Genomic DNA, 72,089 nt, shown 5'->3' with positions numbered 1-72,089 from the left:
CATCTAAGGAAAGTGTTTAAACTCTAATGTTTTACTCAAGAGCAATATTACATAAAGCAACATATTAACCAAGGGAATTAGGCTATATTCAAGTGTTGCTCATTCAAATGACAAAAAAAAAAGAACTTTTGATGATCTTAATCCCAAGCCTTCAAATGCATTGTTCGGTAAATCCTGTGACCCACAATAAACAAATGTTTATGAATTGAGCCGATGTACTTTCTCAAGATCATTTCCAAATGTATATGACAGTAGTCTCATGTTTTCTAAAACGGTTCCACGACACAATTATTGGGTTTCCCTTCTTTGTGGGACCCATCTATTTAGTGAATAGATCTTTTGATACCTGCTGATTTATGGCATTCTTTGGAATTGCTCATTATCATTATTTCAGAGGATTCTCAAAGCATGTCCATTGATTGTCTCAAGGACTATTTTCTATATTTGCTGAAAAGCAATAGTCTCTTGGCATTGTGTGCATGGTTTTTTTTTATGCTGTAGAGCAGTGCGTGTGTTTCTGCTAGCAAGGAGTGCTTCTCCACTTCTTTTTGGACTGCTTCATGTGGTTAGTTCTTCAGAACATTTGGTGAGGTCTTTCCTCTTGTTACTTTTTGTTACACCTTTGTATGTTTGCAAGGCTTATACCTTTTGGCCACTTTGTAAACTCTGTTTGAAGATAGTGAAAGGGACTGATTTATCAGTCGCCGTGGACGTCCCTCAGTTTGAGGGAACCACGTAAATCTTTGTGTGCTTCTATAATTTTCTGTTGTTATATATATTGCTTTCATTGATTTTCACTTGTGAGAAAGCTTGTTTTTCTCAACATCTGGTATCAAAGCTTGGTTAATCCAGTTTTGATTCATTATATTTTGTGTGTGAAAATTATGGAAAACAATGTTGGGCGTATGATTAGCTTGAATGACACAAATTGGATGACTTGGAAAACAAAAATGAAAGATCTTTTGGTTTGTAAAGATTTGGATAGACCCATAGAGAGTGCTAGCGGTAAACCGGAATAGATGAAAGATGACGAGTGAAAAAAGCTAGACCAAAAAGTTATCGGTTTCATTCGGCAATGGATTGATGATAGTGTTTTTCATTACGTCTCTGAAGAAAATTCAGCAAATGGTCTTTAGATCAAACTGAAGAGTGTTTATGATAGAAAGACAACAGTGAATAAAGTTTTTCTATTTCGAAAGCTTGTGAATCTCAAATATAAAGAGGGTACTTCTATTGCAGAACATTTGAATGAGATTAAGAGCATTGTAAATCAGTTGGCCACGATGAAAATTACCTTTGATGATGAGTTGCAAGCCTTGTTACTTCTTAGTTCACTTCCTGAAAGTTGAGAAACCTTGGTGGTCACAGTTAGTAACTCTACACCTGATGGAATGGTAACAATGAGCCAAGTTACTAGCAGTCTATTGAATGAAGAGACAAGAAGAAAATCATCAGGTCCTTCTCACTCCGAGGTACTTGTGATGAAAAATCGGGAGAGAGGTAGGAGTAAGAGTAGGGCTCCACAGAATCGTGATAAATCTAGAGGTTGTTCAAGCTCGAGTTCAAAGAAAGACATCGAGTGCTATTATTGTCACAAGAAAGGGCACATGAAACAGGAGTGCAGAAAACTCAAGTTCAAAGAGCAGAATAAAGAGAAAAATTCAGAGAAAAAGCAAAATGATACAATTGCAGTCACAGATGGTGAACTCATGATTATCTGTGATGATACTAGCATTAATTTGATTGAACAAGAGACAGATTGAGTAATTGATTATGGAGCTTTATTTCGTGTTACCTCGCAGGCTGATTTCTTTACTTCTTACTCGCAAGGTGATTTCAGGAATGTTCAAATAGGAAATGAAGATATGTCAAAAATTATCGGTGTAGGTGACATTTGCTTGAAAACAAATATTGACTGCAAATTGTTACTTAAAGATGTGAGACATGTACCAGATATTCAACTAAATTTAATCTCTGCTGAAAAGTTAGATGATGAAGGCTACAACAACAATTTCAGTGATGGAAGGTGGAAGTTATCCAAAGGTTCTTTGGTGTTAGCAAAAGGAAAGAAGACGTGTTTTCTTTACACTATGCCAGCAAAGATATGCAAGGGTGTTGTGAATGTTGTGGAGAATGACTCATCCACCGATTTATGACATAGAAGGCTCGGGCATATGAGTGAGAAAGGATTTCAAGTTTTGTTCAAAAAAGAGCTTTTAGCGGGGATAAAAGGTACATTTTTTAAAACATGTGTTCATTATTTTCATGGTAAACAAAATAGATTATCATTTTGTAGAAACATTGAATCTAGAAAATCTCATGTTCTAGATTCGGTACATTCTGATGTATGTTGTCCTTTAAATGTTAAGACTCTTGATGGTGCACTATATTTTGTTACTTTTATTGATGATCACTCTAGAAAAGTTTGAGCTTATACACTGAAAACTAAAGATTAAGTTCTAGATGTATTTAAGCATTTTCAAGCCATGTTGAAAGAGAAACTGGTAGACAGTTGAAATATGTTTGCTCGGATAATGATGGTGAATACATTGGGTCATTTGATCAGTATTGCACCAATCATGTCATTAGACATGAAAAGACAATAAAAAAGACACATCAACGGAATGGGGTTGCAGAGAGAATGAATCGCACCATTCTTGAGAGTCAGATGTTTGATGTCACATTTCAAATTGCCAAGACCTTTTTGGGGTGAGGCAATGAGGACAACAATTGATCTTATCAATTTTTCTCCTTCTATTCCGTTGAATGACGTTGTTCTAGAGAAAGTTTGGACAGAAAAGAAAGTCTCCTATGATCACTTGAGAGTATTTGGATGCAGAGCTTTTGTTTATATTTCAAAGGATGAGAGGTCCAAACTTGATCCTAAAGCAAATTAGTGCATATTTCTTGACTATGGGCATGAACAATTTGGCTACAAATTATATGATTCAATTGATAAAAAGGTTGTTAGAAGTTGAGATGTTGTTTTTTTTGAAAGATCAGACTATTGAAGACATTGACAAGCTTGAGACAACTGAGTTTAGCACTGAAGATCTTGTTGACTTAGATCCTCTTGATCCACCTACTGTTCAGGATATCATTGAGGAGATGCAAGCATCTCATGATAATGTAGATGAAGAAAATGTTGAACCAGAGATTGAGGGGGAGCAGTCACCCCAAGAGCCACCTCTACAGTCACCGTTAAGGAGATCTACCAGAGAGAAACAATCATTTAGAAAATACTCTTCATATGAGTATGTGATGATAACAGATCAAGGAGAGACAGAGACTTATCAAGAAGTTTTAGAGCATAAAAATAAAACTGAGTAGTTTAAGGCAATGAAAGAGGAAATAAAATCATTGCATGAGAATCACACCTATGATTTGGCGAAGCCACCTAAAGGGAAGAAGATTTTGAAAAACAAATGGGTCTTCAGACAAAAGAATGATGGGAACAACTCTCAACCTAGATTCAAGGCACAACTTGTTGTGAAAGGATTTGGTCAGAAGAAGGGAGTTGATTTTGATGAGATCTTCTCACCAGTTGTGAAGATGTCCTCCATCCAAACTGTACTTGGTATAGCTGCAAGTATGAATTTAGAAGTTCAACAGCTTGATGTGAAGACCATTTTTTTGAATAGTGACTTAGAAGAAGAAATTTATATGGAACAACCTGAGGGTTTTATTGAGAAGAGTAAAGATCAGTTGGTTTGCAAACTAACGAAGAACTTGTATGGATTGAAGCAAGCACCGAGACAGTGGTACAAAAAATTTGATTCTTTCATGACTGAGCATGGGTATTCAAGAACCACCATAGATCATTGTGTGTTTGTGAAGAAATTTTCATATGGTAATTTTACTGTTCTCTTGGTCTATGTTGATGATATGCTAATTGTGGGCCAAGACACAAGAAAGATTAGCAAGCTGAAGTTAGAGTTGAGTAAGTTCTTTGCCATGAAGAACTTAGGTTCAGCAAGACAAATTCTTGGGATGAGAATCGTTCATGACAGATCACATGGGCTGATCTGATTATCACAAGAGAGTTATATTAAAAAGGTTCTTGAGAGGTTCATTATGGACAAAGCAAAGCCTATCAATTGTCCTCTTGCAGACCATTTCAAACTTAGCTCAAGACAATGTCCTACAAGTAACGAAGAAAAAAATGAGATGTAGAAAACTCCCTATGCTTCAGCAGTTGGTTCTTTGATGTATGTCATGGTTTGTACTCGATCGGATATTGCTCATGCAGTTGGGGTTGTTAGTCGATTTTTATCAAATCTGGGGAAAGAACACCGGGCAACAATGAAATGGATTATGTGGTATCTTTAGGGCACTTCAAAGATGAGTTTGTGTTTTGGAAAAGGAGAGCCTATTCTTGATAGGTTCACAGATTCTGATATGGCTGGTAATGTCGATAGTTGAAAATCTACTTCTGGTTATTTGATTACTTTTGCAGGGGGAGCAATTGCATGGCAATCGAGATTACATAAATGTGTAGCTCTTTCCACCACAGAAGTTGAGTTCATTTTCATCACAGAAGCAAGCAATGAATTATTATGGATGAAAAAATTCTTATAAGAGTTGGGATTAAAACAAGAAAGGTATGTTCTTTATTGTGATAATCAGAGTGCAATCCACTTGAGCAAGAATTTCTCATTTTATTCAAATTCGAAACATATTGATGTTAGATACCATTGGATTCGTGATGTCTTGAATGATAAATTGTTACAACTTGAGAAAGTTCACACTGATGATAATACTTAAGATATGTTGACTAAGATATTGCCTAAGGACAAGCATGAGAAGTGTCGACTCTTGGCAGGAATGGTCGAAGCCTCCACATAAGTCGGAAGGGGGAGAATTGTTGGGGTTCCCTCCTTTGTGGGACCCATCTATTTAGTGAATAGATCTTTTGATAACTGTTGATTTATGGCATGCTTTGGAACTGCTCATTATCATTATTTCAGAGGATTCCCAAAGCACGTCCTTTGATTATAAGGACTATTTTCTATATTTGCTGAAAAGCAATAGTCTCTTGGCAGTGTGTGCGTGGTTTTTTTTTCTACTGTAGAGCAGTGCGTGTGTTTCTGCTAGCAAGGAGTGCTTCTCCACTTCTTTTGGGCTGCTTCGTGTGGTTAGTTCTTCAGAACATTTGGTGAGGTCTTTCCTCTTGTTACCTTTTGTTACACCTTTGTGTGTTTGTAAGACTTGTGCTTTTTGGCCACTTTGTAAACTCTGTTTGAAGATAGTGGAAGGGACTGCTTTATCAGTCGTCATGGACGTATCTCAGTTTGAGGGAACCACGTAAATGTTTGTGTGCTTCTTTAATTTTTTGTTGCTATATATATATATATATATTGCTTTCATTGATTTTTACTTGTGAGAAAGCTTGTTTTTCTCAACACCAATCTCTTCAGACCGGATCAGTTCCAGGGTCAGGCCCATACTTGCTCTTGTGCTATTTTCCATCACTAGGTGTCAATGGGTTAGGCCTCCAACCAAATGGGTGGGTCCAAATTTAGATCCCGTTAGGAGGTATTCATATCGGATCTGAATCCAAATTTGATTAGATGTTTCATAATAAATAAAAACCAAATCCGATAAAAATTACATAAACTAAACCCGATCCACACTGGTAAAATAATATATTTTGTTTTTTACATTGAAAATTTGCATATCTTAATCGAAAATCAGGTCAGATCAGGGTTTGGTATAAAATTTCATAAACTATACCAGGTCCATTTAATAATCAGACCTGTCCGACCCCGACCCAAATCGTTATTCTGACCCCTTCCTTTGTTGCCAAACACTAACCATAACTGATCCAGTACCGGTAGGGAGCTGGTGATATCCGACCCCTTGACAGTTTGACACCCCTAGTCACCAGCATCAAGCAGACTAGTCTCAAACCGACCCACACCAGACACATTTTCAGCCATGGACAGAATGGACATTTCAGAAAACAAAGGAGCATTCTTTGGAAAATCACGGATCAAAATTTTAAAACATATATACGTTGGGATATCCCTGCTTCCTAACGGTCAAAAAAAAAATGATTCAAACGAGTTCCTGCTTCCTCTCCATCGTACCGTAACGATCCATTCTCTTCCCCAGGATCATGAGGGACGCTCCTCTCACATCGTTAGCCTTCAAGATTCAGGGGTATTATCTCTGAGTTGAAGGGTTTTTCAGATGGGAGAAGAGAGAAAGATGGCTCCCCACAGAAGAAATGCACGCAGTCGCACTGGCACCACTCATGGAGGGCCTCAGAGGGCAAGCCTTGAGCCAGATGACGACCATTGGGGATTTCTGGTAACACCCACCTTGTTTTTTTCCCGTTTCTTTATTTGGGGTTTTCACATTTCTTCTAGAAATTTTCGTTTCTGGTCGGTTCTGGTTTCTGGGGTAATTGGTAACAATATTCATGTTGCAATACTCTTGAATGTTTTGCCGATGTAGGATTATGTGTTTTGAAATATTTTAATTTCGCTGTTTTTATGTAATGTTTTTTTGGCTTTATGAAGAATTTATTTGGTTTATGCCTGTTTGGTCATTCTGATGGGTTCTTGATTTTCTGGATATTTTAAGGGTTTTATGAAGATTCTGCATAAAACTTGGCTTATATTGATCGTATGGACACCTAAAGTTTGTGAAATTGATGGATATTGATGGATGATTTGGCTATTCTGATTGTTTATAGGAAGAAATCGATGCTCCCATGTGGGTAGATTTGGAAGCAGAAGCTCAATGCATGGGACATGATAGGTTAGTATTTTTGTTGTGTATATTTCTTCTTTGGAAAAAAGAATCTGCATATTTTGATTATAATTTCATTAAATTCTGTTGATTGCAGTGATGACGCATGGTTTCACACCGTCCACCCGTAAGTTTTCTGAGGATTTCTCTGTCTGCTTGGTAGTTCATTAATTTGGGGGTTTTGGGTGAAGACCATGACGTGCTTCTGTGGTTACTATCAGGTTTCACCAGTTTTCATCGCATCATTTTGTTTCCTCCTTCCCTCTGTTTGGTGAAGGCAATCTGGAGAAGCTCAACTGCTCATCTCCCATGCTGCCGGATTCTGTATCGGGATCGAGGGGTAAGCATTACAGGAACCAATCTTGGGCTGAGGCAACAGGCATCACCGCTCAGAAGTTCTCAGCAGACAGAGAATTGTTTCAACACCCCATAAAGTTGGTTCATTCAACTCTGTTTTTCTAATGCTTTGATGAATTCTGATACTAGTTGACACATTTACTTGAGTTCTTTTTTATGTTATGATGCCAGGCTTTTAGGCAGTAAAAAATCATCATCATCCAATTCAGATAAGACTAACATTACTTCAACTGGAGAGTTCACAACGAAGACCCCAAATAGAACATCCAAAATTAGCTTTGAGGGATTGAAGATGACATCAGATTCCCAAGCAGATATTGTAGAGAAACGCTGTCAGCGGCGAATCGTCTCGATGGCACCGCAAACGTTTTCTGCCAATAGTGGATTCCTGTCAACAGTAAGAGTTTGTCTTAGAAGAAGCTTTGTTACAGGGCATGCATCCAGAGTAGAGATCAAGGATGACAGGCTTTCAAAAGGTTGCAAATCATCATCCAGCAAGTCCAGTGTTGGATCTTCTGCAAACATTGAATGCACATTTAGCAATAATAGTTTGAGAACAGTAATGAAGAAAGAGAGAACACCGGAGAGCAGGATGGTTTCAGGCAATGGCATGAGAAGAAAAGCATCAAAATTGTCAAACACAGTTAGAACTCGCGTTTCGGAAAGAAAGGCTGCTTCAGAAGTGGGGATTGGAGCTAAAGGGGTTCCCAACATTAAGTCGAAACCGAACTTTAGCACTCACATTTCAAAAAGAAAGCCTGTTTCAGAAGTGGGGATTGGAGCTAAAGTGGTTCCCAAGGTTAAGTTAAAACCAAGAAACTTTAGATTCTACTCTCTCTAACATTGATATTCAAAAGCTTCTGAACACTTTATTCCACAAACTATAATGCTGCATCCATTTTGCCAAAACAGGTTCTCCAAGTTACAGTGTCTAGAAAGCCTTTGCAGCCACACAATGTGGCAGCTCCATTGAAAAAGAAAATTGCAGTAAAACCAAAACATAATGTTAGCCCCAGCGGAATTCGGAAGGTGTTATCATCATCCAGGACTGGGAAAGAAAATGCAAAGAAAATTTCTGTACAGAGCAAAAAAGCCCCCACGTGCAGTGAGTACCTGAAGGATGGCAAAGGATTATCGGTTTTGAAGGTATTCCCCTGAATTCAACCCTCCTTTTATGAGACAATAGATTTGCATTCTGCTCAAAATAGGCCTGACTCTAGAATTCAAAATAGATTTGCATTCTGATGCAGGATCATGTAGGTAAAGATAAATTAGTTAAAATTCAAACTCTAGAATTTATAGTCTGTGAGTAGCTGCTGTCCAATTTGGGCTAAGAGGTCTGGAATCAGGTGCAATCACATTGCACAAATTCAATGCGTCGCTGCACCTGATCACCCTCCATCTTCTGTTGTACAGCCTGTCAGAGGAGGGCAGGGCAGGTGCAATCACATTGCATACTTTGAATGTGCCCCTGTATAGGCAGTCAGGTGCAGCAGCACACTCAAAGTGTGCAATGTGATTGCACCTGATCTGCTGTCCTGTGAGAGTATGGCCCAACATCAAATGGATGGCGATGAGGTGCAGCGGCACATTGCGTTTGTGCAATAATGTGATTGCACCTGATCCCCCATCGGAGTTTGCTTTAATGTTTGCATTCATCCAATTCTTGGTATCATTATCTGCATCATCACTACTCCCTCTTAAGTTATTGAGCGCCTTTCCTTGAAAACAACATGATGTGAGTGTCACCAAGTTGACAGGATGTTGCAGCACAAGTTCGAAACCCATGGGCAGCATCCCTTGTCGCAAGGTCAAAGCCAGTAGGGCAGGGATGACCTCAAGAGTTTTTCCTTGAACTATTCAGAAAAAAAAAAGAAAACAACACGTTCAATTTTGTATAGTAATAATCATCACATGAAAAATCTGTTGTGACCAAATGCTTCATCTACTAGTCCGAATTAGGGGTGTCAACCTGGATATGACATTGAGGTGCTGGTACCAGGTTTCGAACCCAGCTCCAGCCAGACTCACCAGAAGAAAAACGAGACCTGGTCCAATAAAGATTACATGAGTCAGACCTGATACATAATAAAATATAGTTTTATTTTTTTTACATAGCAAAATTGCAGATCCCCTAATTGAAATCTGGGTTGGACATGGGTCTGGTATGAAATTTCACATACCATACCTAGCTCCGTATACTAATGGGACCTCATTCTTTTCACCAAACCTTGACCCTATAGGGTTTGGTACGGGTCGGGGGTTCGGGTCCAACCTGTCCCATTGACACCTACACTAAACTTTCTCTTTCAGTTCCATCAAACACCGCCATTTATAGTCGTTAGTTAAAATAATGAATAGCTTAAAAGAAAAGTTCTTTGTTCTTCATTATGTTTGTTGGAAAACAACATTCCTTTGCATCAATTTCCATTAACTGATGATGCATTCTTCTCTATTCAATCAGGGAAAATACACTGGAAGTGTTCAAATGCTTCAATGGAAGAACCAGAAGGCCGCTGCTCTGAATGTTCATCTGAGATGATGACTGTCAAAAAAGTATTGACAGCGTTTTTTGTACATGGAAGATTGAGTACACACATTACTAACCATAGATTTTCAAGGAGGAAAGATTTACTCTTTGAGTTTCACCAAGAAGAGAGCATTATTTTAACTAGAGGCTTTCATGGCTTGTAGATGGAAGTGTTCAAATGCACACACTGGAGGCTTTTATCTCAAAGACTGAGCAATGCTTTTCTTTGTACTTAGTTGTAGAAGTCAGCTTTCTTTCACAATGCAATTTGTGTTGCGTTACGATAGGGTGGAGAAGAACTCTAGATTGAGAATTCTCACCCTGGCCCCACATCTTTTTATAGTACAATCAATCTGTAATGCGCACGAGCGCACACACATGTGAGTGCATGAGCGTGCACACACACACTCACACACACACAAAATCAATCTACAATACCTGTCTATTTCATATACGGATTCTCATTCAGGAAAGCCATCTTCCGGGTAGGGATGGTATTAAATCACCAGCAAGAAGAGGGTTTCACCTGAGGGTAGGTGAGAGGGGAAGGAAAAGATACATGTGGATGCAAATCCATAAATTCATTATATGTTCTTGGCTATATCCAATATCATGTTTTTTTCTCCAGAAAAAAACACTTATTGATTCACGGTACAGAACAGAACCTTCCCCAAATGGGTGCATCTACCGTGGTACTGTTACATAGATCCAAGCTCCAAAGCAAAATCTAAATTTTGGTTCATGTTTGACATGTACCGTTTATTATTGTCATGTATTAAAGCTGACTCTAATATGATATTTCATAGTATTTCTAAACCACTTTATTTTCATGAATTATGAACTGTTGATTTTTTACTATCTCAAAAAGTAGATTTTTTTTCTTTTACTCGGAAAAACCACTCTACGTGCAGAGACCTAGCCACGCTTGCTCAGCCTGCGGTCGTCTTGTGGTGTATTAGACATGATAACCTTCTAACATAATAAATAAGTAATGTTAAGCACATTTGTACGGTTGGATCTACAATTTGGTAGCTAGATGCATCCAAATAAGATTATATATATTAGGTGGCTAGCTACCTACTACGTTTCATACATACCAAGAGTGAATTGAGGGTTTTCAAGTTGTTTTTCACAAATCTAACCCCACAGATGTGGCATGGTTGATTTGCTAGGTATCAACACTTGGATTATGTTTTTAAGATAAAAAATTGTCATTTTAAGTTATGTATATTTATGATATTCATGAAAGTTTTGTACCTTCGATTCTCAAACCTTATTAATACCTACATGTGTGTAGGAATTAGACGATGCAAAAATCAAACCCCAAAAAATCAAACACTTAAAATGAATATGTATCATTAAAATTGAGAAAAACATGAAAATGAACCCTTCAAAAGCCCAATAGGCTGCAATAGGCATGATCAAAGTGGGTAACTATTCTCTCTCTCTCTCTCTTTATATATATATATATATATATATATATAAGAACTAGCGGGACTCATGTTAGACCCTCAGGGAAATTTGCATCGTTGTGGGCTGCTCTAACCTTGCATTCAAGATGCAAAAGTCAGACCCCTTTTGACTCTTGAAAATGTAGGATAGTAGTAAAGTAGGATGCGGTGTAGACACGTCAATTTTGACCAAAATCTAGTGTCTACAGCCCATTTCAGGGTAATTCTAATTTTAAATTTATTTTTGCCTTAGAACAACATCCTTAAGATTTTTATTTAAAAGATCAATTAAATTAGAGGATCTCAAGTTTTAAACAAAATAAAAATAAGTTCAATACAACATCAGAGTCGAAAGTTATGACAAAAACAATGTGACTTGCTTAATAAAAAACTTGTTTTTCAAATGGGACTCACTTTGAGTGCAATTTTTACCCATAAAATTAATGAATTTTAGGGTTTTGTTTAAAAGATGAAAATTTGAAGATGTAGCTTTCAAACAATCAAAAGTCACCTCAAATGAGCATCTATATAAAATGTTTGGCCAAAAAAAGTTAACTTGTCGATGAAGTACAACTTGTTTATGAATAACAATCCTTGAATTGCCATTAACATTATGTGTCGCTAATACGATATTTCATTAGCAACACTGTGGAGTATCATTAGGAGGGTCAAAAAAACAAGAATTATCATTAAAAAACTCTTATGTGTCATTAGAATTTTGGAGTTTTGTTAGCACTTACCTCTGTGACAAATATCACAATATTTGTAAAAATATCGCAGATATATCGCAAGAAATTGCCTGAAAGTTGAAAATGGCAATTTCTCACGAGATCTTCAAACTGTGACAAATATTGCATTATTTATATTTTTAAAAGATATTTATCTTGAAAACCCTCAATATTTTTATTTTTAAATTGTATTTTATTTATATTTTCTTATAAAATTTAATTTATATGTTTTTAATTAATTTTTTATGTTCAAGATTTTACCAAAAAATGCAAGATTTATGAAAAAAATTCAACTATCCTGAGTTTTTTGCCTACCAAGATTTTTCCATTTTAAAATTTTGTCACTATGGCACATACTAATGTGTTATTAGCTCTATGACAAATATCATGATATTTATAAAAATATCACCTATATATCATGAGAAATTGCCTGAAAGTTTAAAATGGTAATTTCTTGCGAGATTTTTAAATTGTGATAAATATCACAATATTTATATTTTTAAGAGATATTTATTGTTAAAACCCCCAAGATTTTGATTTTTAAATGTATTTTATTTATATTTTCTTAGAATTTTTTTTTAGATTTTAAAATTTATTTTTTATTCTCAAGATTTTGCCAAAAAATGCAAAATTTATAAAAAAATCAAAATCTCCCAAGTTTTTTTTCCTGCCGATCGAGATTTTGCCATTAACTTTTGTCACTATGGTTGTTAGCAACTCATTTGATTTATTTCATGCATAGAATAAGAATAAACCCTCCTCAACTCGTCATTCCATTCTCAATACCCCGAAAAATCTATACAGTAAACCTTGCCTAAATTTGAATCTTTAAACTCATTCTTTTTATCCTTTATCTAAGCTTCTTAGCTCCTTAAATAGGTAACTTCTAGCCAATGAAAATGAGACCTCCAAAGCTCAGATGAATAGGATCTTGTCATGTCATTAGAAGTTGGATCTAGATTCTTAAAACTAAAATCTCTTGAATGTAGATCCAAACTCATCTAAAAAGTTATAAATAGAGAGGCCTCTTCTATGTAGTTTATCATCTAGACCCTAAACAGAGATATATTGTCGGACATATCACCCAACCTAGCATCCAGTCTGCCCAAGCGAGCCTACCATGTTGAACCTACCTAACTTAGCATAGATCTAGATTCCTTATCTCACCCAACCCATGAGAGCTCGTTCCTAGATGGAGTGCTACTGAGGTTTCTACGAGCTCATTAACATCATAAGAAAGGGCTACCTATGTTTGATGTGAGATTTAATTTTTCTGAACATTTTATTATATTTATTTTATTTATTTGTTGTAAAAAGTAGGATTTTTTGTAACAATTATTATATTTGCCATATTTTTTACTTTGTCAAGTCTTGATGGTGGCTCACACCATCAAGCTCACCTTTTCTTAGTATTCAAGTTACGAGTTACTTGCAAGCTAAAATCCAGCCATTGAAGATTCTGAAGTTTCTATAATGGCTGATGATTGCTCATCAGAGGAGGAAAGACACTCTACTTGAAGAGTGGATTCCACATCTCTTGTGTCTCAAATACCAATTCAGTTTTCAAATCCAAATCTTTTTTGGATTACCCATCTTTTCGCTTTCAAGTTTGGGGATCGACAGTCCCATGGAGTAATCCGTTCCACCAATCAAATGACCCATCTTGGTGTATGTAATAGATTCATGAGATCAAAGTGTAGGGCTGTCAATGGGTCAGGTAAGGGCTGACTCGGACCCACCCATATATATAACTAATAACTGGATTCATGTTTTGTTGGGTCACAAAAATAGGATCCCAAATCCAGACTTGCATAAATTTAGAAATTTATTTTTATTAAAAATATATGTAAATTTTTACCTCTGGCCGGATCAGGTACCTGACAAAAATCATGATCCAAACTCGGCCCTCATATTGCTCCGGTCGAGTTTGGGTCGACTCAAATATTATTAGAGTTGGCACTTTCCATGCCCATACCAGGGAATTCAGGTTGGGGTCGGGTAGGGTACCTGACACAAACTGGACCTGTTTTCAGTCCTAGCAAGTGGAAGTGTTGTTAAAATGCCGATTCAGATTGAATTGGCCCAACAGCGATTCAATTTTGGGTTTTAATATTTTAAGGGAATTTAAAATGTTTTTAATATTTGACGGTGAAGATGTTAGTCGACTCGGACCCATTAGTCCCTTTCAGGACACCAGGCTCAATAAACCAATGTTATCAGTTTGGGTGCGTATCGGCAGAATTTCGATAAGCTTCACCTTGAATCCGCTAATTTTTTAAATAAATGCCAAAAATACTAAAATTATTTATTATTATTATTTTAATACTATTTTAATGGATTTAACATGTGCCATGTTTTGGTTGACACATAATATTTTTTTATTATTTTCTGGCCGATACAGAAGGATTCAGCTGAGTATTGGTATCGGCCAATACAGCTGAATCGGTGCCCCCATCGATTCAAGGCCGATACCGACACTGACAACATTGCAATAAACCAGGTTAAGAGATTAGGTTTTTCAAACCAGCGGTTTTGGTGTGTAACCCCTGGTTTTGGGTTGAAAAATGGTTTATGCCCATTATTTTAGGCTTAGAAAAGGGAACCAAATGGGAATGGTGAATCTGTTTCCTCTTAACCGTGGTAAAGAACACATTTAACCATAGATCTTCCGAAAGTGTAAAGGGCTCATATTGGCTTAAACATAAACAACACATCTTCCCTTACTCACATAGTTACATACGGTAAACCGTGGTTAAGAAAAAAAGAAACTGATAAGGCTGACAAACTAGTAAAAGAAAAAATCAAATGTGTTCTATTCAATATATATATATATATATATATATATATATATATGTGAAGATGTTTTCCAAATGATATATTAGATTATCTTAGGTATCACTAATCTATATATGTCATCAAATCTAAGTTTGATGGAATGACCCTGTAAGTGAAGCCAAAGTCCTGTTAGGGTGTGTTTAGTTCTTGCATTGGAAGCCATGGTATTAGTTTTAGTTTCCCAATTTCAAAAAATCTTCCCATTTGAAACACCACATACTTTTTCCTATGGTCTTTCAAGACCAGGTTTGAGAAACGAATTAAAAAGCCTTATACAGTCACTCTCACTCTTTCTCTCTGGCAAAGGAGCCAAAGAAACTGAACAGTATTCAAACTTGGCTTACTCTTGCAAGCTGATCAGAGATCAAGCTCAAGGAGAGACAAGGTTAAATGTGGCTACAAAAAAATGAAACTTTCAAAATTGAAAATAACAAAATGTGGATTTTAATCCTACTGAGCCAAGCTTAAACTGTCTTATTTACAAAATAAATACATTGATTTTAAGCTCTAAGCATTAGGATTTGAATTCTAAAGCTTAATGCATGCAAAGTCAAACACTTTAACCATCTATAGACTACTACATAAAACATTTATAGAGTATATTTAATACAATTTAACAAGCTTACATGTGCCGAGCTGAGCTGAATATTCATTGTTTATTTCCGGCTTGCTGAGCCTATTTCATGAACAAATCTTTACGAGATGAGCGTGAGCAGCTTCTCTCTCTCTCTCTCTCTCTCTCTCTCTCTTCCGTACAGCTTATAAATAGGGAGAACGAAATAACCACTTGATCATGAATTGGTGAATTTCAAGTTTTGATTATTATTTTTTGGTTTTTAATCAAATTAAATGAATATTATATTCATCTCATATTTATCTTAAATATGACATACAAGAGAGGTATTTTACTTTGAAGGCTTTTATAATCCGTATCTTACCGACTCTCTCTCTCAACCTCCCCTCTCTCTCCCTCTCTCTCTCCACACAGTGCCCCTCCTCCCACCAAACTTTCCTCCCTTTTTGCTTGTCCTCTCAAGGAGGTTCCCCACATGGAGAATAGTTACCCCTACGAAATAAGAAAAGGGTTCAGGTTCTGTCCTACTGACGCTGAGCTGATGGGGTACTACCTGCCACAAAGAATACTTGCTGCTGATGGGGATTCATACGAATCCAAGGACTTGATTGCCAGCATAGACCTTTACTCTTACGAGCCATGGGACCTTCCAGGTTCTCTCTCTCTCTTTAGAAAACTAGTTTATGTAGCTTGTATTTTTATTATATAGACATGAATCTCTTCCATTGAAAATTTTTCTTAGAAGAAGATGTTTGATCAAGCCACTGTGTTGCCAATGTTTGGATTTCTTGAAATAATGGTTCAAGATTCATGTTAATAATAATAACTATATATGACATAATAATAATAATATTTTTTTGAGACAATGATATAATATTAACTCTCTCTCAGAGACTGGTTTGTCTGCTTGTACTTTTATTATATAGGCATTAATCTTTTCCATTGAAACTTTTTCTTGGAAAAAGATGCTTTGATTTGGTCACTGTGTTTGCAATGTTTCAATTCCACGAATAAATGGCTCAAGATTCATGTTAATAATAATACCTATGATATAATGATAATTTTTGTTCTGAGAGACTATGATATAGTGAGGATAATGGCAAGAGTAATGATATTATCATTGTTGCTACTGTTGGTGGTATTATTGTTATTGTTATTGTTATCATGGTGCTACAAATCTTTGAAATGCGCTAATATATAGAAAAAATAAGGTCTGTAACCCTTCTTGTTCTTGTTCGTGTTCTGGTACTGAATTCCTCTCTCTTGACACACACATACACAAGGACTCTTGGTTCATTGTTACAAAAGGATTTCACTGTTGCTTCTTGTTGATCATGATGACTACAGAGAAGGCTGCATATGGAGAGTGTGTCTCCTATTTCTTCACCCGAATAAATAGGAAGTACCCCAACGGGAAACGGCCAAGTCGATCTGCTGGGAAGGGCTACTGGAAAGCCACTAGTGCTGAAAAGGAAATCTTGGACGATAACAATTGCCCCATCGGATTGAAGAGAGTACTCCTCTATTATAAAGGAAAGGCTCCTGATGGCACAAAAACCAACTGGACAATGCATGAATACCGTATGCCCGACCCCAAACACACCAACAACCAAAACAAGAAAATCACACCTGGCAAGAATGATAAAAATATGAAGGTATCTTCTCTCTCTCTCTCTCTCTCTCTCTCTCTCTTTATATATATATATATAGGGTAACTAAAATATGTTTAACAACCAAATACATTTATTGGTATGAACCAAAATTTTCATAAGTTTGTTTATTTTTTTCAAAATTTTCATCATACAGATCTAGATGCTTGGTTTTATAGAAACATACTCTTTGATCATCCAATTAAGATGCATAAGAAGGATCATTTAAGGGTTAATAATCAATGACATAATTTTTTTATACATATTCAAGTATAAAATATCACATTCTTGATCAGATTGCAATGATCCAAGAGTTGATTCCTAACAAATTGACCACGCTCAATGCATCTGCAGGGTTAGATTTGCAAAAATCCTATAAAAACCTCAATTCATACTAGCAAACAATTTGGTTGGTAAACATATTTGAGTTTTCCTATTCATATTCCTTATATATATAGGTTAATATTGGCTACTAATGAAGGTACAGTACTAATGAGCTAGAACTCATACGTGCAAGTTGTATTGACTCAATCTAACCACATAGATGTGAATTACATGGTTTGTTTTGTGAAGAACTTATTTTGAATCACGTAATTATTGTATCGACTCAATCTAACCACATAGATGTGATCTACAGGGTTTGTTTAGTGAAAAACTTGTTTTGAATCAAGTAAATAAGTTTTTATGTGGGAGTAAAAAAATCAATGGCCCAAAATACCATAACTCAAAACATCACATTTTTACATGAGAAAAACATGATCTAAGGCTTGATCCTTAGCAAACAAACCTTGTAAATCACCTCTATGTGGTTAGATTGAGTCGATACAACATGCACCTATGATTTCTAGCTCATTAGTATCGTACCTCTATTACTAGCCAATATTAACCTTATATATATATATATGTGTGTGTGTGTGTGTGTGAGAGAGAGAGAGAGAGAGAGAGAGAGAGAGAGAGAGAGAGAGAGAGAGAGAGAGAGAGAGAGTTTATATGGGTCCTAACTTATACTAACATACAAAAATCTTTTGCAGTTGGATTATTGGATTCTATGTAAAGTTTACGACAGAGCTGCTAAGAAAAAATATGAAGCCGAAGCTGGGATTTTTAATGAACTGAAGGTTAAGAGGAGCGGGAAAAAGGTTGCCAATATTGTCAACGGAGAAGAAGCAAATTTACCACACAGAAAGAAGCACAAAGTGTCACCCAAGTGTGATGGCAGCCTTGCTGTTCCAGAGCCTTGCATGCAAGGGGTTGGTCCCAGTTTCTCTCCCAACTGCAGTGGCCAACTTCCTCATCTTGAAGATGGAGTTTCTAATTGGAATCAACAGTATCACCTGAACCAGAATGTGAGAATGCTTCAAACAACCTTGGAGGCAAATTCTTCAGCATTTGGATACCCACTTGCACCAATCATCCAACAAGATCCACATGCATTAAACACTCAGCCAATGGCGACAGCTGGTCCTTTTATGCCGAGTCTTTGTCCTCGTTGTTCACCAATGAATGATCCAATTGCATTCAATCATCAGCCTAGTGGTTCCATGATGGCGGACTTAGATGCACTAAGTTGTCAGCCCAGTAGTTCCGCAATGCAGGCCCCAATTGCATTAGATTACCATTACGATGGTTCAACAATGGTGGACCCTCCTGTAGAACCTGCAGTATGTCATTATTACGACAATTCAACAACAGTGGACCCTTGGGCACCATGTTTGAGGATGGGCAGTCTACCTCTTCCAGGACCTGCACCAAAAAATGGGATGGGTGACCCTACAATCTTTCCAATGGTAAATGATACCGCCTCAGGTAACCAGGTTGGACTGGGTTCTGATCAACAATATTGTGATGAATGGTGGTATAGGTACATGAATCATGACAAAAACTAGGGAGGCTTTCTTGGTTGGTATAGTTTTTGAATTTCACATCTCAATTTCTATTAGCTTATACATATCAATCTTTATAAGGACCTTGATTTCAATGACTTTTTTGTCTATAGTATTTGCACTCGTAGATTCCTTTCTCATTATACATTCCTTAATTCTTTGATTACCAGAACACATGTTTGACGGTATCTTGCTATTTTTAATTGAGTATTCTTAGTTTCTAGTATGTTTGGATTCCTCAAGACTTGACTTTTTTATTCAAAGACTTGCTAAAATTCACATGATCGATCCAGGGTTACTTAGTATGAGGTTCCTGCATTACTCAATGTTCTGCACCACAGGGTCTTATCAGAGGCATTGGTCATGTCTAGATTATTGATTCGTTGTGTGACCTGACTCAATGTTGACAAGGCTCGTACATAGGCTTATGATCATGACTTGGTCGTTGCTTATGTGCAACATGGATAATTCTTTGTTATGAGAGTGCACTTATGGTTATATTGTGTATAACTGATTGGTAGTTGCACCCTTGGGAATTTGTAAGAGGGGCTGTAACCCCTCTCGTTAAGAAACTATGATGAGAAGGTTTTGAGTTATGAAACTATGATGTAAATTTATATAAAAAAAAAGTATGTCATGCTCACTTTGTACTCTTCTTTCTGGAAAGTAATATTCACGAAGGTGTTAAGGGGCCGACATGCACCTCAATCAAAGTGAGATATGCAGGTGTACACATGACATTAATGCCCAACGAGGGCTCTGCTCACTTGATTGGGGCCAGTTGTAATTGTTACCAAATTGACGGAACATCATAAGTTCAACACCCATAGTCGTGGCATCCCCTAATGCAAGGTCAAAGTTGGGTGTACTCTCTAGTGGGTAAGGGGACCTTAAGGGTTTTGCCAACCAGAGGTCGTGTAATGTGATTCCCTTCACAACAACAACAACAATGCCTTCATCCCAAACAATTGGGGTCGGCGATATGAACCAAAAGGAAAATCATTTTGGGTCCTCCACATGAATCCTTCTCTTCCAATCATTTTTTTCCAATGTCATGTCATCGGTGAGGTTCAAAGCATTCATATCCTTTCTTATCATCTCCATCAAAGTCTTCTTAGGCATACCCCGACCTCTTTTAGCTAAAAGATTTTCCCATTTCTCCATCCTTCTAACCGGAGCATCATTAGGCCTTCGCCGAATATGCCCAAACCATCGTAAACGATTTTCACTCATCTTATTTTCAATGGATGCAACACCGACCTTCTTACATATTTTCTCATTCTGAATCTTATCTTTTACTGTATGTCCACACATCCATTGAATCATACGCATCTCAGTTACACTCATTTTTTGAAAATGATGTCTCTTGGCAGCCCAACATTCCGTACCATATAGTAAAGCGGGTCTAATTGTCGTCCTATAAAACTTTTCCTTCAACCGCAATGGCATTTTACGATCGCACAACACTCCAGTTGCACTTTTTCATTTCATCCACCCAACCTTTATCCTATGATTTACATCTCCATCAATTTCGTCATTCTTTTGAATGATAGATCCCAAATATTTGAAACAGTCATCCACCGCTATTTGTTGCTCACCAAGCTTCACTACACTCTCATCACTACTTCGTTGCTTACTAAACCGACATTCCATATATTTTGTCTTACTCTTACTTAACGTAAAACCTCTTGCTTCCAAAGTTTGTCTCTATAATTCTAACTTAGCATTAACCCCAGCTATAGACTCATCAATCAAAACAATATCATCAGCAAACAATTACATACACCATGATACATTTTCTTGAATTGATCTCGTAAGTTCATCTATCACTATAGCAAAAAGGAAAGGACTTAATGCAAATCCTTGTTGTAACCCAACCGTTATAGGAAAATTGTTTGTCACCCTTCCACAAGTGCGGACATTGATTACTACTCCTTCGTACATATCTTTAATTATACTAATGTACTTGAGAGAGATACCTTTCTTCATCATTGTCTACCAGAGAACATCCCTAAGTACTCTATCGTATGCCTTCTCCAAATCAATAAAAACCATATGCAAATCTTTGTTCCCCTCTCTATATCTCTCAATAAGTTGTCTTTATATACTAATGTACATAAGTTCCCTTGATTTAAAAAATATCCCCTCCATGTAAATGAGTTACATGGAGCAAAGCTGCTTGTATGGGCAAACGGCTTAGCAGCTTCTATTTTTTTTTTTCCTTTTTCTCGGTGCAAGCAACCCCATGGATATGATCTACAAGATTTTAGTGGGAACCGGCTTTTGAAATAAATGGAATCTGAGCTGGGTCCAAGCAACCCCATGGATGCAAAAATCAACGGTTCATAAATGCACCAATTTTTCTGACTCAATAGAACATGTTTTTTTTCATTGAAAAACATGGTCCAAGGACGGTTTAGCATGATTGACCCGATCTAGAATACCAAAGCATGATCAATGCGATACCTGTTATTTGGTTGCCATGATGCATTCAGATGCTGCAGGTAGACCTTGGAGGTGATGGAATTATGGGTAAATGACCCATCATGGTTGGTTTCACACAAAGCCCTTGGTATCACAACTTGAAGAGTCATTTAAAGTAAAGAGAGAGAAGCAAGAAATTTTGGTTTCAAGAAGAGAAAAATCATGGGTCACTAGAGGAAGTATTCGATTGAGTGAAACCAAAAAAATAGGATACTATCCTTTGTTGAATCTAGCAGTCCAACTGATGCATCTGGATGGCTAGGATCAATGCACATCAAGGTGACAATGTGAACTAATCCTGGCCGTTGGTTGGATGGGTAGGATTGAATGTAGGACAGATCCCATCATATGTCAAATGATGGGACACTCAGTTTGAACCTGAACATTGGTTCTGTTTCATCTTCATTGACACCTGGTGCTCTTTTGTTGGAGCAGGGAGTACAGGTCGATTTACGATCGGGTCTAACCGAGATGGTATCCAGGTTTGGAAACCCGTTACTGCTGGCATTCAAATTTATCTGAACCGCTCTGTGGATTCAACTTAAAAAAGCAAAAAGGACATTGGGCTGGATCGTTACGGGACTACTATTTAAATTTGATTGTGATTCGGATCTGGGTTTGGGTTGGTTCAAACGACATATTGCTTTAGAGATAAAAGAGATAATGGGCTAGAAGGTTTTTCAAAAGAATCCATAATGCTGAAGATGGGGTTATCTTAATCAACAACTGCTCTTCTATTAGACGGGAACACAATATCTTTTCATCCAAATATAGTGGATGTAGATGAGGGCAGATCTTTATTCAAAAACAAAAAGATGAGAGCTGATCAGATCGGTGGGACCTTAGACAGAAAACTGTCTAAGGTACCTTGGATTCCGTCCATCGTCAAAATGAACGGCACCCAGAACAATCCAAAGTTTTTTGTGTTGGACAAATTTCAGCCGTCCATTTTTCAACTATTTTTTTTTCTTTTTTCTTTTTTGACAGAGAAAGCTGGGGTTAGGCAGGCCCCTACCAGTTATACAATCATACCATTTTGGGGTTCGAACTTGCAACGTCCCAACACAAGGTGACGTTCACTAACTGCTGCCAAACAAGAGTAGCCCCCATTGGTGTTCATTTTTTCAACTATTGATGCCATCCATCTAGGAAGGGAAGAGCATGCAAAATTTTTGTGGTACCCATCTAGGTTGGGACCATCCTTTTTCACAGCTTTTGGGTGCCATTCACCTTGATGATGGATGACATACAAGACACCTTGGACAGTTTTCTATCCAAGGTTACTTAAACCCTATCAACCGAATCCAACTAGGTCACACTTGTTCTTTATTCAAGTCTAATAAATCTAGATGCTTTAGTCGCTTGGCTTATTAAGATACAGTGCAATGTGCCCCAAGAGGGGTTGGCATAGTAGGTGGTTTGATTCCTGTAAGTATCACTCCTTTGAGCAAGCAGATGCCCAACATAAACCCTTGGGGAAAGGGTCCTAGCCACACAGCTTTCCCTTATGAGAGCTTGATCTATGGTCTACTTTTTTTTTTTATGATAAGGAACCCTTGCCAAAGCGAGCCAATACCCTGAGTAGGGCCTCATGACTACCCTGGCTTATGTGGCCCACTTTTGAATCTATGATCTGGGTTTCTGCATGTAACTAAACCATCCTGGCAAATATAGAGACGAGTGTATCATCAAACACCAGACGCTACGCTTTTCTGCTGCTGATTGTGCAAGATCATATATATATATATATATATATATATATATATATATATATATATATATATATATATATATAGAGAGAGAGAGAGAGAGAGAGAGAGAGAGAGAGAGAGAATACGTTTACCGAAGTGTGAACTAGGTATTTTTGGTACTTTTTTTGCAAATCCAAACTTGCAGATATGCAACTTTTTTAATTAGATCGTGTATTTTCAATGAAAAATGCAACTTTTAGATGCTCAAATATTTATAAAAATTCTAAGCCGTTGATTTTCAAGCTTTAAAAGATCTTGCTTATGCATCCTAATCAGACGGTCTGAGAGCTAGTCCCTATAAAACCGTGCATGTAGATCACATCTGCATGGTGAAATTTAAGAAAAAAAAAAACAAAAAAGGCCTAAAAAATCACAGTTCATATATACTCCAGTAAACATATTTTCAGCAAACATATTTTAGGTGCCTACTACTTTTCTAGCCTACCACCAGCCTGCTCGGTTTTGGAAGTTTTTTTTTTTTTTGTAAAATATGACCATACAAATGTGATCTACATGCTTGAATTTATAGGAAGCTACTCTTGGATCATCGAGTTCTGACACAAAGTTAGGTTTTTATAGGATTTAAAAATTAATAGTTTATAATTTTCAAAAATATTCAATGCTTAATAAATCCTTTTTATTAAAAAACATGATCCAAGTGTCATTTTCTGGCAAATCGACTATGCCAAACACATCTGCAGGGTCAGATTTGCAAAAACAACCCTAAAACACCTATTCACCGTTAGTAGGCTGACAGTAGGCGGAAAAAGTGGTAGGCTTTTACCAGTTTTTATATATATATATATATATATATATATGTGTGTGTGTGTGTGTGTGTGCGTGTGGGTAAAGAACCCTATAGCAAAAAATAATAATATTTTAATTTTTTTTTTTTACACATCTGACCCCATATGTGATCTAGATATTTGGGTTAAAATAGAAAAAATGATTGGATTATGATATTCCAACGTGCATATAAGATTTTAGAGGAGTTGAAAAATCAACTGCGGCCAATAATGTACCAAATTTTTAGAACTCATAATCTTATTTTTACATTGAAAAAATACGATTCATAAGTCTATTCCTACCATTTTATCATGGAGTTAAATACAATCAAAACAAAATTTCCCACTATGAGTTGGAGAGTTCCTTACCCATGATGGTGTTAAATACTCTCTCTCTCTCTCTCTCTCTCTGGTTTTCTTGTATAGATAGGCTGCCTTTATATTTTTATCATCCTTGCAAGTCTGGTTTTCTTGTTTTGTTCTTGGTGTGTTCGGTGACAGGCAAACGGTATGCATGCATCACCCAGTTGGTCTTTGTGCACGGTAAGTTCTGATCTTTATAGCCGTGGCTAAAGATCACTTTTGTGGTAGTGAAATCTTCAATTTTCAGTTGATTTCAATTTAACTGAATGAATATGTGCATCTTTTATCTGAACACCATCTTTTCCATTGGAACGTGGCTTAGTCATTTTCCTGGAAAAAGATGCTTTGATTAAATCACTGTGTTGCCAATGTTTGATTTCCATGAATAAATGGTTCAAGATTCCTCTTAATAATAATAACTATGATATATTGATAATAAATTGCCATTCATGGTTTTGCAAAATGTTCGAATTTCATCAATAAGTGGACGAAAAAATTATTTTCAATGATAATGGTAAGAGTAATGATATTCTACCTGTAAATGTTGGCGATACTGTTGTTATTATTGATATTTAAATCATGGTGCTACAAATCTTTGAATTGCATTAACAAATGGAAAAATAAGATTATGTAACCCTTCCTGTTCTTGGTCTTTTTTTATGAAAGGAAAAACAGGGCCAAAAACTGGAAGTATTGCATAATCTTGTTCTTCTTTTCTTTACGTTGAATTTTTTTATTTATTTTGGGGCGTTGGGCTCTCTCTATCTCTCCACACATACGTACACAAGGTTTCTGGGGAGGGCTACTGGAAAGTCACTGGTTCTGAACAGTACATCTTGGACCACAACAATTACTCCATTGGAGTGAAGAAATCAGTTGTTTATTATAAAGGAAAGACTTTTAAAGGCACAAAAACCAACTGGGTATAATAAATGAATATAGTTTGCCTGACTCCGAGCAAACCAAGAACCAAGACGAGAAAACCATACCCGGCAAGGATGATAAAATTACGAGGGTAATCCCCTCTCTCTCTCTCTCTCTCTCTCTCTCTCTCTCTATATATATATATATATATATATATATATATATATATATATATATATATATATATATATATATATATATATATGCAGGAAAATGGAAACCTACAAAATACAAAACCTATTAAATGAGACATGATAGTGGATTTTTGGTATTTTTTTTTAAATTTCAACCCCATTCAGCGCGATTGAAAATTGTAGGCTGATGATTTTTGAAACCTTATAAAAACCTATTCATGCATCAGAATCAAATGTTTCAAGAAGTGATTCCTATAAAAATAAGCATGTAGATCACATCTTTATAGTTAGAATTTTGGAAAAAGCACAAAAAATTCATGAAAATCTAATAGGATATTCCATTTAATAGGTTTTGTATTTTGTAGGTTTCTGTTTTCATATATATATATACATATATGTTAAAAAAATATATGGTGATTATGTATCATGATACCATACGGTGGTACACACTCATGTTTTCATAGATCCGGCTACTAGATGGTAAATGTCAATAATAATGGATCAGAACAGACTCTCATAAAAGAAATTGATCCACATGAAGTTTCAATAGGGTGAGATGCGATTTGTAGAGTTCAAAACTCTATTTGTATAATCCAAATGAAATTTGTAGAGTTCAAAACTCTTATGTATGCTCTCAAGATAAACATCAATGTAACAGGACTCTTGGTGATGTAACTTATTATAATAAGCAAGGAAACCTCTCTCTAGAAATCGTCTAGATAGAGTAGTTAGTGGACGTAGGTCACATTGACCGAACCATGTAAGAGTTTGTGTTTTATCGTGTGATTGTTCTTTTCAATATCGGTGTTTCTTTATTGTATGAGAGCCATAACCCTTTGATCACCTTGGTTTTCATGCCCTGTTCATTTTTTATCATTCATGACCTCTGGTTTTATGTCATCGTCTTCCATAGTTGCTTCTCTCATGCCAAACTCTTCCATTCAATGAAATGTGTTTTCATCACATACATAACTACTTTTTATGAAAGTCTCAAATTGAGGTTGTTATGTTCTCTCAGGATCTGTTCAAATATGCTGATGAATTTTTTCTTGCACCAAACAAGTTTGTTCAAGAAGGAAATGATATGAAACTAAATCCTGATTAATCTTGTTTGGAAGAGCAAATCAGTTTGCTTTGAGTTGGATTCATGCCACTGTTACTGAGTCTGTGTTAGGCCAAATTGTTCGAATATGCACTGCTCATAATGAACTACTAGAAAAAGCTTCAAGATATTAAGGAAGATAAGAGTATAGTAAAGTATCTCGATTACATAAATTTTTGTTCATATTCTTTACGAACATTTATGAACTTATCCCTGAAGAGAATCTTGTTCACTATACTTTGAATGATCTATCAAGGGATTATGAGAGATTTGTCACCTCAGTTACCACTCACGATAGTCTACCCACATTTATGGATATTTATGAAATATCGATTAACTAAGAGAAAATGTTACAAATAATAAACAGTCAATCTCTGCATGGAAACAACCAATCTTCACATGGAGAAACCTCCTCCATTGCCTTTTTCTCTCAGAGAGGACACAACAAAGGAGGACCCCCTGGCAAAGGTAAAGGTCGATTCAGAGGGGTTGGTCGGTCCTTTGGATCATCAAAATCCAAAAGGACAAGTTATTTGTCAGTTTTGAAGTCAGCATAATCACACAGCCCGCACTTGCTATGACATTTCAAAAAGCCTTTGCAACTATGGTACTCAACAATACTCAACAACATGCGAGATTCTGTCAGGTTTTTCGATAATGAAGTTTCACATCATATTATGAGTCAAGATTAAAGTATGAAAAATAAAACTGAGTATCAAGGTACTGATGGTGTCATGGTCGAAAGTAGTACACAATTATCCATTATCAACAAATGTAATCTTTTATTGCGTCATGATAATAAAAGTTTTAAATTAAGAAATGTGCGTCTTATTTCCTCTATTAAGAAAAATCTCTTATCAGTATCTCGTTTTGTAAAAGATAATCAATGTTTATTCCAGTTTGATGTTAATGAGTTTTATATAAAAGAATCGAAGAGCGGGACTACTCTCCTAAGAAGATCATTTAAGGGAGGACCATATTCATGATCGTTCGTATAACGTGATAAAAAAGTGTCATCTCCTATAGTTTGATTTGCTAGAATAGGCACAACTAAGTTTCAGTTTTATGATGAAATCTGACATTGGCGTTTAGGATATCCTGTTTTTTATGTTTTGAAAAATCATAAGAAAATTAAAGATCTATTTCTTTTATGATGGATCTCTTGTCTTTACACTCAACAAAATTGTATAGTTGAGAGAAAGCACAAACATGTTAAATTAGGTCTGACCCTGCTATTTTATGCTGGTCTTGATGAAAAATTTAGAGTTGATGCTTTTAAAATTGCAGTTGACCTTATTAATTGGTTTAGGTCAAAAAATTTAGTCTTGGTTACCAAACGCAGTATATCAAATAAACCTAAACCTAAGTCCAAACCCTTTGTTTTCTTAACAGATCACCAAAACTCAACATTCTTATCATAACGAGTCAAAGTCATGACGCCCACTCGGGAAGATGGTTGAGAGACGCTGCTCCCAAGTGCAATGGAGGCCACCTAATTTAGCCCATCGGGCTTCTTGTTCACTGATACACCCCGTCAGGATAGATGATTCATCACCCCCTGGCCCCCACATTCTTTCCCTTTTATAGACACTCGCAATCCCTCCTTCCCTTTCGTTTCTTCCATATGGGACTAAACTATTTTACCTCTTTTCCTTCACCAAAAAACTACCGTGTATTAAAAACAGTTTCTCCTTTTTATGACTTACCCCATTGCTTCAGCCTCCGGGTCTCATAGATCGGGGCGTGGGTCAGACCCGACCCACTGGCGTGCCCTATCTTCTTCAGCTGGGTCTCTCTCTCTTCTCCGTCGACGCTTCACAAAGGTATGATGGCGAGCTCAAAACCTTGCGTTGCTTGTGTTAATCACGTTTTTTCTTTCAGATTATCGTGATTCTGGTGCTTTAGCAGTCAATCGCTTCGAGTTTGGGAGTTTTTGGAGGAGTTTAGCAGATGGGTTTAGTGTTTTGTTGTGATTTATTAAGTTTTGGACTTGATCCCAAATCACCATTCTTCTCTATTAATTGTTTTTTCAATGTACTGTTTTTTTCCTCTTCTTGTTTTCCCAGTATTTTGATCCTTTTTCCTTGTTACCCAAATCCTGAAAATCCTTCTTTTTTCTCATTTTCTCGCTTTTCCCGTTTCCATCTTTTATCGTCGTGGTTATGGGTTTTCTGTTTCTTTGTTGCATATTGGTCACTGTTATTCTGTTTTTTTCTTTCATATTTCTCCCTTTTGCATGAGTTTGTCGTGTGTTCACTTAGTATTTAGACCACCCTATTTGTCCTCTAATACAAATTCCAATATTTATCTCAATTTGTCCTCTAATAATGCATCCAAGTACCCCTCTAAGAGGGTGTTGTGGATTCACCCGCTAATTGGGATAAGCTGGGGTACTTCGTTGTAGTCCAGAACACTATATTCTACAGTATCCCGTTTTCACTTGAATAACTGCATTTGAAGTTGCTCAGTTTGTATATACATGATAGGTGATGATGGATACAGGGATTGAATTTGTATTTGATCTTTAAAGTCAATTAGGAGGCAGGATTTAGACTGATGCATCAATGAAGTAGTGCATTTGATGTGGCATTTGGAGGATTCTAGGTCCAGTGGTGGATACAAAGTGAGGCCTTTTTTGGGGGAAGGGAAGTGGGGATTGGGAGGGAGACATTGGTAGGGAAAGTCGAGTCACAATTTTCTCTTAATGTGAGAGAGGAAATAAACTCATCACATTTGTCTGTGGATGAGTGATTATGTGTTTGATGTATGCGGCTTCTCAAGGAATTACCAGTTCTTTCATAACATAAGTAGAAGGATTGTTGAGATGTTCTAGAACTGTGCAAACAGATATATCAGAATGACCTTAATAATATTGTCAACAATGGTATTGCTGGTTTCTTCTATGCGGTTGCATATTTTTTATACCATGAATTATGTTTTGATCTTATGCATACTATGTATATCATATGCATTTTTTTCTCAAATTTAATATAACACACATGCACGCACTCACACACACACAGAGGCAGAGTCCCTTAAAGCTTTCTAAACCCCTCTGTATAAGCTGAACCATTTGTGTGCTTATCATAAAACATGATGAGACCTGCACCTTTCTAGACAGTTGTGGACAGAACTGTACTGTGTGACTCATTCTGTTGGTTTAGTAGCCATTCAGATTCCGAGTTCGAAGAAGTTGGATTGATTTTGGGAGATTATGGACATCCACTAGGAGATCATTGGTCTTGTCGCTTCATAGTTCATATGATGGTCAATTATTGTTCAATAAGTGGTCTGATATCTATGTGGACAAATTTTAGCTTGTTTGGTGTCGCAAAATGGATGACAAATGGGAAATCTAGTATTCTGTTATTATATTGGAGGGGTGAGACCAGAACTTTAGCAAATGGAATAAGAAATTTGGACTGCCAAAACTCTTGTATTAAATTTTGAGTAGAATTGGCCTAACATGCAATTTGGAAACTGAGAGGGAGGATAACTTGGGGTTTGCCTCCAAACTAGGAGGCCTCTTTCTTCCTTGGTTTGCATCAGCTATAGGTTGACCTGAGTTCAGGTCCATTAGGAAAACCCATGTTAGACTTAATTTTTTCTTCTACACATTCTTCAATTCCTTGATGTGTAAAGTATGCATACTTGATTCACATCCATTTTTGTGTCCGTAGCACTTGACTTTAGCTGGAGTCCTATTAAGAGTTGGACCAACTTGAAGATTCATGAACCCTGAAGCATAGTTTATTCTTCACTGAAGGACTAGGAAGTAGGAACCAGTACGTGCCATATGCTTTCTGGTCAAAGTTTTGGTGCAAACTGTATTAAGAGCACTAGCTTGTGTTGCCGAAACATTCTTTGCATCTTTAATGTCAATTACGTGAAGAGACTAAATAGCATGACTGTTGCCACTGCATATCTTTGACTGTTGATGTTTTAAAGTTACGCAAAAAATCAAAATTTTTATGCTTACCTTTGGCTAGAAAGGTGCACAATCTCTAACAGATTCTTTCCTCCGTTGACTTGCTGGGTTTTTGTTTTTCCCTTTTTTTTGCAGAAAATTCCAGGGAATGCCATCTGAATGTGATTTTCCCACATAAAACATGCCACATCATCTAACCATGTTATTGTATTCAAATTCTATTTATCATATTGAACTCCAATCATCTGCATGATTGATATCTACATAACAGCATATTTTTCTGTAATGTAGAAACTTGATTGTGGCCTTCTGCTTTCCATCATAATGTCTCATTCTTTTCTCTGTTGCCCAAATGCAACCCCAAGAACTGTACCAATCATTCATTCCCGTGACCTTAGCTCATATTCTTCAAGAGCTTTCCCTACTAGGAGATGGACAGTAAATAATAGAATTCAGATGCTGAACTGCTTTGGAGGTCGCAGGTTGTTCCTTGGTTCTTCCTCCTATTCTTCCTGTTCAGTGTTCTCCTTTGACAGAAAGGCTAGAGTTACTACTCATGCTGCAAATGAAGAGGATAACTTGACAGATTACATTGATGAAGCAGAAAGAGAAGCAAGAAGGACAAGTACACTTCCAGAAAGGTTCAGGCATTTAACTACCGAAGCTCCTGATCGTCCTGTTAGATGGCCTTGGTTGATTGGTATGTTTTACCCAAACAAAATTCACAATTTTGTTATTTCTTTAAAAACTGCATGCTGGGTCTGATTTGTGGCTGTTGACATCCATGCAAGCATTTATGTACTTGTAAATACAGCCCAGTGCAATTGCACACTTTTTTGCACCATGGGTTTTACTTGATGAGGATTCCAACATCTCAACATATATATATATATATATATATATATATATATATAGAGAGAGAGAGAGAGAGAGAGAGAGAGAGAGAGTAATGCGTTCCTTAGGCCCCCTTTTTCGTTAGGTCTCATTAGGCCCATTCAAAAATCGTAGGTTAAAGTATGTTTTTTCACGTCTAACACTGTAGATGTGATCTATAGGTTTTGTTTAGTGGGAACCGGCTTTTGGATCACTGGAATCTGACCTGTATACAGGTTTTTCCCGGTGATCCAAAATCAATTGGCTATGAAGGTACTAGTTTTTTTCGGCTCATAAAAATATACTTTTTCATCAAAAAAATGTGATCTAAGAGTCGCTTCCCACTAAATCGAGCATGCTAAACACATCTAACGGTTCAGATCTATCATAAAACACTTAAAACCTCTAATTGAATCTGTCATTTTCATGCCTTTATACTGTTTCAAGGTTTCTCTCAATCTTAAAATACAATACTATCCATACATCAGCTTCATTGTTTACTTGACTGGAACAGTAACTTAATACCATGTAAGTTCTTGGACAGATTTGACTACGGACAACCCTGAGCATACTTAAATGACAGATTATGTCACATGGATACGGCTGCAGATATGTGTATATGGTTGTTTTCATGAAGTTTTCAATATGACTAGCATATAAGGGGACACTATACACAAGCCAAAATGGAGTGTCCATGTGACATAGGTGACAGAGTGAATCCTTCTCAAATTTACCCTTTTTCAACCTAACATAATAGGTGAATGAATCACTTGCACAAGGAATTTACATGATCAAGGGATCTGAAATCAAACATTTTTTTATTGTCTATTATGATCAATCTTTTGTAATGGAAAAAGAAAAAGTCCAAAATCTGTTTTCTGTAGATGCGCTATAGATGTATAGAATAGTTATATGCACATATTTGGCCTTTAGATGACATCTAAAATGTGCATGACCTGTAGATGTGGTTGCAGTAATCTTCTGCTCCATTTGCACTTTTCCTCAGATAGACTGTCAACTTCAGTCTTCCAGATGCTTTTCCTATGTACCATTTTGAGTATGACAGGTTTGAATTGTAGAAGTTGTTAACATCATGCCCATGTCTTTGTGCATGTTCTCATTGTTCTCTTCCTTTGGTGGCTGAGATTGGAAATGACTTTTGGTCGTTGTCCTTAATGTTTTCATCATATTTGGTTCTTACCCCCTCAATCTCATCATTGGCTCTCTTGCCTGTGTGCCTAAGTTACATCATATTCATGCAGTAACCACTTTCATGTTTTATTACATGTAATTTCTTTGCTATGGTTCGTTGGATCATTGGATTTTTTTTTTTAATATCTGCTCTTTTATAGCTTATTAGAAGTGTTTCTAATGTAACACGGTGAAAATAAATGTAGGTGAACATTTTCTTGCCTTAACATCCAATTATAATGCACACTATGGAAGTTCTTTTTTTCTTTTTTTTCCTTTTGTTTTTCAGCTTCTAGTGTTCGTCTATGCCTTTGTATGTTCCATTTTGGATGAGATTAAATTGCTGTCACCCGTGCCATCACTATCATCACACCAGAATCAGACCCATCATCCAAGACACTGGTAATCGACCCTCCAATGAGAGAGAGAGATGCTCTCCGTCACCTGAAAACAAATCCTCACCCTTGCCTCTAGTTGCCAGTGTCCTTGTAACAACACTTCAATGGTGGAAGAACATTAGGAGCCTCAATGATGGAAGCCCTAACTGAGTTGCAGAAGCTGAGAACTTAAGATGAAAACAAAAAAGAGAAGGTGCAAAATTGAGTAATTAAAACTAATAGGGTATGTACCTTCTCATATTCAAACGGAAACCAGGGCAGTGATATGAGTAATTTCCTAATAAGTTAGGTGGCTGTATTAAAACTTTGAATACTTCTATTAAACTTAAATTTTCAGTAAGTTAGGCGCCTAAATGTAAATTTCCCTAATATAAAAGAGCTCTCTCTCTCTCTCTATATATATATATATTGAGAAACATTAGCCTGCCATAATGTGATATGCTTCCAATGCCAATAGAAGGAAACCCCTCCAATGGTATTTAACATTCAAAAAACTGCCAAATAAAATGTCTCTCAAGCCGAAATATCACAAGTACCACCTCGTCCTGAAACCTTTTTTATCTAGCATTAACTTGTAACCATGTGCATCTAAAAGCACCTTTTACTAAGATCAATGTAATTGTATGCAAACCTAGAGCAATAGCATGATGTACCAAGAAGTCCCCTAACACTATTGTTAAGAATATATATATATATATATCATGTTAATGAAAGCAAATTGTATGTTCTTGATGCAGCGAGGGGATCGGCTTCGACGCACTTGATTGCGGAAGATGATGGCACGACTCTCACGGTCGTGCGATGTGCAGAAAATAAGAGGAATGTCCACCGAAAATGATGGCACTTGCTTTTATTTCAATATGAATCTCAATCGAACAATAGGATGAACATAAATGAAATAAAGACTATCAATAGAAAAGGAGTAAAAACCACAAGGAAAACTTCTGACAGAAAAATAGAAGAAGGCTGCTGCAATGTTAAAGATTCTCTCTTTCACGCAACCCTAGAAGAGGGTTTTTAAAGACTGATAGTGGACCCGGGTCTCGGGTCCGATTCTGGACCTGAGACGTCTTCATTCTATAGCTGGATCGGTGACGTTCTGGGTTGTTCCTCGTCTGGAGTAGGTACGTAGGGTCACGTCCCTGCGCTGATGCACCTTACCTGCGATTGGATCCAACTCCTAGGTCTGATCGTCCATCCCCTTTGGATTGGGTTCCCTGGCCATGCCTTGGTCACGTGGTACATACCCGATCTGGTCCTGCTCTGCATCATTCTCCCCTGGTTGGGAAGAAGTCGGCTCTGACGACTTGTTGTCTCCACAGTAAGCATATAGATCAGACACATTGAAGATAGGCGAGATGTGTCAATCTTCAGGTAGTTCAAGGAGGTAGGCATTCAGACCTAGTCGTCGGAGGATCTTGAAGGGACCATATTTCTTAGGACTCAATTTACCATAAGTACCCATTGGGAAACGCTCTGGACACAGGTAAACCCATACTAACTGACCAACTTGAAATTGAACATCACGAAGACCCTGGTCTACGAATGCTTTGTAGGCTTCGTAGCTTTCAACAAGTTTGGCTCGGACCTGTCTCTGGATATCACGCATGTACTCAACGACATCAAATGCGTCTGGGGCTTGGTCCGGAAGACTAGACACAGGTGCTAGATCTACTACATGGGTTGGTGACCGCCCATAAACTACTTGAAAAGGAGACTTGCCTGTGGACCAGTTGATGAAACTGTTATATGCGAACTCGGCTTTCGGCAAGACTAGGTCCCATGTTTTGACATTTTCCCCAACTAGACTCCTTAGCAAGTTTCCTAGGGTGCGGTTCACAACTTTCGTTTGGCCATCGGTTTGTGGGTGGTATACACTGCTGAACTTGAGCTTGGTTTTCAATAAGGCCCATAACGATGTCCAAAAATGGCTCATAAAGCGCGTGTCACGATCTGAGGTGATCGTGTGGGGCAATACATGAAAACGGGCCACGTCCTTGAAGTAGTACGAGGCTACTAACGAGGCGTTGTTGGTTCGCTTACACGGTACAAAGATAGCCATCTTGGAAAATCAATCAACCACAACTAAGATGGAATCAAAATGACGCGAGGTTTTGGGAAGACCCACAATGAAATCTATGGACACATGTTCCCGGGGCCGCTCAGGGATGGGCAACGGAGTATACAAACCACTATTCTGACGTCGACCCTTGGACACTTGACACACTCGACAACTTTGAACAAACTTAACATCTTTGCGCATTTTGGGCCAAAAGTAACGTTCATCTAATAGAGCGAATGTCTTATCATGCCCAAAATGCCTAACTAGTCTCCTTTCATGTAACTCGGAAATCAATTGAAGTCTAAGAGAGAAGGCAAGCACACATAACTTATTACCTCGAAAGAGATAACCGTTATGTATACTGAACCGTGGGTCAACTGTGCTATCAGGGGAGAGACACCCTTCCCAGACCTGTTGGAAATCAGGGTCTGTTGGGTACAACTCCTTGCACTGCTCGAACCCAATGACCTGCACTGACATAGTCATCAAAAAACTATTTTTCCTGCTAAGTGCGCTAGCTACCTTGTTCAGAGTACATGATTGATGGCGAATAGTGAAGTGTACTCTTGCAAGAAGCTGACCCACTTGGCATGTCTAGCACTCAACTTCTTTTGATTATTCAAATACTTTAATGCCTCATGATCCGTGTACAAGACAAACTCCTTATAAATGAGATAATGCCTCCAATAACGAAGAGTTTGTACTACGACATAAAACTCGACATCATAAGTGGAGTACTGACACCTAGCCTGAGTCAACTTTTCACTAAAGAAAGTAATGGGCCTGTGGTTCTGACTCAAGACTGCACCAATTCCCACTTTAGAGGCATCACACTCAACCTCAAAGACTGCGCTAAAATCAGGAAAGGCTAAGACGGGGGCACAAGTCATTTTCTCTTTGATGAGCGTGAAGGCCTTTCTCGCGGTAGACGTTCAATGGAAACTAGTACTCTTTAGGCACTCCGTGATAGGGGCCATGAGGGTGCTGAAGTTTCTCACAAAACGACAGTAGAAAGTGGCTAACCCGTGGAAACTACGGATCTCTCCTATAGTCTTTGGGGTAGGCCGTTCTACAATCGCACTGACTTTGGCGGGATCTGCCTTAACTCTATCAGACGACACAATAAAACCCAAAAACACAACACTTGACGTCATAAACTCACACTTTTTTGGCATTGACATACAACTTTTTCCTCCCTAAAATCTCAAGACCTGACACAAATGACTTAAATGATCAGACAAAGAAGAACTATAAATCAAAATGTCATCAAAATATACGACAAACTTTCCTATACAAGGACGCAACACTTGGGTCATCATATTCATGAAAGTACTCGGGGCATTTGATAACCCAAATGGCATGACTAACCACTCATACAATCCATCACGTGTATTGAATGTCGTCTTTCACTCATACCTCTCCCGGATACGGATTTGGTGGTACCCACTTTTTAAATCAATTTTGGAGAAAATAGAGGCACTGACCAACATATCAAACATATCATCCAACCGAGGAATGGGAAAACGTATTTGACAGTGATGCGATTGATCGCTCTACTGTCGACACACATGCGCATGGACTCATCTTTCTTAGGAGTGAGCAGGGCGGGTACTGTGCAAGGGCTCACACTTTCACGAATAAAACCATTTTGCAGTAACTCCTGAACCTGCCTCAATAACTCGGCATGTTCGGAGGGGTTCATGCGATACGCGGGGAGGTTAGGTAGACTCGACCCCGGGACAAAATCAATGGCATGCTGCACCACCCTCATCGAAGGTAGACCATTAGGAAGGTCGCCTAGCATAATGTCGCGAAACTCCTCAACAAGGGGCGCGATGTCTGCGGGAACGGGTAACGACGTACTCATCGATGACTTAGCCACCAGGGTATAACAATAATCATCCTCCCGACAATGGCTCAAGAAAGACCGTTTAGATAGGTCCGCGAGCCGGGGAACTCGATCAGGCTTATCTACAATCGGAAAACCGATCTTCCTGATAGGGAAAATGACTATTTTATGACCCTTAAAAATAAATGAGTACGTGTTTCTATGGCCATCGTGAGTGGTCTTGCGATCAAACTGCCAGGGACGTCCCAAAAGAATGTGACACGCACTCATAAGGGCTACATCACACCACACCTCATCGTGGTAATACTCCCCCATGGAGAACCGAACTAAACAACGCTGAGTGATAGGAACCTCGTTTCCTCTTTTGAACCATGCCATCTTGTATGGTTGAGACAATTTCTCTGTTTTCAGGTTCAAGGTGGACACGACACTCTCGAACACCATATTCTCACATGCCCCAGTATCAATTATAACATCACATGCATGCTTCTCACAATTGCACTGAGTTCTAAAACTGTTATTCCACAACCATTTTGCAGGGGTCGACTCTCAGGGTGCGGTCAAAACATGACGGATAGACAATAAATTTTCGACGTTTCCGTCGAACTCTACGACTTCCCTCTCGTCATCTCCTTCAACCAACGACTCACCCTCACTTTCACTATCAGACGCTGACTCAACAATACCCTCGACGAAATGGGTGTTCTTGTTCACGGTGGGGTACTTGGACGCGACATGACCTAACTCCTAACACCTAAAACAACAAATGGTAGACTCACTAGGCTTCGCCTTAGATCTGGTATGGTACGCGGGTCAAGACTGGTCGGGTTTGCTAGGACCTACTCTATGGGTGGACTTTGAGTCTTCTTTCCTAGGGGAGCTCGCTCCTCTGGTTGGGAAGCTTGACTTGGGTCGACTGGACTGGTCACTGCGGGAGACTCGATATTCCTGCCTCCTTTTCAATTTTCCTCCACATTCATAACATAACTGTTTGCTTGATCCAATGACTCGACTGTGACACAACTGAAATCATCAGAAATAGCAGGACAGAGACTAGAAATGTACTTCGTGACCTACGGGCGGTCTTCTCGATTTACACTCGCAGGGATAGATGATGAAACTCAGCAGTGTACTCTGCCACAGTACGAGTGCCTTGACTTAGGGTCATGTACTCATTGTAGGCTTTCTCAGTGTGGTCTGACAACACAAACTTGGACTGCATCAACCTCTGCATCTCCTTCCATGTTTGTATGCGCTCTAGTCTCTGCCGCTCCCTCGACCTCTGCAGCTCAACCTACCATGTATGTGCTAGGCATCTCATCCGGGTGGACGCTAGAGAGACACGACGGTGCTCAGCTACAGTGTGGTAGTCGAAGAAAAATTGTATGACATAGGCCCAGTCGAAGAATTGCTCCGCATCGAATCGTCCTACGAACTTCAGAAGGTCTAGCTTCAACCCGTAGGTGGAGGGGTGCTCTGGTGCTCTCTGCTGATGAGTTTTCACCATTCCTGTCGGATACTCGTTCCAGAAAGCGTCGTCATCCAACACTGCTTCATCACCCTTTTTGCGGTACTGCTCGCCTAGATGCTGGTGCTGACGAACTCCAATGACGTGTGGTCGGCGCTCAGGTCGCGCCGATCCCTGCTGAATTTGCACGGCGGTTGTTGGAAACTACCTCGGTCTGGCTTGCCCGTGGGTGGGAACCATCTGTGGTTGGCGTTGTGGCACCAGTATGACATGAGGGCCTACTAAAGGTGGATGGGTTGGTCGGGTCTCGGGCTCTAGGTGGGTAGGAATGGGATAATATGGGTTTGGGTTAGGGTAGATGTAATGGGTTGGGTATGAAACTGGGTTCTGGATCGATGATGGGTTAACAGATTGGGTCTGGTACGGGTATTGGGTTTGGTTGGGGTAATACTGGGATGATTCACCCGATTGGATCGGGATCGGGTCAAAACCTAAGCTATTCGTCAGACCCAGAATGGGATAGGTAGGATCATGGATCGAGTTGTGGTGTGAGAAGGCCTGGTTTGAACTCTATCCTTGATCCATAACAAGATGAGTCTAGTTTTGACCCGGCTCAAATTCAAACTGGAGCTCCGTCTGAGTCTGATATAGGTTTGGATAAGTATCAGATCTATTTTGGGGCTCAAAAGTAGTGGGTTGGGTCTGATTCGGGGCGAACCACAAACCGAACCCAACTGGTAGGTCGGGAATGGGGCTTCGAGACTCGGACCCACTCTCTAGGACCCAAAGGATGGTCCCCGAGATCCGGGTCTGGGTTCCGCTGTCACAAAGTCCGGTCTGGACCCTCTTGGGTTCGGACCCATCCACAGGGGTCCCCCTGCTCCCGCTCGCGGGTATGCTGCCACGGGGCCTCCACGCACGGGCTCAGGAGGGAAAGGGGGGTCCTTATCGGGTCGGGTTGACGAACCCAGGCCTGCGGCAGGACCCAGCGTGACGCTGGGGTCCTGCAGATCTAGCCCGGCCTGCGGCGCAGCCCCCGTGGCTCGAGGCCACGAACCCAGGCCTGCGGCTGGACCCAAAGTGACAATGGGGTTTTGTAGACCCGGTCTGGCCTGCAACGTAGCCCCTGTGGCTCGAGGCCAGGGCGGTAACGCACCCGCGACGTGCGGGTGTCCTACCGTGATCTCCTAGTTCAGCTGGAGGGTACCGGCTGTGTGAGTCGCAACCTCTACCGAACCTAGATGGAGGCGAAGAACCAGTTGCGAGACGGTGGCGCGGATAGAATGAGGGTGTGTCGGCTGGACTTTTTCCTCGAGTATTGCATTCACACGATCAGCTGCGACGTCATCCAACCCCGCTCTCGTTCTTTGCATTGACGTCGCGCGTTGCTCCACCGACGACTCAAGGGCGACGAGCCGACCTTCGATCCCGTCCATACATTTCGACATGTCGGCTACGTCCTTGCTTACGCGTAGCATATTTTCTTGGATCTTCGTTATCATATCAATCATCCGCATCATCGGATCCTCGTTACCTGTTTCCTCTCGCTCGTTCCCGCTTGTAGGATCGTTCCTCGCTTCTTGCACCATGCCGTTGACGAAGGAGGAGGGCTGGAGCTCTGATACCACTTTGATGGAGCGAGTGGATTGGCTTCAACGCACTTGATTGCGGAAGATGATCGCACGACTCTCACGATCGTGCGATGTGCAAAAAATAAGAGGAATGTCCACCAAAAATGATGGCACTTGCTTTTATTTCAATATGAGTCTCAATCGAACAATAGGATGGACATAAATAAAATAAAGACAAACAATAGAAAAGGAGTAAAAACCAAAAGGAAAACTACTGACTGAAAAATAGAAGAAGGTTGCTCTAATGTTAAAGATTCTCTCTTTCACGCAACCCTAGAAGAGGGTTTTTAAAGACTGATAGTGGACCTGGGTCTCGGGTCCGATCCTGGACCCGAGACGTCTTCATTCTGGAGTTGGATCGATGCTGTTCTGGGTTGTTCCTCGTCTGGAGTAGGTACGCAGGGTCACGTCCCTGCGCCGATGCACCTTACCTGCAATCGGATCCAACTCTTGGGTCCGATCGTCCACCCCCTTTGGATCGGGTTCCCTGGCCATGCCTTGGTCACGTGGTACATACCCGATCCGGTCTTGCTCTACATCAGTTCCACTACTAAGTTTCATGTCCCCAGTCAAGATTATAAATGACAATCATCAAAGCCATCCTACATCATACGAACAACTAATTGAAGATGGCATGTATGGTTAAGAATATTATAGTTGATTATTTTTCGTGTATTGCGTGATTATTCAATTAATGTTACCACGTCATGTAATGCATTTGGAAGTCATGCAGATTATGAAGTGTTGTTTCTTCTGCAACGTATGTAATATATATAAATCAAATTTCATGATATGTTCCATTGACCACCGGTATTTCTTGCTCACCAAGCTTCATTATACTCCCATCATTACTTTGTTGCTTACTAAACCGACATTTTATATATTTTGTCTTACTCTTACTCAACTTAAAACCTCTTGCTTCCAATGTCTGTCTCCATAATTCTAACTTAGCATTAACCCCAGCTCTAGACTCATCAATCAAAACAATATCATCAGCAAACAACATACAGCACGACACATTTTCTTGAATTGATCTCGTAAGCTCATCCATCACTATAACAAATATAAAAGGCCTTAATGCAGATCCTTGATGTAACCCAACCGTTATAGGAAAATTGGTTGTCACCCCTCCACAAGTGCGGACATTGGTTACTACTCCTTCGTACATATCTTTAATTATACTAATGTACTTAAGAAAAACACCTTTCTTCATCATTGTCCACCAGAGAACATCCCTAAGTACTCTATCGTGTGCCTTCTCCAAATCAATAAAAACCATATGCAAATTTTTGTTTCTCTCTCTAAATCTCTTAATAAGTTGTCTAAGAAGATGTATAGCTTCCATAGTTGATCTTCCAGGCATAAAACCAAATTGATTCTCCGATATCATGACAACCTTCCTCAACCTATACTCAATCACCCTCTCCCAAAGTTTCATAGTATGACTCATGAGTTTTATACCACGATAGTTTATGCAATCTTGTATATAACCCTTATTCTTATATAGAGGCAACAAAGTACTCTTCCTCCACTCATTAGGCATCTTATTTGTCCGCCAAATCTTGTTAAAAAGATTGTCAATCATTCTAAACTTTTCTCACCCAAGCATTTCCAAGCCTCGATAGGTATACCATCTAGGCCAACTGACTTTCTTGATTTCATTTTCTTTAAAGCCTCTGTAATTTCTTTCTTTTGAATCTTGCGCATGAAGTCACGATTCATCTCATGAAAAGGAATGGAGAAGTCTCTAAGATCCTGAGCATGACTTCCATTAAATAGCTTATCAAAATAATCTTTTCATCTCTTCTTAATCTCCTCATCTTTGACTAAAACCCTTTGTGTTTCATCTTTGATACATCTAACCATACTCAGATCCCTCGATTTCCTATCTCTTATCTTTGCAAGCCTATAAATATCCTTCTCGCCCTCTTTGGTATCCAACTTGTCATAAACCTCCTTATATACCTTATCCCTCGCGTTTTGAACTACTTTTTTAGCTTCTTTCTTTTCTATCATATACTTCTCCAAATTCTCATTATCACGACTATTACTTAGATTTCTATAACACTCTCTTTTAACCTTAATAGCTAATTTGACATTCTCGTTCCACCATGATGTATCCTTATCTAGCGGTGCACCGCCTTTAGACTCACCCAATACCTCCTTAGCCACCTTTCTCATGTAACCCGCTATCTTATTCCACATTGATTCTGAATCCTCCTCGAGACACCAATCAACTTCCTAAACTACCTGCTCTACAAACATTCTTTGTTTAGCTCCTTTGAGTGCCCCCCCACTTAATTCTAGGATTTATCCTATGTCTATCCCTTTTTGCAGTATTTTCTAAATCTAAGATATAAAATTAAGACTCTATGTTGTGTAGCTACACTTTCTCCCGGTATAACCTTACAATCGATGCAACAACCTCTATCTCTCTTTCTAAGTAGGAAAAAATCTGTTTGACTCGTATTAACCCCACTTTTAAATATTACTAGGTGAGACTCCCACTTCCTAAACCAAGTGTTGGCTGAGATCATATCATAGGACAAACCAAAATCTAAAATCCTTTCTCTACTTTCGTTTATTTCTCCTATACCATAGCCTCTATGGGTACTCTCAAATCCATTCATATTAATGCGTACATGTCCATTAAGGTCACCGCCGATGAAAAGCATTTCTCCATAAGATATCCCTTGTACTACTCCATCTAAATCTTCCCAAAATTAACGCTTAATGGAATCATCTAAACCTACTTGAGGTGCATAAACACTAATAATATTAATAATATCCGTACCTAATACTAATTTAATAAGTAAAATCCTATCACCCTTCCTACGGACCTCAAACTACATTATCTATAAACTCACGACTAATAACGATCCTTACTCCATTCTTATTCCTATTTATTCTTGTATACCAAATCTTATATCCCCAATATTCTATCACTTTTGCTTTCTCACCTACCCATTTGGTCTCTCGTAGACATAAAATATCATTCTTTCTCCTACACATAACATCTACTAACTCTACCAACTTACCAGTTAATGACCTTATGTTTCAAGTGGGTAACCTAATTTTATGGTCTTGAACTATCTTCTTTACCCCCACCCGTCCAACAAAGTGAGAGAACCCTTGCCTATTTGACACCACACCCGGGCGCCGGTGTGATGCCTCGCTTCTGGGCGATGACCTAGTAACCCTTGCCCATTTATCACTGCCTCCGGGCCTATAGAGTACAACGCGTCGCTAAGTAGGGAATGCCCCAATGAAATTTTCATATTAGTTCATATTCATAGGGTGTGACTAAGTTTTTATGCTGCACAACACTTTTGCTAAAGATAATTCTTTTCAATGTGATGTTTCCTTGTTGAGGAATAATTTGATTTACCAGGCATGGCCCAAAATAACTTGTTTTTATCTTGTTTATCTGCAGCCATTGTATTTCTTGTTTATGCTTGGCGGACTGTTCTCTGGGAACTTACAAACTGGAAGAAACTTGTTCTTGCTATACCTCGGTTCCTAAAGTACATTTCGCAGTTCATCTTGGCCTTCATATTCCATTATGCTGGTGATCTCATCACTGCTATTATCTGGCAAATTGAGACTGTCCTCTACACTCTTCGGTCAATCTATTTCAGTATAGTTGCAGCTGCTCCGGTACGAGAGCTAACCATTATCATCTTGTTAACATCAGCAGTCCTTGCTACTGCAGAAGCTGTCGTTCCAGACTCTGTCAGTGGCCAGCCTTATCTTCTGACTTTTGCTGGTTTGGTTAGCTTTGGGGCTGTTCAAGGATTACTTCCAGAGGTGATATTTTGGTTGCTTCTCATAGGTATGTTCTGTTTTTCACACTTTGTTAGAAAGAGAGATGTTGTATCGGCAGCCTTGCCTGTGGCAGCATTGTTGGTTGCTATCGGGGAGCCGTGGGTCAGGGGACTTGTGATGCTTTCCTATATGGCTCTTGCTATTAATCAGCATTGGAGGTCACTTGAAAGCAAAGCTGGGGTTGAAGATGTGCCTGCTGTTCGAAGACAACCAATCCCATTGCTTATCGCAGCTTTGGCAATTGGGATACATGTTGCGGCGAAATGGATACGCTACAGGCACTTGACTTGGATGATAGCCTAATGGTGCATGGCATGCTTTTATGGAACAGGTGCCTCTGCTTTAGTGATGAAAGGTACTTAGATTAGGAGCCATGGTTAGCAACAATTATAGGTTTGAGTAGTCTACACTCGGTGCACAATGAGTTGAGGATGAATATCCTATGCCATGGTGTGGTCTATATGTGTAGAAATTTTGATAAATTGCTCGCTATGCATGTGAGCATTGATGTTTTTTCTTGATTCAAATAGTCTACCTTCTGTGGATTGAGCTTTGTACTGTTGCATTCCTAAACCATCCATTAGAGAGATGATGTATGAAGAAGATTAGAGGTTTAATTATGTGGGTGGTCCTGTGGTTTACTTGTTTGGTAGCTTAGATCTTATGTTGATTCTCAGTGTGACAGTCTTGGACTGAATCTAGCATGTTCAGCATTGAAATTAAAAGCTTTGGTCATGTGGGTGGTTATTTTCTGTATTTGTCTCGGTTTTAGCATGTTCTTGGTTTTAATAATTGCTTTTGTAGGTACTATGAATGCTTTGGAGTTAGAGCTTGTGCTTTTGACCTTTTTTTTTTACAAATCTTTTTATTATAATTTTCTGGGTTTGGGTTTTACCAATCGAGTTAGGTTCCACTCATCCCCCATCTTCATACCCCTCTTAAATCTTATGATGCAAGTTGTTTTAATCAAATCTGACCTTATAGATGAATTCAGTATGGTCAATTTAATAAGAATAGACCCTTGATCGCATTTTTTTGACAAAAAAATATGATTTTTTAAATGACAAAATTTTGTGTTTTGTCAACCATTGATTTTTGAATTGCCAAAAAATCCTGCACACAAATCAAATTTTGGCTATTTAAATGTTGATATTCAGTAAATAAATGATGTAGATCACATCTGCTGAGTCTGATTTGATCAAAACAACCTGCATGAATGAAATCCCAAGGGTATGAAGATAGGGATGACATAGGGGATGAGTGGAAACAATTTCTTTACCAATCAAGTTTTTCAGCAATTTTGTGCATACCTCCTGTTGATGGACTGCTATGGAGACTGTAAAATGGGTCTAAAAAGTTGCCATAACCATGTCGGCACTGGTACTAGTACTGGTGGGAACTTCTGATTAATCCAGTAGGATCATTTCATCCACGTCTGATTAATCCAGTTGGATCATTTCATCCATTATCATGGTTGTGATATATATATATATATATATATATATATATATATATATAGAGAGAGAGAGAGAGAGAGAGAGAGAGAGAGAGGTTATTGTGCTGCCCCCTTTTTCGTTAGGTCGCAGTTAGGACATTCCAAAAATCATAGTTTTAGGTGTTTTATGCTAGATCTGAGCCATTAGATGTGTTTATCATTGTTTATTCATTAGAAAACACGTTTTTGATTATGCATCTTTATGCTCATATGCGTATTTTAAAGCGAGAAAAAAATCAATGGTTGACATTGTACTAAAATTTGATGGTAAAATATTCTTTTACAGTAAATCAATTTGAAACAAAGCTTGCTTCTTAATAAGCAATGATAAACACATCTAACTGTTGGGATTTAACATAAAACACCTAAAACTATGATTTTTTAGGGTCCTAAGTCCTAACTGCCACCTAACTAAAAAGGGGCAGCACAATTACCATTCTCATATATGCATGCACATATATACAATCTCTTTTATATGTTGTTACTCTATGTACTTATCTCACGTAGGATGGGAAGTATTAAAGACAAATAGTTGTAGTTGGAATGAGAAAGTGTGAGTTTTTTCATTGTGCTTTATGGGCTGAAACAATTGTAGCTAAATTTCATTTTTTTTATCTGCTTTTTGCCTTTTGGTGCTGTGCATATCTTCAAATGTTGATACTGTTTTATTTATTTTTCTTACTACAATTATCTGTTTCTGGGCAGAGGTGGTGTTTGGCAATGAATTAACTTGCCTGTATTTCTGAGTCTATAGAGCATATAATAATGGTGGAATTTCTTTAATGAGCCAACTTAGGCCCCACTTTTTCACTTCTTGACTGGATCAAAATAATTTTCATGCATTTTGTTGTTTATTGATAGGGAATTGCTACTAGCTGCCATCTATTTCAAGGATATTTAATGATGCAAACCAGGTAGATTGAGGCCCATCTAGGATGCAAATCAGGAGTTCTGATTTGGGTTCACATGGGATCCAATCCATAATGTTATTACATGCTATTTTGGGTCGGATCGTGAACGAACTGATTTTGTATAGGCGTAAGCATATAGAGATAGACACGTGTTTGCTTGCGTCTCATTTGATTTGAAATTGCATGTGTCCATCTCATTTGATTCAGAGTTTTATGATTCAAAATCGCAAGGTGGATAAGGTGATTTACGGTATGTTTGGTTGTGTTTTTAAAAAATAAAAATAAATCACGAGATTTGGAATCTCGTGTAATTCCAATTCCCATGTTTGTTTAGTGTGAGGAAAGGAATTTTGTTTGTATGAGATTCAGTTTTTGGGTTGCCGTTGTGGCGAGGTGGAGCTCATCGGACTGCCATCTCCGGCAAGCTCCCTCCCGACTACCATTCCTCCGGGTGGCTGCAACTGAAAAAAAAAAAAGACAAAGGGAAACGGGGAAGGTGCCCCTTGTTGGATCACAGAGCAGGTGGTGGAGCTCGCCGGACCCCTTGCTAGGCTGATACCAGTCAATTGCGTGGATGCAGCACAAAAAACACAAAGATAAACCGAAACAGATGAGGGATGGTGGAGCTCGCTGGTGGTGTCCCTCCGGCGGGCTCCCCCCTGGCTGTCATTACTGGAGTTGAAGCATTAAAAAAAACATTACTGGAATTCCTGCTCGAGCTCCACCTCTAGTTGGGTTGGCTTGCAGGGAAGGCAATGGTCCTCACCGGAATTGAGGTTCGGTGAGCTCCACCACATTACAACCACCTCCTGTGGTTGAAGCATTGTAGCAAAGCCAACAAATAAAAAGGCATACCTTCAAGCTCCACCACTAGACTCTCCCTCTCTCAGGTGTCGTTCTAGTTGCATTCAGGTGCTTAGGTATGCCACTGCACACTGCATCTTTTCTTCATACAGGTGAAGACAGATAAGCAATCTCACCTAGCGTTTACAACCACAAGTAGGGGTGGGGCTTGTGTGATAGCTGGAGTGCTCCTAAGAGAGAGGCTGTTTAAGAGAAAGAAGAAGAGAAATCTTCTTCTCAGAGCTTCTGGGTTTCCTGATCTCTCTCTTTCTTTGTGGTATTCTATGACATTGTCGCTGACGAAGATGAGTCTGTCGCAGGAGGTAGACATCCCGATGATGCTCGCCACCGACGTCCATCTTGGCACCAAGAACTGTGATTTCCAAATGGAGCGCTAGTCTTCAAGCGGAGGATATGAGATATCTCCTTTTTTCTCCCTACCCATCCTAGCTTCTTCTTCTTTGTGCAAATCTTTTTAGTGTTGCTTCTATAGATCTCATTTTTTTCCCTCTAAAACATTGAACCTTCACTAATCAGCTGCCAACATCATGTTGCAGTGTGCCTGAACGAGGCTAACGAACCAAGAGGAGCTCGATTCTGAACACCTGTGGTTCAAGCTCAAGCCGAGCTCGAGTTGTGCCAGTATACCAGGTTACTTGGCCGAGCTGAGCTTGTACATCGTGTGGAATTGAACATGGGATGAAGGGGTCAGTTAAGTGAAACTTTTAACTTAAACGTGACAGCAGCAGTTGCTAGGGCTGGTAAATGGGCAAACAAACCAAATAAAGGGTGTTCAATCTCTGCTCAAGCTAAATGAGCTGCTATAAAAAAATATGATTTTTAAAAATGAAAATAATAGAATTCACACTATACATTTATTGAGCCAAGCTCAGTCTCTATTTCAAAGTTGTAAGCAACAATATTTGAACTCTAAACTTGAACTATAGAAAATAAAATATATTTATTACTAGTTAATCAATTTACACTAGTCCAACATTCATTTTTCATGTTTAGCTTGCCGAGTTTATTTCATGAGTTCGAACAAGTCCTTTGTGAGCTGAACCTAAGCCAACCCATGAGCGTCTCATTTCATCTCCCGGCCCTAGCAGCTACACAGCTTTTTTTTTTAAATAACCTATGAGCTTTTCTTATTTATGACTGGAAGAATCTTCACCCGACATGAAGACCTGGTGACACTAGCTCAACCTTCCATACCTATGGTCATCGTGTGGTGTAAAACTCCAAGGTTATAATATAATTGTTAGTATAAATTCATTCAGCTTGTTGGGAGCCTCTAATGCAGTGTTTTAAAACCAGGTGACTCGTCACTTGACTCATCCTTTAGTGACTCGGCTGGGTCAATTCGGTGACTTGGTCGGGTTATGCTAACTTTATATTTTATATAATATATTATATATAATATATATTATATGATATTTTTATAATATATTTAATGTATAATTTTATTAATACATGTATAATCATATTTTTATATAAAATATACATATTTATATTATATTGCATATATATATATATATATATATATATATATATATATATATATATATATATATATATATATATATATATATATATATATATATATATATATATATATATATATATATATATATATATGCATGACTCTCATGGCTCAACCTCGGCCGAGTTTTGTTACAACCGGGTCACACCTGTTTTTGGACTCAATGACTGGGCAATTCGGGTCGAGTAACCGAGTCATTGGGTCAACCTGGCGAGTTTTTAAACTATGCTCATATGGACTTTCTGGTCTAACCCGAACATGTGACTTCCTGCACATGGCAAAGGAGGCAGATAAGTTCAGATCATCTTAAATCCAAATAAAAAAAAATTAAGCTAATAAGTTTGACATTGAGTTTGAATCTAAACCAGGCCTCATGTGGAAGAATTGACTCTAGATCTGAATTTTACAACAAATTATCAAGGTTTATGTGTAAAAATAGGGCTAGTAAACGAGTTGAATCAGGCTCAGCTAATTTAGTATATACCACTCTTTGAGCTGATAACAAGCTGTATCAATCATTGTCTAAGAAAAAAAAAATAGAGTTTTTTTTGCATGAATAAAACCTATATAATATAATATATATATAATATATAAAAATTGACCCATACGAGCCGACCAAGCTAAGCTTTCCATGTTCGTACTCGACTTGTATACCTGGCTCCTAGCTTGGCTTGCCGAGCCCAATTTACGAGCAGAGTGATGCTTTTCACGAGTCGCTGAGCTGCTGGTCTCATTTCCCAGCCCTAGTAAAAACTGCAAACAATTGGATTAGGTAATGATCTGAATGGCGATCCAACAGAAAACATCAAACACGTTCAAATTTTAAAAAAGCTTTGTTCGCACAGGTTCAAATCCAACCTAGGTGCACACTCGCACTCTATTTTTACAACCCACATCAGAGAAAAATGTATCAGATTGAGATCAGCGATCCTACGGATCCGATCCATTGGACCCCAAGACCCAAGTATAAACTATTCGCGATCCATGCGGTACTATTTTCGTAATTTTATCATAACACAAATGGGCTTTGTGCAATTTTTCTAGAGGGTCTAGGGTTTAAGCGCACCTATAAATATGCCCTTTCCCTTTGCCTTTCTTCTTGTTTTCTTTTCTATGGTTAGTGTTTCCTTCTCCCTGAAACCCTAAACCTTAGAAAAATCTTTCGAAAGTGGGAGAGTAGAGTAAACCCTAGAAACCATATAATCTCCCCACTATGGCCTATTAGGAAAACCCTTACCCTAGAATTCTTCTCCAATTAGATCCTAATCATTGCCGTGAAACCATGGAAAATTTGGGAACTTCTCTGATTTTTTGTGTTCTTTTGAGAGGAATATCTCATCTGTGATCCCTAAAATTAGTTGTTTTCTTCGCTTTTTTTCTTGTGTTTGATGCGTTTCTGTGTGGGTTCGTCATTTAGATTCGGTGGTGATCGCACGTTCATTATAATTTTAGGAAGTAAGTCCTATTGCTCCGTGCTAGATCAATCGGGTGCCGAGTTTCGCAGTTTAGCCGATCCTGTACACTTTTCTTCCACGGCTAAGCTGTGTCAAAGATGCGCCCACATTTCGTTCCTTTTACTTATAATTTTCATGAAAGACTGCGGAGACCAGTCATCGTTTGGAGAGGTTAAGGGAGTTTATTTTTGTGAATTTCTGACCGTAATATCTTCCAATATCTCCTTGTTTACTTGGTTTGATTCTGCGTTGGTTGATTTTTGGTGAATACATATTTTTCTCGAGTGTGAATAGTATTTCTTCATTTTTTTCCGATGGCTACAGATGAATAAATGGATAAAAAGGTATTGGTAGCTCAAGTATTTCACTCTCATCAGATTTGGGTTGATGTTCTGGGCTTCCTTTTCTTTTATATATTTTTTTGTTTTAAATTTCAGCGATCTAATATATCTGAATATTTAGATAAATTTATTTAAATTTCTTGTATTTATCATTAGATTCAATGATTTGCCAAAGGATTATAGGTCTAAGTCGACCTTTTTTTACCGTTATAAAGTTGCTTCTTTTTCTGGGGTTTTGGATTGCAGTGTCAGTCGATCTTGGTTACAACAATGCATCAAGGTTGGTGACTGTGGCGTCTGAAGTTATATGATTCTGGGTCTACGATATGGTGTTCTTGAAAAAAGTCTTTTTCAGGTTCTATTCTAATAGTAATTTTTGTCAACTCGTGCCTTTTGTTGCAGCGATTTGTGGTTAGGGATTTATCAATCAAGTTGTCTTAAGAGATCATAAAGATATTTTTGTATGCCTGGATTTGGTTAGGGTGTTGAAGTGATAGATATAGTATAAAATGAGAATATGTGACTAGCTCTGCTGCTGCGCCTCAGTTGCTCTAACAATTGTAGCTGAATATTTTTCCATTTGGTCAACTTTCACCAAACAGTTGTCCCGGGTTATATCTCAAATTTCATCGTTTTTTCCTTTTTGGTGTTGTGATTGATGTTTTCATTGGAAAATCATAATATCTTATTCTTTACTTTCCCTGTTGCAATTGTTGGTGTGTGGGCATAGTTGATGTTGGCAATGATTCAAACTTAACGGCGCTTCTGAGTGTAAACTATGAAGTATAAAAATTTAATGGTTGAATTTCTTAATATGAGCCAAGTTATGCACCATATAATACTTTTCTGGTTGGGTCTATGATATGCATGCCTTTTGTTTATTTAGACAAAATTATTGCAGCTGCCATTTAGTGATGTGAATTTTGTGGCAGTTGTGAATGTATGCTCATGTTCATCCATTTGCATGTATGTTTCTGCGTTTTATAAAAGTTTCTGATGTCACATTCATGCTTTGTAGTTATTATTTGCATATTTTAAGTTTTATGATTATTGATATGATGCCTTTGTTTTCTATTCATGCTACATGGCTACTGTTTACGCCACTAACCTTATTAGATTTGTTGACAGCACCAAGTGTTGTTTATTGTGGTGCATAATTTGGCAATGAAGATTACTTGACAGCTTTAAATGTCAGTTCTGCTTCAGAAAATTTATGATTGACCAGCTGATCAATAACTGAGCCATGTGTCTTGTATATAAGTTGTTCCTTCCTTTCTGAATGTCTGGAATTGCAGCTATCACTTTGGGCATCTATTTTTTTTTATGCCTATTAAATTATATGTTTCATGAGTGAAGTATGTTCTTAAGATTTGGTCTGAGCTGGAAATGTTTGGCGAGTTTGATCTGTTTGTGGGCCATAATATTTTTTGTTAATATGTGAATAGATGTAGGGTGACGTTTGGTTTTACATAATTTATTTGTAAGTTGCCCTGAGTGCTTGAAATGAGCGACTTTTGGCTCTTTATTTATAATGTGTCCTGACTTCTGGGCTAAACAGTTTTGGGATTTCATTGTGTGCTATTAGAAAAATGCTTTCTAGTGCATTCATTTATTCTGCGCTAAGATTATCAAGTATTTGTGGGATTGTCAACTCTTGGTCTGTACTTGTATGATGTTTCGAGGTTAATGTGATGGATTGCTTAACGAGCCCCACTTAATTTATCATGGCACTCTTTAGTGATTCATTATTCTGAAAATGCTTGTGCTTGGGAGATTGTTCTCTTATATAGCATCTATTGGTCCAGCTTATGGTTGTGGCTTGTGATGATTGATCCACTTTTGAGGTCCAGCGGTTCCAAGACCTTGATTACAAGGAGAACCTACTTGGAGCAGCCACTGGCACCTATGGTCATGTTTGGATCCTTGCTGAAGCCGATTATTTGGATAATTCAGTTCTGATTATTTTGTTACTGAATTTTGAATGCATATCTTGTGCCTTTAGGTCATGTTTAGTAACCTAAGATGACAAACATGATGTTATTTGTTATTGCAGATTAATAATTTTATCGTGTACTTGCTTTGATGTCTGCAAGTACTTCTGTCAATGGTGGATAATCTACCATTCACTTCTGTGATTGTAATGTTATTTGAAAGGTAAAGAAGACATTCACGGATGGTGGATAATCTACCACTAAATGTCGTGGTCATTTTTCCTTCTTAAGTTCTCTGTTACTCCAACATTGCTGAAGTTATTTTTCGTTAGATATTGTTTAGTTGACCAATTCTAATTTTTATAGCCGATGATGATCTGTCCATATTTTGAGCAGCAGTGGTTCCAAGTCCTTGATATTGAAGATAACCTACTTGGAGTTGCCATATTTGAGTTAAACTGTCCTTTGTGTCCCATAAAGCTGGGCACCGGGGCTGAAAACTCATATATTTTGTGTTGTCATCAGCTTCCTCTCAGCATCCTTGAGATTGGAGTTAAATAATAGCACCAAAATTTAAAAAGCTTAGTTTTAATATCTGTTTTAAGGGTGTTCACTTTCAAGTTTGGATGGTCTCGAAGAACCAAAAATAAAACTGCTTCGGACATAATGGGTATTGTGGACTTAGTCGACTCGTCTCTATTTTCGAGGCCTAGAGTTCTGGTGCGTGGACAATTTCATTGACGAAATGAAATGAAATGGTAGGAGATTAGGATGTGCGATGTCTGCAATGATAATGCTTTTTGTGTCAATTTCATGTGAATTGCAGTGGTGGGAGGGGGCTGGATTCTAGGGTGTTTGTAAATATGGTGTTGCCTGTCATTATGGTTAATGAAGAGGCAGTTGTTTTCATGTGTCCATCAATTGTGATTTTCTTGGATGGTTATGTTTTTTGGCTCAATTCTCAGCTAGTTCCTTTCTCTATTTCTGAAATTGGCGAGCAATTTGGGTGACACATCCCCCGAATTCTCTTTCAAATTGCAATATGTTGCGGATCTGCCATTTAGCCTTCTGGTTTTTACAATTCGTCTGTAGGCATCTATGGTTTTCTTGAAATGCCTCTTAAAAGAAAAAGAATGTGTTCTGTTCTATCAAGATGCCCATAACCTGGGTTGTTCAAAAGTTCATGCATAGAAAGTTAAGGGGGCTTGACTTAGCTTAAACCAACTGTTCCCATTTTTTGTGGCTCTTTTCTTTCATTTGATATGCAAGACCCATCAAATTTTAAAAGTAAAAGAAATTGTATAAATCAAATCATGCACAAGTTTAAGGGCTTACAAATAACATATAATCTCATGTAAGCAGTTCAAGCTAATAAATAAGAATTTCATGCTACATCAAACATTTAGATCAAACATTTAGAGATTCATAAATTAATGCAACATGAATAACTTTTTAAATTGATTTATTGACATTAATTTTGCATGTATGTTCATATTTAATGTATTAACAATTGCAGCTATTAAAAATAAGTAAAATTTTATAGGTTCAACCTAGTTTTCAGCGATAACGTAACATGTGATTTGTATTTTATTTATTGGGTTTTACACTCATCTAGAAATCATCATCATCAATTCCAACATTAAAAATCATCACTTAATATCGAGACGACAACTAAATTAACATACTTTGTCACTTTCTTGGCATATCAATAACTAAAGTTGAGTTAACATTAGTGAAGTAGCTGAGTTTGTTTACAACCATGGTCGATAATATGAATCACAGTAAGTGTTATCCATATTTTTATCCTTTTAAAGAAATACCAAAGAAAAAATATTATCTCTTTTATCAATTTTAATTAATTTATGATGATGCAAATCATCATGCAATGACAATATGATGAATACATATTGAACCAATCATATTAACAGAAAAGTCAAAATATTTAAAAATTCTTAAATTGATTAACTGTCCGTGACAAAACTTTTTTTTTTTCAAAAATGCAGACATATTAATGTATACCTACATATAAGATCCCCCCCCCCCCCCACCCCCACACACACACTATAAAATGTATACCTACTATATATTGCTATAAAATGTATACCTACTACATATTTTTATATCAGACAGACATATTAATGTATACCTACTATATATTGCTATTAACTCTATTCAAGAACACAGACATGTATATTGTAAATACAATTAAGATCACAAATTTTATATATATGTTGCTATCACTATCAAGATCGCAAAATATATATATCTATGATGCGAACATTGTCAAGATCGCAGACAGCTATATATATACTGCGAACACAATCAAGATTACAGACATATTTATGTTGCTAACTCTATCAAAATTGCAAACAACTATATATGTATGTTGCTAACATTACGAAGATTATATATATATAGCAGGGTTGGTTTGTGGGGGTTGACCCCATTCAACATGCTGGACGGGTTTCTCATCATCAACTGAAAAAAAAAATTCAGAACCAATTGGGATCTACAATCTACATCGGATACCACACTCGATTCAGTAAGCTCCCAGCCGAAACGAACCCAACCCATTCACATATGTAGGTTGTGTCACAAAGATACGCAGACACGAGAATGAATGACATAGGTTTGACTCTCAAGTTCCAATTTTTTTTGGAAATAAGACACCAGGACACGGAACCTTTTAAAGTTTTAATTAATAAAAAACTATATTTTAATATTTTGACATTAAAATGTATTTTTATTAAAATATTATGAAAAGGGCAATGGCCAAACCCCATCAACAAGGCTTTTATCCAAATTCTTCATGGAGTCTGCTTTTCTAGTGGCACGCCTTTACAAGCATATAAGTAACTATTTTTTTCCATTGTGAAATAAAATTGATCCATTTTTTTCTTTTTCTAAAAGTATTAATCTAGCGAAGAACAGGTTAATAAGAAAGCAAGCCAAGGGTTATTGATTGACATGGAAGTCTTTTTTGAAACTTGAGTGGTTAAAAAAAACAAAAGAGCATGGCTATAAGATTGAGATTTAAACTAGGCTGGAGCCATAAATGTAAAAATCACTATTTTTCATATTTCAGTTCTTCCATGACTTGACTTGTTTCTTAATGCTTAACTAGATAGCTCTCTCTCTCTCTCTCTCTCTCTCTCTCTCTCTCTCTCTCTCTCTCAGGCTAAGAAGAATCAATCTAGAAGAGTCAAAGATGGACAAAAGTATCCGATGCTCAGACAAACACGTTTTTGCTTCTATGCTAAAAACATCATTTGAAATGACTAGATTTTTCACGTGATATGCTTTTCTGCAAAATCCACTACATGTGCATTCACACATATCCTTGTGGGTAAACAAGCCCCAAGCACTAAAACTGTGCTTGTGCTCTCAGACTATTGGCTCATTTCCAAAAATTAAATTTTCAAGCTTGAATCTGTTTTAATTTTTTGTGGCTAGGGAAACCCCTCACCGTTCAAATCACCAACTGCACTGCCCCCCCCCCAACCCCCACACACCCTTTCTCTTCAATTCACCCGCTAAACAGTACACCTAGAGGTGTCAACCGGTCGGGTTTGGTTAGGACTTAGGTGGAACCAGACCTGGCCCTGATTTTCGGGTATGGTATCAGGTCGGACCCACCATAAGAGAAACCATACCCGGACCCAATAAGAACTGCGCATGAACCAGACTAGGGCCATACCGGTAAAATATAGTTTTTTTGCATTTTTACATTGAAAAATTGTGGGTCTTAATCGGAACTCGGATCAGGCCCGGTTCTGATATAAAATTTCACAAACTATACCCAGCTCCATGTATTAATCAGATCTTTGGGTCAGGACCCGGGTCTTAATCATGTCTTCTTATTTATCACCATACTCGGACTCTATAGGGTTTGGTATGGGTCTGGGAAAACCCGGCCGGTTGACACCCCTAAATACACCAAGCTTTGACCTTGTGGCAAGGGACACCTCGCGTGGATTTCAAATCATGTGATCCCATGTTAGCTAAGGATGAACATATTTCTATATTCAGTGGTGGTATGAAACGAAGGCTAAGTCTTGCAAAAGTATGACCCGGGATTTGAGCTTTCTATGTTTTGCAAGCTTGGCAAAAATGTACAAGTGATTTCTTTTTCCTGAAAACTTTTTGACAGGTTGTTTACTTGGATGAGCCAAACTACTAGGCTGGACCCGGGTTCAAGCAATTACTTGTGGCGTATCATTAAGAAAGCCAAACATGACCAAGCTATCAATCTTACAAGTATGATTCTTTTTTCTTTCTCGGTTGCTCCCACTGCTTTAAGTTCTTTCATGCACATATCTGATCTATTAAAAGTTAGAAGTGTTTCCTTTCTCAGTTAATTTTCTCACCACTCATTAAGTTTTAGTGGGAAATGAAAGAGTAGTTGATCTAACCTTTGAATTAATTATTAAACTTGGTTAAATGATCTCTTGGAAAAAATGCAGCTCATTCCATGGAAGAGGCTGAATTTCTCTGTAATCGCTTGGGCATTGTTGATAAAGGCAATCTGCAATGACTTGGAAGCTCAAAGGAGGTAAGTTTTATGCTTTATGAGCAGAAATGGACTGTTACGTCCACTTCATCCATCTGCAGGTGAGTGTAGGGCTGTCAATAGGTCGGGTATCAGGGTGTACCCAAACCCACCCAAATATTCTACTTGTAGGATTCAAGTTTTGCTTCGGGTTTTGTTTGAGTTAAGAAATTGAATCTCAAACCTGCATCCATATAATTCAAGGAGCTTACTTTCACTAAATTACATATGGAATACTCAGGTCAAGCAAGTTCGTGTCAGATATCATGTAAAAATCATAACCCAAACCTGAATATTGCTCATGTAGGGTTCAGGTTGACCTGAATAATCAAGAGGTCGCCATTTTTTGTGCCCATACCCAGGAATTCAGGTTCGAGTTGGTCGGCTACTCGATACAAACCCGGCCCATGAACCGCCCTAAGTGAGTGGTTATCATTATATTGCTTAGTGGGAAATAGTCTGTCCCTTAGATCCAGCCTCATCCATCTTAGATAACTCATTGCACACCAACTGTAAAGATTTTTTTTTTTGGATAAGATTGTCTTATTATAGCAACTAGTTGAGATGTTCTGTGATCCTAATCTAAGCCATCTTAAGTTGACATTTTTTTTTCTAACCCAGTAAATCTATACATTATTCTATCTTTCTGGATATGGTTGATCGTAATACACCAGGTAAGATCCCTTCTTTTATCTATTTAAATGGAAATTTTGTTTTTTGTGGACAATTTGTAGCAGTTGCAAGTTCGTGTTTTCATTATGCATCCCTTTGTATCAAAATGCAACTCAAATCAAGGTATGGAGGATCATTCATGTTAACTGTGTCAACTGATCCAATGCAAGAGAAGGATCTCGATGATGTTGTCTGTGCACTTTTTTCAAATGCGGTAAATGTTTACAGAGTTTTAGGAACATAGAAATTCAGACTACCAAAGCAGGAAGTAAGAATTTGCAATGTATTTCAAGCAATGCAAATTGCAAAGGAGAAGATAGAGGTCCACACTTTCGGGTTGGCTAAATCATCTCTTGAGGATGTCTTCTTTGAAGTTGTAAACGGAACATTAGGTGTTTCAGAGTGAAAGAACCAACTTCCAAGACTGGCACCTTCTCAAAGCCGATTGGATGTAAATCTATCTAATTGCTCATGCTTTGCATATCCATTCATGGAAAGTAAATGAGAAAAAGAAGCAAAGAAGCACAGTGTTGAATCAAGATCTTCTGGATGAGGCCTTGGGATATAAGTATAGTGGGAGACGTCACCCAGGAGGCTGGTATTGATTCTTTCAGGAGAAACTCAGCAGTACCATTATTTTTTTCTTGATCAATGGTAGGAAAGCTCTGTACTGTGAAAAATTTGTGTGACTCTTGAAAGCCATAAGCATCCCCTAACTCAAATTGTCATGAGAAAACTAAATTAATTTCTTTTTAGGATTATTATCTGTAGCTTTCATTCGTGGGTAGATGTCCTTGTGGCACGCATGTCCATGATGCCACCAGCAGCAGTAGACCTTCAAATTTTATATGCTATTCTGATATTCTGTTTGTGATAATAGCGTAGACATCAAATATGAGACTTGGCTGATGATGAGTGTCTTCACAACCTTGTAAAGATTGGTTGGCTTAGTGTGCTATGGCTCATTCACAATGCCCATCTAAGTCAGACTTATCTTGAATTCACTCTGGTCAAGTACCAAACATGTAAGTTGGACCAAGCCTTCAAGTTGAAGTAATTCTTTGGAGCCTTCTACCTAGACTGGCCAAGAATAGAACCAAATTGTAATACTTGAAGGCTTCATAACTATACCCAGGTTACAGAAAAAGGCACAAATTACATGCAAAACTCAGGCAACTTAGCCATTAGTCAAATGAATCTTATCGGTTAAAATATTGTAGAAGAAGCATCTGTGTCAACCCACATGTCACCCTTCTCTCTCTCAGTTAAAAACTCTCAACAACCATGGGCTTCGTCTAGCCAACAGAAGCTTTAGTCTTTAGAAGAATTTGTCTTTGAGGTTGGTCCTAAAAGAGCCCATAATCTAAAGGAAATTCTATCCTACTATATGAAGGAAAAATAAAGCCATCCTAAAATAACTATGCCAAGCCAAAGAAACATCAATAGAAAGTCAACAGGCAGCAGAAAAAGATAAAAGGAAATTGAATTTTCGATTGTAAAACAGCGGATGTTACATGAAACATGTACAACTGGATTCGTATCCTCAAGAGAGATAGTTGGAACTATTTCATTTTTTCACATCTTACAAACTTGAGCAACATCGTTCTCTTAAAATGTGCCACATCGTTTTTATCATCCAACATGTATAATGAACCATAATTAGTCAAACATGGTAGCGCATGATAGAAATGGGTGCATGAGTGCACTACCACCCAAAAGTTTTACACATCTTGAGAAGGAAAATTTATTGACTGCAAGGTTCACTAAGAGACTGTCGTAAACAGCAATGCTGCATCTGCACACCAATGACATACAATCTACCAATGCAAAAATCAAATAATGAAAGTTACAAAATAAAGAGAGAACCAAGAATTTCTTTTATATTAATAATCCTGAAGAATACTGCGTCTACATCAAGGTGATTATACAACAGATCGGGCGTACTGCTAAGATTATTCGAATGAAGCAGAACCAAGAACCTATTGCTCAGAGGCAGATTCAATACTACACTTTGGAAGCAAAATTGAAACAGTGAACACATAGGAAGAACTATCTACAAATGTTACTAGCAGCAACTTTTCTAAGACCTTCAGCAGACCATCTTGAAAGGAAAGTTTGGTTGTACCCAACTTGTCAGTTTTTTAACATGGAGAAGCAATGCAACCTTCCCTTCTCTGGGTTTGGGCATTCTGGCCTTTCTGTGTCACGCCATGTGCCTTCATGCTATACTTCAATCCAATCAGCAAGCCAATGGAACACATACTGACCAGTTCCAGCAAACTCTAACCATCCCTTGGGAAACATTTCCATTATTTGGCTCCCGTTTGGCATAAAACCATGTTTGTCGATTGTGTTCCATGCACTGTAGCTAAAATTGTTGGGAAAAAAACTGGTTTTCCCACAAGTGTAAATCGATGGAGGCAATACAACGATGACAGTGAAAGAAAAGGTAAACCAACAGTGAAAACAAAAGAAGCACACCAAGATTTACGAGGTTCCCTCTCAAACTGAGGTACGCCCATGGCGACCGATAGGTCAACACCTTACACTATCATCAAACAGAGTTACAGAATGACCAAAAGGCATAAGCCTTACAAACACACAAAGGTGTAATGAAAAATTAATGAACAAAGATGATATACCTCACTGAAGAACAAATAACAAATACTCTGAAGAACCAGCCTTATGAAGTTGTCCTGAAAAAGTGTAGCAACACTTCTTGCTTTGTTCTCTTCACACCCTTTCAGTGCCCTAAAAGTGTATCTCACATTCTTTCCTGCTTTTCCAGCTCTCACTTTCTCTCTCTCATCCAATCCTTAAATAGAGAATGAGGCCCGCATTTAATGCAGAAGACTAAATGTCTAGCACAACTTACAATATGCCTAAAATGCCTTATTATAAATTGTTATTCAGCGAGTACTGAAATAAATTGCTATCCAGCGAATACTACAAATCGCTATCCAGCGAGTACTGAAACAAATCACTATCCAACGAATACTGAAACAAATCACTATGCAGCTGAAAACACTAACCACAAATTGTCATCGACAAATCGTTGATCCTCAAAACTCTGAACAGCTGAATCGTCATTCAGCTGTGAGGACTTCTACAAATCGCTGTCCAACGAATACTCTAAAATGTCCTCGAGAAGATCAAGCATTGTGCTTGGGAATTCTACTGCGATAATGAATATGCATCAAACTACTGATGATGCCATAAATGATCAGTTATCAGACGATTCATTTCCAAGATAGATGGGTCCCATAAGGAGGAAAACCCAACAATTCTCCCTCTTCCCGACTTATGAGGAGGCTTCTACCATTCCTGCTAGAGATCGACACTTCTCAAGCTTGTCCTTGGGTAATGCCTTAGTCAACATATCTAATGTATTATCATCAGTGTGAACTTTCTCAAGTTGCAGTAATTTGCCATTCAAGATATCTCGAATCCAGTGGTATTGAACATCAATATGTTTGATCTTGAATGAAATAAAGAATTCTTACTCAAGTGAATTGCACTCTAGCTATCACAGTAAAGAACATACATTTCTTGCTTCAAGCCCAACTCTTGCAAGAATTTTTTCAACCACAATAATTCTTTACTTGCTTCTGTAATGGCAATGAATTTAGCTTCTGTGGTGGAGAGAGATACACATTTTTGTAATTTCGACTGCCATACAATTGCTTTCCCTGCAAAAGTAATCAAATACCCAGAAGTAGATTTTCAAATATCGACATCACCAGCCATATCAGAACCTGTGAACCCATCGAGAATAGGTTCACCATTTTCAAAACTCAGACTGATCTTCGAAGTGCCCTGAAGATATCTTAGAATCCATTTTACTGCTGCCCAGTGTTCTTTTCCTGGATTTGACAGAAATCGACTAACAACCCCAACCACATGAGCTATGTCTGGTCAAGTACAGACCATAGCATACATCAAAGAACCTACTGTCGAAGCATAGGGAATTTTTTACATCTCGATTTCTTCTTCATCATCTATAGGACATTGACTTGAGCTAAGTTTGAAATGCCCTGCAAGAGGACAATTAACAAGCTTTGCTTTATCCATGTTGAACCTCTCAAAAACCTTTTTGATATAATTCTCTTGAGATAACCAAATCAGCTCGTGTGATCTGTCACGAATGATTCTTATCCCAAGAATCTGCTTTGTTGGACTTAAATCCTTCATGGCAAAAGTCTCATTCAGCTAATGTCTTGACCCACAATCAACATATCATCCACATAAAGCAAGAGAATGATAAAGTTACCATATGGATTTTATTTTACAAACACACAATGGTCTTTGAAGGTTCTTGAATATCCATGCTTAATTATAAAAGAATCAAACTTCTTATACCACTGCCTTGGTGCTTGCTTCAATCCATACAAGCTCTTCTTTAGCTTATAGACAAGGTGTTCTTTGCCCTTGTCAATGAAGCCTTCAGGTTGCTTCATATAAATTTCTTCTTCCAAGTCACCATGTAGAAATGCAGTATTTACATCAAGCTGCTCAACTTCTAAGTTCATGATTGCTGCTATACCGAGCACAGTTTAGATGGAGGACATCTTCACAACTGGTGAGAAGATATCATCAAAGTCAACTCCCTTTTTCTAACCAAAACTTTTTACTACGAGTCGCCTTGAATCTTGGTTGAAAGACGTTCCCACCAGCCTTTTGCTTGAAGACCCACTTGTTCTTCAACACCTTCTTTCCTTTAGGTGGCTTTACCAGATCAAAGGTATGATTCTCATGCAATGAATTCATTTTCTTTCATTGCCTTAAACCACTCAGATTTGTTTTCATTCTTCAAAACTTTTTGAAAAGTTTCTGGCTCACCTTGATCTGTAATCAACACATACTCATTTGATGAGTATTTTCTATATGGTTGTTTCTCTCTAGTAGACTTCTTTATCAGAGCCTGAGGAAGTGACTCTTGGGGTGTTGGCTCCCTCTCAATTTTAATCTCAGCACTTTCTTCCTCTGCATTATTATGAAGAGGTGGCATCTCCTTCACGAAATCATGAATAGTCGGTGCATCAAGGGGATCTAAATCAACAAGATCTATTATACTGGACTCTGATGGCTCAAGCTTACCAATGTCTTCAATGGTCTGATCTATCAAGAAGACAACATCTCGACTTCTGACCACCTTCTTATTAATAGGGTCATACAGTCTGTAGCCAAATTCTTCATGGCCATAGCAAAGAAATATGCACTGCTTGGCCTTTAGATCAAGCTTGGACCTCTCTTCCTTTAAAATATGAACAAATGCTCTACAACCGAATACTCTTAAGTGACTATAGGAAGCTTCTTTTCTTGTTTAAACTTTCTCTGAAACATTTTCTTTCAAGGAAATAGAAAGAAACAAGTTGATAAGATCAACTGATGTCCTCATTGCCTCACCCCAAAAGGATCTTGGCAACTTTGAGTGTGAAAACAAACATCTGACTCTCTCAAGAATGGTGTGATTCATTCTCTCATCAACCCCATTTTGTTGAGGTGTCATCCTTCGATCCTTTCATGCTTGATGTCATGATTGATGTAATACTAATCAAATGACTTAATATATTCGCCACCATTATCCGAGCGAACACATTTCAACTGTCTACCAGTTTCTCTTTCAGCTATAACTTAAAAATGCTTGAATACATCTAGAACTTGGTCTTTAGTTCTCAGTGTATAAGCTCATACTTTCCTAGAGTGATCATCTATGAAAGTCACAAAATACAATGCACCACCAAGTGTCTTGACCTTCAAAGGTCTACACACATCAGAATGTACAAGATCTAGAACATGAGATTTTCTAGATGTAATGCTTCTATGGAAAGAAACCCTATTTTGTTTACCATAGAAGCAATGAACACATGGTTTCGAGGATGTACCTTCAGCCTCTGCTAGGAGCTCTTTCTTGACCAAGACTTGCAGCCCCTTCTGGCTCATATGCTCGAGCCTTTTATGCCATAACTTTGTAAAAGAGTCATTCTTTACAACATTCAAAACACTCTTGCAGATCTTCGCTTGCAAAGTGCAAAGGAAACATGTCTTTGTTCCTCTCGCTACCATTAAAGAGCCTTTGGTTAGCTTCCACCTTTCGTCACTGAAGGTGTTGTTATAGCCTTCATCATCCAACTTTCTGACAGAAATTAGATTTGGTCGGATGTTTGATACATGCCTAACATCTTTGAGCAATAATTTGCAACCAACATTGGTTTCTAAGCAAATGTCGTTTATGCCAACAATCTTTGACACATCTTCATTTTCCATTCGAACATTTTCAAAATCACCTTGCGAATAAGAAGTGAAAAAATTAGTCTGCGTGGTAACATGAAATGAAGCTCCAGAATCAATTACCCAAGCAGTCTCTTGACCGATCAAATTGATACTAGTACCATCACAGATAACCATGAGCTCTTTATCTGTGACTGCTGTTGTGACACTTTTCTTTTCTCTTTATTCTACTCATTGAACTTGAGCTTCCTACACTCCCGCTTCATGTATCCTTTCTTGTGGCAATAATAACACTCGACGTCTTTCTTTGAACTTGAGTGTGAGTGACCTCTGAATTTGTTATGATAGTGCGGAGTCTTGCTCTTACTCCTTCTTCTCCTCCGATTTTCAATCACAAGTGCCTCGAAGATGGAAGGACCTGATGATTTTCTCCTAGTTTCTTCATTCAGCAGTCTGCTCATAACTTGGCTCATCGTTACCATTTCATCAGGTATGGAGTTACTAACTGTGATCACCAAGGTTTCTCAACTCTCAGAAAGGGAACTAAGGAGCAACAAGACTTGCAACTCATCATCAAAAGCAATTTTCATTATGGTCAACTGATTCACAATGCTTTTGATTTCATTTAGATGCTCTGCAATAGAGCTGCCTTCTTTATATTTGAGGTTCACAAGCTTTCGAAATAGAAATGCTTTATTCACTATCGTCTTCCTATCATAAAGGCTTTCTAGTTTGGTCCAAAGACCATACATGATGAAAGACACTATCATCAATCCATTGTCGAATGAAACTGACATCTTTCTTGTCTAGCTTTCTCCATTCGTCATCTTTCATCTCTTCTGATTTGCCGCTGTCACCCTATATAGGTTCATCCAAATCTTTACAAACCAAAAAGTCTTTCATTTTTGTTTTTCAAGTCATGCAGTTTGTGCCATTCAAACTGATCATACGACTTACGTTGTTCTCCATGACTTCACACACAAATATAACGAACTGAGACTAGAGGAACCAAAGCTCTGATACCAGATATTGGAAAAAAAACTGGCTTTCCCATAAGTGTGAATCAATGGAGGCAATACAACAATGACAGTGGAAGAAAAGGTAAACCAATAGCGAAAACAAAAGAAGCACACCAAGTTTTGCGTGGTTCCCTATCAAACAGAGGTACATCCACGACGACTGATAGGTCAACACCTTCCAGTATCTTCAAACAGAGTTACAAAGTGGCCAAAAGGCATAAGCCTTACAAACACACAAAGGTGTAACGAAAAATGAACAAAGATAATATACCTCACTGAAGAACAAAGAACAAATGCTCTGAAGAACCAACCTCACGAAGTTGTCCTGAAAGAATTGTAGCAATACTTCTTGCTTTGTTCTCTTCACACCCTTTCGGTGCCCTAAAAGTGTATCTCACACTCTTTCCTGCTTTTCCAGCTCTCACTTTCTCTCTCTCATCCATCCCTTAAATAGAGGATGAGACCCGCATTTAATGTGAAAGACTAAACGTCTTGCACAACTTACAATGTGCCTGAAATGCCTTATCACAAATAGCTATCTAGCGAGTACTGCAAATTGCTATTCAGTGAGTATTGAAACAAATCGATATCCAATGAATACTACAAATCGCTATTCAGTGAGTACTGAAACAAATCGCTATCCAGCGAATACTGAAACAAATCGCTATGCAACTTAAAGCACTAGCCACAAATCGCTGATGCTCAAAACTCTGAACAACTGAATCGTCATTCAGCTGTGAGGACTTCTACAAATCATTGTTCAACGAATACTCCAAAACATCCTCGAGAAGATCAAGCATCGTGCTTGAGAATTCTGCCACGATAATGAATATGCATCGAACTACTAATGATGCCATAAATGATCAGTTATCAGAATTTCCATTTCCAGGATAGATGGGTCCCATAAGGAGGGAAACCCAACAAAAACATGAGTGGTGCTCATAAATTGAACCTGTAATAACAAACAAAATCAAAAGATAAGAATAACAAAGAGCAATACATACACTCTCTCTCACAAACACACACGGGGGGGGGGGGGGGGGATCAAAGAGAGGTAGAGAGGGGGGGGGGGGGGGGGTCAAAGAGAGGTAGAGAGGGGGGAGAGAAGCATAGAGAGGGAGAAAGATCGATTGAGAGAGAGAGAGAGAGATCAATTGAAAGAGAGAGGCATATTTAGGGAGATAGATAATTGAAAGCGAGAGAGGTAGACAGACCTCGAGGGTGTGACGACACGATGATAGTTCGACGATGGCGCAACTTTCAGACGACGGCACAACTTTCTGACGACGGCGATATGGTTCAACTTGAGAGAGGGTGGGAGAGGGAGAGCATGAGAGAGTGGAAAACAAAGAGGGTGAGAGAGGGCGGCTTTTGCATTTTTTTTCTTTTTAAATATGCTAGCCGTTAAGATCCAACGATAGTAAGAGTGACCATAGTGACAAAAGTTTAAAACAAAAAAATATTGGCAGTCAAAAACTCAAGAGATTTTGAAATTTTTCACAAATCTTTTATTTTTTTGGCAAAATCTCAGCAATAAAAAATATAAAAAATAAATTTTATAAGAAAATATAAATAAAACACATTTAAAAATAAAAAACTCAAGGGTTTTCATGATAAATATCGAGATATTTGTCACAGTTTATAAATTCCCTGAGAAATTGCCATTTTAAACTTTCATGCAAATTTTTGCTATATTATCGTGAGATTTTATAAATCTCACGATATTTGTCATAGAGAGAGTGACATAGAAGGAGTGACATAGTGTTTATATATATATAGGTGATAGTAGCCAACCACTTTTCTAAGGTTTTTTTTCATGTTTTTCTTAAATCTGATCATACAGATGTGTTGATTTTATAGGATTCTATTCTTGGATTGTTCGTTTTCAACGCTCAAGTAGGTTCATATAAGGTTTAAAACAACGATTTAAGATTTTAATAAATATTCAAAGCTTAAAAAGCATATTTTTTTATCAAAAAACATATTCAAGTGTTTTTTTCTAGCAAATCAACCATTGTGGGTTTACATATGAACAAGGAGTGAAGAAGAAAAAGATAAACTTTCACAATTTATTGCTTCTGATTTCATGATAAACTTTCACAATTTCGCTCATTTTTAGTGGGAACTGGCTTTTGGATCACCAGAATCTGACTTGTATACAGGTTTTTAAGATAATCCAAAATCAATGGCCATGAAGGCATTAATTTTTTCTGGCTCATAAAAATACATGTTTCCATAAAAAAAACATGATCTAAAAGTCGACTCCCAATAAATCGAGCATGCTAAACACATTTAACGGTTAAGATCTGTCATAAAACACTTCAAAGTATAGTGCTTAATGGGTCTGAAAGAGAAAAGATGGCTTTATATGTTCAGGTCCCATATATATATATATATATATGGAAACCTCTCCAATAAAAATAGTCTCAAACCTACCCAATGAAAAAAAATGTTATTTGTTTCAAAAATTTGACCATACAGATGTGTTCAGCATGATTGATTTATTAGAAACGCTTGGAACATAAATTTTGGATAGAAAAAATAGTATTTGGAGCCTCAAATTTTTTGAAAATTGTACATTGTTGATTTTTGAAACTTATAAAAACCTATCATGCATTGGAATCAAATGCTCCAAGAATTGATTCCTATTAAAACAAGCATATAGATCACATTGTATGGTCAGAATTTTGCAAAAAATACCAAAAATCCAATAAAATGTTTATCGGATAGGTTTGGAAGGGTTTTCCGTTGGGTAGATTTTCATTCATATATATATATATATATACACTCAATTTAGGAATGTGAAAATGCCGTGTTGGCATATTGGAATATAATAGGTACGAGTACCAGCTAATTCCCAAGTAGGCAAACATGATTGCCAAGGCAAGAATATAGGATACTCTTCAATTTATGGATTTTTCACGTTCATGTTAAGGTTGTGATTATATTAACAATTTTAATAAGTGGATGTAAAAATCAACATGTCTGGAAAATATACTGTATTCTATGGTGCCCAACTTGGTCTTCCTCGTCTATTCTTGGTGACTTCGGTACTGTACCCCAAAGTTAGGCCACACTTCATGTCATTCAAGGCTTAGCATTGAGCATATTGTTGTGATTCACATGGAATATAAGTTTTCTATAGGAGCAACTGGCATGGTTTATTTCCCATTATTTCCTCTCTTTTTGGTATATAGAAATGCATTCATTCCAAATTATAATTTTGGTTCTTATTGTCATCATTTATTTGAATACAAAAAACATATTTTTGTTAGCTTGAAACTGTAGTTCACTGTAGGCATGTGGGTACTTGGGGTTGCAAGATGACAGCAAATTGGTGCCAATGTGATGAGGGAAAAAGAACTTGTTGAACATGGGAAGCTCCTGTAGGCGCGGGCTGATTAGGTGCAATCACATTGTATACTTTGAGTGTGTCGTTCCACGATTTCCCTTCGTCTCCGGGTACAGTCTGTCAACTGTGGGGCTCAACAGAAGATAGAGGGCAGATCTGGTGCAGCAGCATATTAAACTGTGCAATTTGGTTGCACCTGATCTCCAGTCCCTATAGACGGAGGAGGACAAAAAGAAGATGAGCAGCACACGGCATTCCTTCCAGGTGTCCAGTCCATTCAAGAATCAAAAGTTTTGAGATTCTTTGAAACAGCTAATCACACAGTTTCAAGCTTCTGATTTCATGATAAACTTTCACAATTTCGCTCATTTTTTGCATGTGGGATACTCATGCGCAGAAGTATCAGTCCATTCAAGAATCAATTTGGTTGCACCTGATCTCATTTTTTGCTGTCGATCAAGTGGGACAAAAATCAAGTACATCTATATCCCAACAGATAGATGTGCAGGTGCCCACAAGGGCTCTGTCCTGAGCTAGGCAACCATGGTTTATCACTTTTTTTTTTATGGGCATAGAGAAACCACCTCTAGAATCATAGACCTAGTCGCACTGGACTTAGCCAGACGTATTTATAGTCACTGTCTCGGTAGTGGAAAACTCTTCGGGTGCAACCCTCTCCCCAGGGAGACATTAGATGACTCAAATTGGAAACCCACATGATGCATTCCTTGCCGCAAGGTCCAAACTAGACACTCATTAACCAGCGGGCAGGGGGGACCTCAAGGGTTTTACCCAATGTTGTTAGCATCGGTATCAGCCCTGAATCGTTTGGCCAATGATTCAGGTGAATTGGCCGATACCGATTCTCAAGTGTGTCATCGTTAACAGCCAAATAATGTCATCATTATAGACATATCTTTAATGGACAATAATTAGTTATAGGTATGTTTATAATGGCGGCATGTGTATCATAGTTTATCAATAGCAGTGACATTTATTATCGTTGTTAAAGTGTCACCACTATTGACCCTCATTCTCGTAGTGGCCATATAATGTCACTGTTATAAACGTACCTATATATCTAAGGTCGCCGGTATAAATCTCTTTGTAGTGATCACATAGTTTATAATATCATCGTTACAAACATACCTATAACAGGGATATCTTAAGGTGCATATCTGACAACATTTGTTCTAGACCAAGGCATTCACAGAGAATTCTAAAATCATTGTTATTGCTCAATCAATAGAAACTATTTTTAGGTAGCCATTAAAAGTCGCCACCTTGTAGTGAGGTTTCATTGTTTTTAAGGCTCACGGAGAATTCTAAAGTCATCGTTATTGCTAATCAATAGAGACGACTTTGAGGTAGCCATTAAAAGTCGCCGCCTTGTAGTGAGGCTTCACAAACTTTTTGTAAGGCAGCAATCAGCATGTAAATTTCATACTATTTAAAGAGAGTTCTGGCTATCTCCCCCATATGTACTTGTGCCAGTTCACTGGATTCATTAAAAAGGAAAAAGTGCAGAGAAGGTGAGATTAGCATGGCAGTTGACTACAAGTCCCGCTATTTTTAACCTCTAACCTCTATTGATACTTTTATAACTTGATTAAATTATTTTTATATACAGAGTACATATTGGTGGTACTGCTTATGGCCGTACACACTTGATATACATATATTTAAGCTCTAAAAGCTTTTTTTTGAGCTAAAGTTGACTTAAAAAATGATGTTTTATACCATTTTCAAACCACCTAACCGTGAGCCGATGATTTTCAGTCTTAAAAATACAATCTTATGGTGTATTAAACATAATAAAATCTACTACAAACAAGAGTGTATACCACCATTATGGTATAATGGTACGTAACCACCATTGGTCACTAGAATATGTTAACTGAATATATATATATATATATATATATATATATAAAGAGATAGGTTAATATTTGGTGCTATTGAAGACATGAAACTATTGAGTATAAATTATTTTTTTATACTTTTTAGAATTTTTCATAAGTTGAAACTTTTAGATGTGATCGACATGGTTTATTTAATGGAAAATAGGCTTTGAATCATGTGATTGGGGCATATAAAAAGGTTTTCTAAGGGCTTCAAAATCAAAAGCCAATAATGCATTAAAATTTTATGATTAAAAAAATCATATGTTTAGATCATAATAACACGGTTCAAGGTTTGGTCCTAAGCAAACAAACCATGCTGAATGCATCTATTGATAAAACTTAGAACCTTTGATTTCCAGCTCAATATTATAGTGCCTTCGAAGGTACCACACTATTCAGTTAGAAACCATGGGCTCAAGCTGCATCAACTCGATTACATGGATATACATAGCATGATTTTTTCGTTGGGAATCACCTTAATAAACATGATTTTTTGAGTAATGTAATTTTTGTACATTGTGAATTGTTGAATTTTAAAGACTTTGGAAAATCTGGTCTCATCGAAAACATATAATCAAGGCTCATTTTCTACTAACTAAGCCAACCTTGTATGTCACATTTGTAGTGTCTAATTTTGAAAAGGATTAAGGAAACAATCCCCTAGAGAGAGAGAGATGGTGGTTTAACAGCTTAGATAATGAAGTGGTCTTGTTTTATTTTCTAAAAAAATTATGGCATATTTTTGTAAATCCATCACTTAAAAATGAGGATTCTACTAATTAATAGACACCATCCGTGTGCAAATTTGTTACTTTGTCGGATTTTTTCAAAGAATCTAAAATTCAATGGCTCATATTGCATGCAATCTTTACAATAAAAATGTTTAAATCTATCGATTATGAGTATTTAGCTAGTAAACAATCAATTATTAACACCAGTTATGACCTTTTCTGACCTATAAAGACTGATTCACTACTTAAATCTCTCTCTCTCTCTCTCTCTCTCTCTCTATATATATATATATATATATATATATATATATATATATATATATATATATATATATCCTTATCTGATACGCCTGGCCTATATGGCTCCTCTCTCACTGTTGTACAATCATCACCTTATCCCTTGGCATTGGCATCCATTCAAAATAAACCAAAAGGTTGGCTTCTGGCATACGTGGAGCACCATATCCAACCAATATAGGCGCACCACGTGTCAAACTAAACAGAGGAAGCAACTTTTGCATATGGCATCCCCATAGGTCTGTGACAAATATCACGAGATTTATAAAAAAAATCTCGCCATATAATATCGTGAGAAATTGGTTGAAAGTTTAAAACGGTAATTTCTCGCAATATTTTCAAAGTGTGACAAATATAGCGAGATTTACATTTTTAACAGATATTTATCATGAAAACCTCCGAGTTTTTTATTTTTAAATGTATTTTATTTATATTTTTAATTTATTTTTTATTGCCAATATTTTTGCTAAAAATGCAAGATTTATGAAATATTTAAAAATCTCCTGAGTTTTTTTACTACCGATATTTTGCCTTTTTGACTTTTGTCAATATTATATGCCCCATAGTTACCCTTTTTTCACTTATCCCATGACATGTGAATTTTTTCTGGGTAACAACTCATTCTGAATCGTGGCCTTAATTTTAAGGGTGGGTATCGGGTCGTGCTGAGTCTGCCTGACCCGAGGGCTGTTAAGGCCCGGCCTGGAACCAAGCAACCTGAAGCTCAGACCAACTCGTGTTGGGCTTGGGCCAAGATTAAGCGAATCAGGCCAAAGCCTTTAAGCCCGACCAGTTAACATGCGAGGCTCCATTGCCGTCATGCTTTGGCCTTACCCGAGTCCGGTCCATTTACTTAGATGGCTCGAGTCAAGCCCGATTCATATTGAGCTAAAGCTACACATGACAGCTACAACCTGACGTAGTGTAGTTGTCCTTGCAGCGTAAAACTCCGTGGGCTGACCCTTTGCCTGATCTTACTTTGAGGGCTTTCTTCTCGATCCAAGGGTGTCACCAAGCGCTTCGGCTTAGGCAGGGAGTGACGCCCATGGGATTGGAACCTAGGCTGCTCGTAATATGCCACCCTTTTCCTTTTGTGCAGTTTTTTTGGAGTTTTTTTAGTCATTGTTAAATTTTTTTTTGTTAGATTAAAGGTAAATGTAATCCTCCCTTGTTTTTATTAGAGAAAGGGAGACATGATCCATGCCTTGCAATTAATAATGTGTTATTTAGAAAGCGACGCACAACTTTTTGCACGGTTTTTCTCATTCCGCCAACTGTAGAAGAT

The 72,089-nt window shown here is 37.9% G+C and overlaps 1 protein-coding gene and 3 non-coding genes across 4 annotated transcripts; all 4 read left to right on the top strand.

Moving 5' to 3' along the window:
- Positions 1-28,036: 28,036 nt before the first annotated feature.
- On the top strand, positions 28,037-44,151 carry LOC149844519 (uncharacterized). Its single transcript, XM_089994653.1, has 3 exons — positions 28,037-28,129; positions 30,370-30,934; positions 43,140-44,151. Exons 2-3 carry the CDS (start codon positions 30,559-30,561, stop codon positions 43,832-43,834), a joined length of 1,071 nt encoding a protein of 356 aa, XP_089850779.1. The 5' UTR covers positions 28,037-28,129; positions 30,370-30,558; the 3' UTR covers positions 43,835-44,151.
- Positions 44,152-50,855: 6,704 nt separating this feature from the next.
- On the top strand, positions 50,856-50,940 carry LOC149844518 (small nucleolar RNA U36a). Its single transcript, XR_016430682.1, has one exon. It is a non-coding gene; the product is annotated as a small nucleolar RNA U36a (small nucleolar RNA).
- A 334-nt stretch (positions 50,941-51,274) lies between these two features.
- On the top strand, positions 51,275-51,365 carry LOC149844517 (small nucleolar RNA Z223). Its single transcript, XR_016430697.1, has one exon. It is a non-coding gene; the product is annotated as a small nucleolar RNA Z223 (small nucleolar RNA).
- Positions 51,366-52,521: 1,156 nt separating this feature from the next.
- Positions 52,522-52,623, top strand: LOC149844516 (small nucleolar RNA snoR97). Its single transcript, XR_016430688.1, has one exon. It is a non-coding gene; the product is annotated as a small nucleolar RNA snoR97 (small nucleolar RNA).
- Positions 52,624-72,089: the final 19,466 nt, after the last annotated feature.

The sequence above is a fragment of the Nuphar pumila genome, chromosome 2, assembly GCF_984573655.1.
Source record: "Nuphar pumila chromosome 2, dmNupPumi1.hap1.1, whole genome shotgun sequence".
Classification (NCBI taxonomy): domain Eukaryota; kingdom Viridiplantae; phylum Streptophyta; class Magnoliopsida; order Nymphaeales; family Nymphaeaceae; genus Nuphar; species Nuphar pumila.
The sequence above is the reverse complement of the archived record's forward strand: the minus strand, read 5'-3'. Positions and strand labels throughout refer to the sequence as shown.

Excerpts from the sequence above, each read along its gene's own strand:
- LOC149844519 (XM_089994653.1), top strand. The coding sequence starts at position 30,559 with ATGTCTCATTCTTTTCTCTGTTGCCCAAATGCAACCCCAAGAACTGTA. Across the intron at positions 30,935-43,139 it reads TAGATGGCCTTGGTTGATTG|CCATTGTATTTCTTGTTTAT; the intron begins GTATGTTTTACC and ends GTTTATCTGCAG.